The 69,512-nt window shown below is 35.7% G+C and overlaps 3 protein-coding genes across 3 annotated transcripts; 1 reads left to right on the top strand and 2 right to left on the bottom strand.

Annotated features, from left to right (window-relative positions):
- The first annotated feature begins 14,191 nt into the window (after positions 1-14,191).
- LOC137387907 (histone deacetylase 11-like) lies at positions 14,192-16,929 on the top strand. Its single transcript, XM_068074420.1, has 4 exons — positions 14,192-14,203; positions 15,196-15,375; positions 15,869-15,968; positions 16,718-16,929. The coding sequence occupies exons 1-4, from the start codon at positions 14,192-14,194 to the stop codon at positions 16,927-16,929; spliced, it is 504 nt and encodes a 167-aa protein (XP_067930521.1).
- Positions 16,930-21,124: 4,195 nt separating this feature from the next.
- On the bottom strand, positions 21,125-42,286 carry LOC137387906 (uncharacterized). The gene is made up of 8 exons (XM_068074419.1): positions 42,184-42,286; positions 42,014-42,055; positions 41,752-41,892; positions 37,082-38,002; positions 34,562-34,603; positions 34,305-34,445; positions 30,860-31,258; positions 21,125-21,375 (listed from the first exon to the last, which is right to left on the bottom strand). Exons 1-8 carry the CDS (start codon positions 42,284-42,286, stop codon positions 21,125-21,127), a joined length of 2,040 nt encoding a protein of 679 aa, XP_067930520.1.
- Positions 42,287-55,391: 13,105 nt separating this feature from the next.
- On the bottom strand, positions 55,392-64,489 carry LOC137386957 (eukaryotic translation initiation factor 1b-like). Its single transcript, XM_068073204.1, has 4 exons — positions 64,311-64,489; positions 57,429-57,589; positions 56,844-56,975; positions 55,392-55,565 (listed from the first exon to the last, which is right to left on the bottom strand). Exons 1-4 carry the CDS (start codon positions 64,339-64,341, stop codon positions 55,551-55,553), a joined length of 339 nt encoding a protein of 112 aa, XP_067929305.1. The 5' UTR covers positions 64,342-64,489; the 3' UTR covers positions 55,392-55,550.
- Positions 64,490-69,512: the final 5,023 nt, after the last annotated feature.

Below are 69,512 nucleotides of genomic sequence, written 5' to 3'. Positions count from 1 at the left end.
AACACAAAGTTTCAGAAAAAAACTTTCGAATTTAGTAATTGTTAACTAATAGAAAATATAAGCAGTAGGAACAGTGATAGAGAGCTGTTATATATTATAACTACCTGACTGCCTGGCATTGCACGGGTAATAAAATAACTACCCAAAGAATTTAGGTAACTTACCTCATAAGATAGTAAAATCTATACTATAGCAAGAGCTGTGTCAGAAGCTAGCTTAATAAATGTTGTGTAACGCCTAACAATCAAATGTGATAGTTAATAACCCTAAGCCCTTCAAGCTTGAGTATTTTAACCGATGTAATGAGTATGATTACAATCATTAATCGCTACGGTCAGTTGGTGTATTGGTTTATACCGCCTGTTTGCAAACCAGGAGGCATTTTCTTTTTTGATCTAAAGTAGGATAAAACCAAATACAAGCTCGACCTAGTTTCAGCACTCTTTTAACCTGTGCCCATTCAATCTGTGCAATTACTCAGTCGCCTGAGTGATATTTAGAGCGTTTGAGTTCAGTGAAAAGTGTACTTTTTGTTCCTAAAACTTCATTCGCTACAACTGGATAGAAAAATGACAAACACTGAGATTTAAATAGATAGAAGATATAATAGATACGAACATCTCGTACTCTCACTAAAATAGGTCATAAGGTCATAGGTCATACTGCGAGTAGATGAATTATATTCTCAAGAATATGATGCCCTCTGTATGTCTCTTTGTCTAGATTTTCTCATGTTTGTACTGTGCAGGTTTCACCACACAGATGGTTTGAACAGACTATAGCTAAACAGGGATCACCATCCTTGCTTGCACTTTCAGCTTTGCAGTGTGCTATTACATGTACATATTTAGGCAGCATGACGCTCGTACTTGGGTTTTGCTGCTTGGAATTTTAATAGTACATATTCAGGGAACAGCAGCTACAGGGGATGCTATGGCTACTGCCTCTTTGCGTCTGCAGAGCCAGTAAGGAATTTTGCTATAGCTGTATACCATGACTTGGCAAATTCTGAACCCTCCTTACAAATACCTGACCTTATATGCATTCTAAGCAAAAGTATAAGCTGAAACTAGCTATTGGAGACCTAATCGTCTAAAGCATAAGTCTTGGTGAAGAATCTTGAAGTTGACTTTTTGTGCTTCTCAGGACCACCCACTCTGTAATTATAAAGTTGCTCAATGTAAGCAGGGATTTTATAGAGTGGGTGGTCTTGAGGAGGATATTTGGGTGGTGCAAAAAGTTAACTTCAAGGTTTGTCACCGAGACATAGGCTTCGGAGGATTAGATCGCTAGTATCTAGTTTTGCCATTAGCCAATAACGACTAAGTAACTTATAAAAGCTGCTTAGTCCTTTTAATAAGCATGATTTATTTTGGTTGTAATGACTGACTCTCTATAGAGTCTTTTTATCAGTCCACTTGCCATAACCAACTATAAAAACAATTCCTTCAAATTGGCTGGATATGTAACGCATAATCTAATAGCTTGGCACAAAATTTGGTAATGAATTTCTACTGCGAAATGCTGTAGCGACCTACATGTAGCTTTCCTATATTTTAACATGCAAAGATTATGTGCTCAATTTCGCCTTACTAATTGTTGGTACTCTACAATTCCTTTTATGAAAACATTCCGTTTCTATTCTATGTTTTAATGTAACAAATTGTCATAAAACATACAATTTGTTTCTCGCTGGGTAAAGATGACATGGCTTAACGTTTTTGCCCATTCAATGCCATTTAATTAAATTAACTTTGCAATTTGTACCGTAAGTATTTTAAGTATTTTGTGGGAAAACTTAATAAAGTCTATACTTAATATACTGTACATTTAAAATGCTGCAAAATAAAAATCTGATTAATTAAGTAATATTCTCCATGATAGTTTATAAACCTATTGTGTAAGACGCTAAGCCACAGCCCTGCATACTGCCTACTTAAAGGTAAGACTTCAATGGGTGACTTATTGCCTTCTAGAATGCAGTTGACCATATAACAAGAAAATATTAACTAACATTAAGGTTAGCTTTAGTCAATGGGTCTGTAACTCTTCAAATGCATTGAATCTATTCGGATATATTGGTAAAGTTTGTCAGATTTATTTTTGTAACTTTTTGGCTTGCAGGCATTTAAAAATACTTATGGATAAAATACAAACGTAGAAAGAAGTAACTGAAAAAGCGATTAAACTGTAAAAATAACATAAGATCAATCAATTGATTTATTCCTGAATATTTCTTATCAAAATTTTACTCTAATTTTTTAGTTCAATTTCATTCTTTAATCAATTGTCTGAAAACACTTGCATATAATTGGTACTGCTGATGCAAGCTCACAACTAGGTCAGCAAATAAAACCTGTAGCTCATCAAACTCCGCACAAAAATTTGTTGCAAGGTCTAAAACTGATATTGACAGCAAAGAACAACAAATCTTATTTTCTGTTTTACTAAATAGACTTGCTGCTTTACAAAATTCATGTTTAGCACTGAATGAAAATAGTATATTGCTACCAGGTTATGCTGTTTGAGCTCTGATAGTTGTAACTACTAGGCTCTACTGTTTGAGCTCTGATAGTTGTAACTACCAGGCTCTGTTGTTTGAGCTCTGATAGTTGTAACTACTAGGCTCTACTGTTTGAGCTCTGATAGTTGTAACTACCAGGCTCTGCTGTTTGAGCTCTGATAGTTGTAACTACCAGGTTCTGCTGTTTGAGCTCTGATAGTTGTAACTACCAGGCTCTGTTGTTTGAGCTCTGATAGTTGTAACTACCAGGCTCTGCTGTTTGAGCTCCGATAGTTGTAACTTCGAGGCTCTACTGTTTGAGCTCTGATAGTTGTAACTACCAGGCTCTGTTGTTTAAGCTCTGATAGTTGTAACTACCAGGCTCTGTTGTTTGAGCTCTGATAGTTGTAACTACCAGGCTCTGTTGTTTGAGCTCTGATAGCTGTAACTACCAGGCTCTACTGTTTGAGCTCTGATAGTTGTAACTACTAGGCTCTGCTGTTTGAGCTCTGATAGTTGTAACTACCATGCTCTGCTGTTTGAGCTCTGATAGTTGTAACTACCAGACTCTGCTGTTTGAGCTCTAATAGTTGTAACTACCAGGCTCTGCTGTTTTAGCTCTAATAGTTGTAACTACCAGGCTCTGTTGTTTGAGCTCTGATAGTTGTAACTACGAGGCTCTACCGTTTGAGCTCTGATAGTTGTAACTACCAGGCTCTGCTGTTTAAGCTCTGATAGTTGTAATTATCAGACTCTACTTTTTGAGCTCTGATAGTTGTAACTACCAGACTCTGCTGTTTGAGCTCTGATAGTTGTAACTACCAGACTCTGCTGTTTGAGCTTTGATAATTGTAACTACCAGACTCTGCTGTTTGAGCTCTGATAGTTGTAACTACCAGACTCTGCTGTTTGAGCTCTGATAGTTGTAACTACCAGACTCTGCTGTTTGAGCTTTGATAATTGTAACTACCAGACTCTGCTGTTTGAGCTCTGATAGTTGTAACTACCAGGTTCTGCTGTTTGAGCTCTGATAGTTGTAACTACCAGGCTCTGTTGTTTGAACTCTGATAGTTGTAACTACCAGACTTTGCTGTTTGAGCTCTGATAGTTGTAACTACCAGACTCTGCTGTTTGAGCTCTGATAGTTGTAACTACCATGCTCTGCTGTTTGAGCTCTGATAGTTGTAACTACCAGGCTCTGTTGTTTGAACTCTGATAGTTGTAACTACCAGGCTCTGCTGTTTTAGCTCTGATAGTTGTAACTACCAGGCTCTGTTGTTTGAGCTCTGATAGTTGTAAGTACCAGACTCTGCTGTTTGAGCTCTGATAGTTGTAACTACCAGACTCTGCTGTTTTAGCTCTGATAGTTGTAATTATCAGACTCTGCTGTTTGAGCTCCGATAGTTGTAACTACGAGGCTCTACTTTTTGAGCTCTGATAGTTGTAACTACCAGGCTCTACTGTTTGAGCTCTGAGAGTTGTAATTATCAGACTCTGCTGTTTGAGCTCTGATAGCTGTAACTACCAGACTCTGCTGTTTGAGCTCTGATAGTTGTAACTACCAGACTCTGCTGTTTGAGCTCTGATAGTTGTAAATGCTTCTAAGAAACTATTTGTTTATTCTAGCCAAATCGCCTTAGCTCGCTCTGGTTTATAAGCTAATGAGAAAAAGATATCTTTATAGATTATCTTGTTTCATATATTTATTAAAAAAAATCATACTGCTATACGACTATTCTAAAAATTTCACTTATTTTCTACACACTGACAACAATAACCAAATTAAGTCTGCTCAAGCTCTTGCTGGTAAAAGCTAGCTTTAAAGTCGATTACATGGCAAACAGGTACTTCTACCCAATCATAATTTAGATGGTTATTTTCTCCTGTCATACGCTAAACATTGTTGGAAGATAATGGATTGAGCAGATATGATGAAGCAAATCATTAATCATTTTTAAAACAAATTGTTTGTTTTTTTGCTTCTTTTTATTGAATGTTTAGTTTAGACTATTCTATTAATTAGGCTGTAAATTGAATTAAATTCACACTTTCAAAGATTCATGTATTTGCCATAAACAAATCTCAACACGAGCTATACTTAACATCTTTTCTTTATCAATGCACAATGTAAGTTTTTGTATCAAACAGTAACGTGTGCCTTTATTCTCATTGAAAACTGGTTATAAAAAAGCAGTAAACATGTATAAATAGTTTTGTAATTCAGTTCATCATTGAAGACTATCTAAAAATTACAGTTTTTAGAAAAATACACTCGCATCACCAACACTGGGTCAGTTACAAAACCAGCCTTTGTTTATAGTTGCGTGTGTCAGATGCATTTGCAAAAATAACTAGTAGCACAAAACAATAACCAATGACCAATGACACTCTTGCTACAACTACTGAGGGTGTTTATCAGTAACTTAAAAAAATGTGTGACATTTTGGCAGTTTTTTTCATGAAAGACAAATTAATAATATTTAGTGTTAACTACAACAAAAACTTGCGGTATTATGAAATTGTTTTTTATTATTATTACAACTTGCATGCTTTAAAAATATTTTTGTGATTGAAAGGGATCATTTTTTTTGAGGCAGTATAGCCATTTCTTCTACACATAGCTTGTGAAAGACCAGGCATCTCATGTGCAGTACAGTCCACCTCTGAGTTAAAGAAATTAAACGATATTACCGTAAACTTGCTGTTCATGTGAAATAATGCAAACATTTAACAGGAAAAACGCCAAGTCCCTTGTTCGTTTACACATAAGTTTAGATGGCCACAGCAGGAGTTGTCTTTACAACAGGTCGTTCTTTCTGAACAGATCATTTGGACTAAGAGGTCTTAGCAGCTTGTGTCTATATGCATCTACAAGTAGCTACAGCTGTTATGGGAAAAGTTGGACAAAGGGACCAGTTTGGATCATGACCAAACTACTAGCTTCTCATCTTTTTACACATAGCCTAAATAAGATTTTAGGTGGCGAAAATTCTTACATTATTATTTTAGACAAGTTTAGCCGTTAAGGGTGCAGCGATTCATCAAGCACTTTTGCTAAGTTTAAATATTCATAACACCAAAGTTGCAACATGTTTGAATTTTTTATGAGAATGTTTTACATCATACAAATCCTCAGAAACAGGGCACTGAGAACTCAGTGCACATCTTTCAAGTTTTAAATGGCTGTTGCTGGTGTTCCTGAGGTTCCCAAGCAGCCAGATCTCTCTCTCTCCCTTTCTCCCTCTCTAACTCTTTCCCTCCCTCTCTCCGTTCCTTCCTCTCTACCTCTTTCCCTCCTTCTCTCCCTCTTCCACCGCCCTCTCTCCTGTTCTCCCTCTCTTCCTCTTCCACTTTCGCTTCCTCTTCTTCCCCTTCTTCTTCCTCTCTCTTCCTCTCTCTCTTCCTCTCTCTTCCTCTCTCTTCCTCTCTCTTCCTCTCTCTTCCTCTCTCTCTTTCTCTCTCTCTCTCTCTCTCTCTCTCTCTCTCTCTCTTTCTTTCTCTCTCTTTCTCTCTTCCTTTTTCCCTCTCTCTCTCTCTCTCCCTCTCTCTCTCTCTCTCTCTTTCTCTCTCCCTCTCCTCTCTTCCTCTCTTTCTCTTCCTCTCTCCCTTTCTCCCTCTCTCTCCCTCCCTCCCTCTCTCTCTCTCTCTCTCTCTCTCTCTCTCTCTCTCTCTCTTTCTCTCTCTCTCTCTCTCTCTCTCTCTCTCTTCCTCTCTCCCTTTCTTCCTCTCCCTCTCTCTCTTTCTCTCTCTCTCTCTTTCTCTCTCTCTTTCTCTCTCCCTCTCTCTCTCTCTCTCTCTCTCTCTCTCTCTTTCTCTCTCTCTCTCTCTCTCTTTCTTTCTCTTTCTCTCTTCCTTTTTCCCTCTCTCCCTCTCTCTCTCTCCCTCTTTTTCTCTCTCTCTGTCACTCTCTTCCTCTCCCTCTCCCCCTGCATTAATGGTAACAGCTAAAAGACACCATTTACTTTGTTCATTATCACTGAAAAGCTTTAGTCTTACGAGGCATGTTAACTTTAATTTCAGCTAAATATAACGGGTTTTTGTTAGGTATACAGATACAGTAGTTTAATGCACTTTGATAACTGCAAGTATATTCTTGCTCCCATTTTCCAACAATGTATTATTGCCTTTATTTATTTACTCTTTTTGCATTTATTCTACAATGTATGCTGCATATCTAAACATATACAGCCCTTGTATTGATAGCATGCAACATATTCCCTATATCCTGCTAAATTCTCTTAGCCTTTTGTCATAAACATCTCCCAAGGCAAGAGACACCAATATGTGCTTGCAACCAATAGATTTTTCTACTGGTGGGTTTAGCTCAGCATCGAGAACCAAGCCGCTATTAATGGCAACCGTTTTATTATTATTATTACTATTATTATTATAATTATAATAATAATAATTATTATTATTATATTTATGATTATAATAATAATAATTATTATTATTATTAATATTGTTGTTATTGTAACATTGTTATTATCATTGTTATTATTATTGTTATTATTACATGTATTATGAAGAAACTTTAAAAACAACTGACTTTTTTATTGTTTGATGACCACAAGAATATGCCAGAATTTTTTCCTTTGCTTAAAATATCTTATGATGATGTGATTGCGATACATTGTTATAGTCAATTATAGTTTCAAATACGATCTTTAACTTGTCTAAACTACTGAAGTCTGTAGTAAGTAGGCTACACCGGCTGTCATAACCTAGCGTAATATGTGCACCCGCAGGTTAGTTTAGAGTAACTTCTACTCACCTAATATCTTACTTGTCATTGTTCCTTAACACCCAAAGAAAACATTAGGTGATAAAGAACCTAATGTTCTTTGGGTTCTTTGACACCTAACGCCAAAGGAACCAAAAAAATATCCCATTTATTAGTATCTAGCTACTAGCCATTGGGTGTCAAAAAACCAGAAATCGTTCTGTAACACCTAATGACTGGAAACTAGATATTAATAAAATGAATGTTTGATCAGTGCATATTAATAGTTTTATTTGTTTTATATGTACATTTGTTAAATTTTTAAATTGGGCACATTTTTTAAAAGGACGACATACCCAAACTGTGCCCAGCTGTATGAAAGGGTGAAAAATCTGAAAGAAGACATATGGCCATTGGTCTACTCACCAGAGTATAACATCAATGTCCCATGGTTGACACATGAATTTGATTCAACCAAGTATGAGAAGATATTCAACCGGCTCAAAGGTAACAGGTTTGCCACACTTACTGGTACAGTTTTACCCAAATTTAGAAAAAAATTACCTATTGAAGTAAAGAGTCAGTGCTTGACAGTGTAAAGGAAGCTGGTTTTGCCTTCTCCTTTTACAAAAGCTATCTCGATTATTTACCCTTTCTATTAGCGCTAGTACCCAGACTGTCTCGTGTGCCGAGAGATCACTATGCGTAATAACTATGTGCACAGCTAATCCTAGTTGTGTGAAAGTGGCGCAGTCGGTAACATTCCTGGCTGTAAAATAGTAGCATGCGCATTTGATTCTCTGTGTGAGACAATCTTTTCATCCTGGCACTCATAATGTAGCATTGGAAGAACAGATGGGCACAGCTATTACTATAATAACGTCTACTAGCAGCCCATTTCGTTGTGAGGGATCTTGTGAACAATTGTGCCGTGATGTTGCAAAGTGGTACGCCTGGCAGCAAAGTTTGGATACCGATGTTCAATTCCTTTGCAAAGTATTTTTCTCTAACGCTCTATGCGTTAGAAGAGCAGACCGACGGATTCGGATTGTATTGTAGTCAAGATTATGTTAATGTTAGTAAGAACTCCTGAAAGTTATTTTTGTGGAGTCAGAAAATATATGACTCGTTCCAAAAAACAAACAACTTTCATAAAAATGTTTTTGGCAACCAAATATGTATTAGTTATAAAGAAATACTAACTAGAATGAATTTCTCAAAACATAAAACGGAATAAATATGATTTAGTTTTGCCATAGAAAGTACATGATGACTTTCTAAATTTTCATGTAAGGCAGCAAGCTTGGGGCAGAGATTCTGCAGTCATCTTTAATTTATTTGAAATATAAAGTCATTTTTCTTCAACCTAATGCATCCATTTATTCAGCAAATGAGTTCTAATCTTTAATCACCAACTTCAGGAAGCACATGGATGTATATTCATTTGCTCTATTAGAGGGGTGTAACTAACATAAAGAGAGTGTGAGTAACATAAACCTACCATTTGCCGCAGTGACTAAACAATTTTTTAAAGCTTTCTCTCAAATACATTATTTATTTTTATTTGAATGATTGAATATTACAGCTGTTGGTCTGATGTCTTTGGAAACCGTGGTGAAATCGGTGGAGATTACTCAGTTACAGTTGAGCGAGTTCCACGACCAAGCATATTTAAGAGCCTTAAAAAGGGTTAGTTATTTTCACTTCGTGAAGACGAAACAGTGAGAACACTGATTGTTGTCTAGTAGACAAGTTTGAAAATGGCGGAATAGTAGCTAAATCTTTGAGTTTTGTAAAAAAGGATGATTCTAGAACAGACAACTCTTGTTTTATGTCTTTGTAGATGTTTTCAAAAGTTGACATAACATGTATTTACTCCGCCTGTTAAACATCATAAACTAGTAATATTTATTAGAATGTTGAGGTTCTATTTTTAAGGTGAATCTTCCCTGTTTCCTAATTCCTTTTTATTGCGCTATTATATATTAATTTATTAGCAATAATTTCATTTTATTCAGAAATGTTTTTCAAATTATCTTGTACACAAATCATAAAAATGTTATAACTAAAATTTTGAATGCTATTGCGTCATTTTCAATTATTTTTAGTCTTAGTTTTTTAGTAGCAGCTTTAATCAACATGATAGGTTAAACCCATAGACCTATCAACTATACTTAGTTAATAGGTATAGTTAATAGGTCTATGGTTAAACCTAATAAACCTTTCATTCGGATTCAGCAGAACATCTTGAAATATTAAACTGATCTAAAAATAGACATACAGCTCTATAGTCTGATATTCTATGGAATGTCAGTACAGTCAGAACTCGTCACGCAAGCAGAAAAATGAAATATGGCTTATTCTATATTTCCTGAGATTACTCAGACAACAGCACTAGCCTCAGGCTTCTCTTGCCGTCGGCAGCCTCCATCGCTTAGTATGTCTCTGGCTTCTGCGAGACTGCCAGCGTTATAGTGAGAGTTGCCTACACAACTAGTTATTGCGGTGAGACTAGATAACTCCTCACTACAAACTAACAGCAGAACTCACAAGGTTACTTATTACTTATTGGCAGCCATGCTGCTGCTCTCCAGCGGTATATATGCACTAACAAATATACATGTAGTAGCAAAGTAAGTTACTATTAAACAAAGTGAAAACGGCATCTTCAGCTGAACCTAGCTATTTACTTTATAGGGTAAGCCTCGACTCGCCTGACAATCAGAAAGTCTAATAACCTCTGGATACCAAACATCTCCAGAGATTTGGTATCCAGAAGTAGAATAGACTGAGCTCTACCCAAACAGTATCAACCTGTGCGATATTAGTTAAGCTTGGTACAAGGACTAAGTTATCTGTTTTCAGCTATCATAGTCAGTTAGCAAATGACAGAGATAAAAAAGTTTAGTAGCTTAGCCAAATACATTCTTGAACCAGTGGCAATTGTCCTGGTGGTAATTACCTACCTTGGAGTTGTCCGTATTGACCGTTGCCTGCACGGCAGTTGTCCACATAGTAATATCCGCTCATGGTGATTAATGTACATGTAAAGTTGAGTTCTGCTGTGAGCTTTTCAATATCTTTATGAGCGTCATATGATTTAGGATATTTAACATGTGATTTAGGATATTTAACATGTGATTTAGGATATTTAACACGTGATTTAGGATATTTAACATGTGATTTAGGATATTTAACATGTGATTTAGGATATTTAACATGTGATTCAGGATATTTAACATGTGATTTAGGATATTTAACATGTGATTTAGGATATTTAACATGTGATTTAGGATATTTAACATGTGATTTAGGATATTTAACATGTGATTTAGGATATTTAACATGTGATTTAGGATATTTAACATGTGATTTAGGATATTTAACATGTGATTTAGGATATTTAACATGTGATTTAGGATATTTAACATGTGATTTAGGATATTTAACATGTGATTTAGGATATTTAACATGTGATTTAGGATATTTAACATGTGATTTAGGATATTTAACATGTGATTTAGGATATTTAACATGTGATTTAGGATATTTAACATGTGATTTAGGATATTTAACATGTGATTTAGGATATTTAACATGTGATTTAGGATATTTAACATGTGATTTAGGATATAACACTTGTAATGGCTATATCAGCTGCACAGTTCTGTACAGTTCCTGATGCACCCATTCCCGATATCAAGATTGTTGATGAAATGGCCTTGAAGAATTTAAGATACCAAACTTCTGGGACAATAATAGTAAGTGTTTTTTTCTGTGCATTAGCTGGACCTAATTTAAAGCCTCTGTGCTTTACTATACCTCCTTCAATTATTGAGTAGCCATTTTAAATCAAACCTTTTTCACCTTGACTGCTAGTAGCCATTTTAAACCAAACCTTTTTCACCTTGACCGCTAGTAGCCATTTTAAATCAAACCTTTTTCACCTTGACCGCTAGTAGCCATTTTAAATCAAACCTTTTTTACCTTGACCGCTAGTAGCCATTTTAAATCAAACCTTTTTCACCTTGACCGCTAGTAGCCATTTTAAATCAAACCTTTTTCACCTTGACCGCTAGTAGCCATTTTTAATCAAACCTTTTTCACCTTGACCGCTAGTAGCCATTTTAAATCAAACCTTTTTCACCTTGACCGCTAGTAGCCATTTTTAATCAAACCTTTTTCACCTTGACCGCTAGTAGCCATTTTTAATCAAACCTTTTTCACCTTGACCGCTAGTAGCCATTTTAAATCAAACCTTTTTCACCTTGACCGCTAGTAGCCATTTTTAATCAAACCTTTTTCACCTTGACCGCTAGTAGCCATTTTAAATCAAACCTTTTTCACCTTGACCGCTAGTAGCCATTTTAAATCAAACCTTTTTCACCTTGACCGCTAGTAGCCATTTTAAATCAAACCTTTTTCACCTTGACCGCTAGTAGCCATTTTAAATCAAACCTTTTTCACCTTGACCGCTAGTAGCCATTTTAAATCAAACCTTTTTCACCTTGACCGCTAGTAGCCATTTTAAATCAAACCTTTTTCACCTTGACCGCTAGTAGCCATTTTAAATCAAACCTTTTTCACCTTGACCGCTAGTAGCCCTTTTAAATCAAACCTTTTTCACCTTGACCGCTAGTAGCCATTTTTAATCAAACCTTTTTCACCTTGACCACTAGTAGCCATTTTAAATCAAACCTTTTTTACCTTGACCACTAGTAGCCATTTTAAATCAAACCTTTTTCACCTTGACCGCTAGTAGCCATTTTTAATCAAACCTTTTTCACCTTGACCGCTAGTAGCCATTTTAAATCAAACCTTTTTCACCTTGACTGCTAGTAGCCATTTTAAATCAAACCTTTTTCACTTTGACCGCTAGTAGCCATTTTAAATCAAACCTTTTTTACCTTGACCACTAGTAGCCATTTTAAATCAAACCTTTTTCACCTTGACCGCTAGTAGCCATTTTTAATCAAACCTTTTTCACCTTGACCACTAGTAGCCATTTTAAGTCAAACCTTTTTTACCTTGACCACTAGTAGCCATTTTAAATCAAACCTTTTTCACCTTGACCGCTAGTAGCCATTTTTAATCAAACCTTTTTCACCTTGACCGCTAGTAGCCATTTTAAATCAAACCTTTTTCACCTTGACTGCTAGTAGCCATTTTAAATCAAACCTTTTTTACCTTGACCACTAGTAGCCATTTTTAATCAAACCTTTTTTACCTTGACCACTAGTAGCCATTTTAAATCAAACCTTTTTCACCTTGACCGCTAGTAGCCATTTTTAATCAAACCTTTTTTACCTTGACCACTAGTAGCCATTTTAAATCAAACCTTTTTCACTTTGACCGCTAGTAGCCATTTTAAATCAAACCTTTTTTACCTTGACCACTAGTAGCCATTTTAAATCAAACCTTTTTCACCTTGACCGCTAGTAGCCATTTTTAATCAAACCTTTTTCACCTTGACCGCTAGTAGCCATTTTAAATCAAACCTTTTTTACCTTGACCACTAGTAGCCATTTTTAATCAAACCTTTTTCACCTTGACCGCTAGTAGCCATTTTAAATCAAACCTTTTTCACCTTGACCGCTAGTAGCCATTTTAAATTAAACCTTTTTCACTTTGACTGCTAGTAGCCATTTTTAATCAAACCTTTTTCACCTTGACCGCTAGTAGCCATTTTAAATCAAACCTTTTTCACCTTGACCGCTAGTAGCCATTTTAAATCAAACCTTTTTTACCTTGACCACTAGTAGCCATTTTAAATCAAACCTTTTTCACCTTGACCGCTAGTAGCCATTTTTAATCAAACCTTTTTCACCTTGACCGCTAGTAGCCATTTTAAATCAAACCTTTTTCACCTTGACTGCTAGTAGCCATTTTAAATCAAACCTTTTTTACCTTGACCACTAGTAGCCATTTTTAATCAAACCTTTTTTACCTTGACCACTAGTAGCCATTTTAAATCAAACCTTTTTCACCTTGACCGCTAGTAGCCATTTTTAATCAAACCTTTTTTACCTTGACCACTAGTAGCCATTTTAAATCAAACCTTTTTCACTTTGACTGCTAGTAGCCATTTTAAATCAAACCTTTTTCATTTTGACTGCTAGTAGCCATTTTAAATCAAACCTTTTTCACTTTGACTGCTAGTAGCCATTTTAAATCAAACCTTTTTCACCTTGACCGCTAGTAGCCATTTTAAATCAAACCTTTTTCACCTTGACCGCTAGTAGCCATTTTAAATCAAACCTTTTTCACCTTGACCGCTAGTAGCCATTTTAAATCAAACCTTTTTCACCTTGACCGCTAGTAGCCATTTTAAATCAAACCTTTTTCACCTTGACCGCTAGTAGCCATTTTAAATCAAACCTTTTTCACCTTGACCGCTAGTAGCCATTTTAAATCAAACCTTTTTCACCTTGACCGCTAGTAGCCATTTTAAATCAAACCTTTTTCACCTTGACCACTAGTAGCCATTTTTAATCAAACCTTTTTCACCTTGACCGCTAGTAGCCATTTTAAATCAAACCTTTTTCACCTTGACCGCTAGTAGCCATTTTAAATCAAACCTTTTTCACCTTGACCGCTAGTAGCCATTTTAAATCAAACCTTTTTCACGTTGACCGCTAGTAGCCATTTTAAATCAAACCTTTTTCACTTTGACTGCTAGTAGCCATTTTAAACCAAACCTTTTTGACCTTGACCGCTAGTAGCCATTTTAAATCAAACCTTTTTCACCTTGACCGCTAGTAGCCATTTTAATCAATCAATACTGTAATACATTCTAGTTGGGTCTTAGCATCGTAACCTATCTCAATCTAAGCCAATCATAATGGAGTATTTGACAAATTTATTGAGCAGCTAGATGGATAAGATCTATTATGTAATGCTATTTCGTAAAAGGTGTTTCTTAGCATGTCTACATGTAGATATTAGTTCACTACGGTTGTTAAGAGATGCCTTCTCAGGTCTGTAAATGATGAAATATTTTTCTAATGTACATAATCTGCAATTTCCGCTGCTTTTAGAGTATAGCTTGGCGTATGATAAAATCTTCCAGGCTATGTTGTAGTCAGTGCCGCTTTCTTTGAGTTCCCATATGTGGCTGCTTAGCTCGGTAGAGTAGCGTTTAGAAATGTCCTTGAATGTGGATTTGTGAAGGTTATATCTAGTTTTGAAGCTGTTTTTGGTTAGCCCTATATATGTGGCTGCAGGTTTATTGTTATTGATGGTTGTTACGCTTGCCTGGTATATCACTGATTTTGCTAGGCAATTGTCTGGTAACGGGCAGGTGTTCTTATTCCTGCAATTGCAGCCAGGATTAGTTGTTTCTTGATGGTTCAGTGATAGTAGCTTCTGATTGTGAGAGTTGATAGCCTGTTTCACATTGTTCATGCAGCTATAGCTTAATTTTATAATATTTCTGTTAAAGATTAACAGAAATATATCTTATTTGTATCTTATATATACAAACATGCAATTTACATCTTTAAGCTATTATTGCCCCATATATATTTGTATGTATATATATTCTATACATGAATATATATACTGGACGATTTATATGACTAAAAATTCTTGTTGAAATTATGAGCTGTTACACGCTTGGCGCTTGTCAGGTTGTGGTTGAAAGTTTTCAAGATGGCATAGGCTGGGGCTTGTGCTTATAAATGCCTGAGGAGATGACTCCGAGCATGTCTTCACGGTGTTAATTCATGATTTAGTGTTGTTAGTTTTGGTTTAAATATTATGTAGTATTTTTAATAGTGAGAAGTTGCGGTATGTTGTTCTGTTGTTGTAGTGTTGGTAGCTTTTAGCTAGTAGCTTGTAGCTTTTATTTTCCAATTTATATTGATAAGTTACTACTGCTCCATAGACCAGTCGCTTGAAATCGGTTAAGCCGGTTGCTCGCCGGTTAAAAACATTTCCGACAGCTGATGCTTATTTTATGATGCTTCAGGCTGCAAAGTTGGCTCTGGATTATGGAGTTGCGATCAACCTAGGTGGAGGTTTTCATCATGCAGAATATAGGCAAGGAGATGGCTTTTGCTTTTATGCAGATATAACAGCTGCCTTAAGGACTCTCCGAGGACAAAATCTCATCAGACGAGCTTTAATTATTGACCTCGATGCTCATCAGGTAAGCAGGATGCATAGTTGAAGTTGTTTATTCTTATCTCAAATATGTTCAGGAAGTTGCCTTCACATTGTTGAAGCAAACCGCACTCTAGCCCTGAACATTGCAGTATGAGTTGATGTATGCTAGCATCACTTTGCATGTAAGCAGATGTTTTTCTCACGTAACTGGCTGGTACTAAGAGGCAAGGAGTAATGTTCTGGCAATTGCCCTCACATTGTTGCGACAACTCCTGTTCTAACCCTGTACATTACAGCACTAGTTAATGTGTGCTAGCATCACTCTTTATGTGGGCAGATATTTTTCCAAGTAACCAGCATTACCTGTTTAAAGTTTTCTGCTCCATTTAAAAAATATGAATATACTTAACCAGCCAGGGATATATAACATGATTATAAAATTCTATAAATGGGTTTTCTAATCTCAGATTGAGAGGAGACAAAATGTTAGGCCCGCTTTTATTTTCTGTCAACTACAACATGTAAAAATGTTTTAGGGCAATGGTCATGAAGCAGACTTCCTTACTGATGATTGGGTGCAAACATTTGATATGTATAACCCTAATATATTTCCAGGCAACCAAGCACAATATTTAGGTATGTTTTGAGGATTTTTGTTGCGTAACTCAATACGCAGAACGCACTCTATGAGACCGAAACAGTTGATTAGTTTTGCTAGAAATAACACTAAAAATCTACCTGATATTTGTCATAGAGATATTTAAATTGAAAGAGCTAAAGTCCTTCTTATGTTCTTTTTTATAAATTTATCAGCTACGTGGCACTGTTGCATTGAACTGCATACAGTTTAGCGGCTATAATTAAACTTGTTGTGTGATATTATCAAAATAGAATTCTTTGAGAATCACAAGTAGTTTGATGACAACTGATGACAACAGCTCTATGCAGATTAACAAACAATACTGCCGATATTATATATACACATAAATGGTCAGTTCATAATCATCTTTAGAGGCAATGTTTTATATATAATGGCAGCAAAAAGTTAATAGACCAAAAAGTATTGACATGTGGTGCCATAGACAAAAAAACAAACATTTTACACAAGGAAGATTTGAAACTACTAACCTTAGGCATACATATTATTGTAAAGAAATCTACCGATTTCTTCTATTTGCTCCCCAAGAATCAAACCACTTGAGTACAAGGCGGTAAGAACATATACTGTACAGTGTTTTGCAAATACTGTATATATGTTGGTACAGCTAAATATGGTACAGATAAATGAGTAGCTGCACAGTGTGAGACTTCCAAGCACTCTCTTTTCTGTCGCTTCTGTGGGCACCTTATATATGTGCCTGGCTTGGTTATGCTGCACCCTTTAGTCATAGGGTCGACTCTGAAGCTCACCCTCAGCTACCTTAGCAATGATAGCAAGGACGGTGTCATCGGCCAAGTTGAGGCTTGGCTTTGTCTTGACGTTGGTCGCTTTAGCGTCCTCTTTTGCTCTCGGCGCAAACCCGGTGATGGGCTTCCACAATCTCTCTTTAGTAGAGGCCCTGAGGGCGACTCACTCAACGTTAAAAGAAGAGATTAGCTAAGAACAGAGCCGAGACCCTGTACTCGGGGCGGCGGAACTTGAATTCTGCGATTGCTCAATCATCTTCCTTCAGCTTCCTGGACTGGATCAAGCTAGAGGTTCGCAGCGCCAGCTCCTGCCGGTGACAGCTGTCCCCCAGTAGTTTTCAGGCTTGCTTTTTCTGGTGATGGTATGGTGGCTGGTCTGCGGGCGGACATCTTAAGACCTGAGCCAAAGGGCTTCAAGCAGGACTCAGACAGTGTCAGAGTCTCAGTTGGCTCTCATCTGGACGACTTGGGAGCTGGGTTTGCTGCTCGGTTGATCTAAACTGGCTCAGTTGCGAAGAAGCGACTCTAGATCACCAACTTTAGCTCAAAAGGCTTGAGATCACTTGGTTGACTTGACGACAGTTCTCTGCCTTGTCCTGCAGAGCCTTTTGAAGAGTGAGTAAGCTAGCCACCTTAGTTAATCCATTGGCATCGGCTACTCCCTAGAAATGACTGATTGAATATTTTATGTTTCCTGAGCTGGTGTACTAAGATGACGTGAACGGGTGAGCTGAAGCCAAGGCCCAAAGCACCATCATCAGCTTCCTCTTCAGCATCTTATTCAGATGATTCATGACTGTATCCACACTCTGAGTGCCTCTGGTGTCTATTCTAGTGCCAAAAATTACAAGGGCACCTCTCAGATCATCGAAGACAAGCTGCCCTTTGAGCAGCTTAGGCTCTCCGTAAATGGGAAATGGTCTTACCTTGGGATACTTGTTCTCTCTGGAGCTCTCCTTTTAGCTGAGGTTAATACATGCAGAAGCCTGCTGATTCTTATGGAGTCGATATTTGTGATCCCACTACTGTTACCAATGTAAAAAAGCCGACTGAGTTCCTCTCATTGTTCTCCAAGAATCAAAACACTTGAGCATAAGGAAATGAGAATATATATTCTGCTTATATATGTATGGGTACAGTTAAATATGCAATGAACAGTAACTGCACAGAATAAGAATTCCCAATGCTCTCTTTTCTATCACTTCTATAGGCTCCTTATGCATGCTTTTGACATGGTTAAACTCCACTTCTTAGTCGTCAGATCGACTCAGTAACCGACCCTTAGCTGACTGGAAGTCATAGCGAGGACCGTATCATTGGCCGAGTCGGTGCTTGGCTCAGTTTTGAAATTAGTAACTTCAGGTTCCTTCTTCTCTCGTTTTTGGCCCTGACCTCGGCAATGGACCACCAGATAATATTTTTTGACAAAAGATTTACAATACAATTGTTGAGTGCATCTTTTGGTGAGCGCAAATAGAATCATCCTGCATGTTGTGGATATCTAGCACTTGAGAATTGAACATATCAGTAATGTGTAAAGGAGTTAACCCAATCCGTATTTTCAATTCAACAATGTTAGGAAAACAAGTGAATATAATTATTTCAATGTTGGAGAATATCCACTGTTCTGTACAAAAATGTAGATGGTAAAAACAAAGATGCAAAAACAAATGCAGTTTTCTGTGACAGATATGTAACAAAAATTCATGGGAGTGAAACTGTGTTGATTGTGTGAACAACAGTTTGATTTAAACTGGTAAAAGCAACACACTCAAAGTCACATTCCGCACCAAAGTGATTAATCGCCTACATACTTCAGCATGTCCTGCAAGCGCAGCATGTTGATGTTTACTAGTTTATTATAGATCAATAGTTACCTGCTACCTGAATTTACAGCAGGAAGTGGAAAAATTAATCTTAGGCATGTGGCTCAGCTGCACTCGGCTGAGTGCGCAGTGTTAGCCCGAGTTTAAACAAGAAAGTTAAGCTAAGGAACTTATGAAGAGCTAAGAAAAAACTACCAGACTTTTAGTACTTTTAAGTCTCGTATCTCATACCAGCCTTAAACCCAGCCATGCTTGGAACTTTTCTTTTTAATGAAAATTGTTTCAAAACGAAAATGAATGAATGTGCTCATTGAACACAATTGTCTGTAGAGACAATTTCTTGAGTTTCTAATCAGATAGATTGTGGCAAATTTCTACAGAAAATTAAAGTACTAAGATTGCCTAATGAGCCCTGCATTGCTTGCAGTTGACCTGTTTTTATGCATTAAACGAGCCACAAGGAGTCTGATCTTATAACCCCTCCCTCAAGCAAGTAATATTAGCTTCACCGAACATGCATCTTATGATACTAAATATTATTCTTTAATATTTAAATGCAGTGAAATGGCAAAGTAGTGGCATTCTGCTCTACTAAAATGAAGGTCATAAGTTCATAGGTCATAGATTCATGACGCATGCAAACCAACTTTCAGGGAGAATTTTCATTACCACTTTTATTTGTTTTTCAATGCACCAGTTTCATAGCAACAAAATTCAAGTTTCATAATATAGGAGATAGACTACAATATTTTTTTCTTCATATATTTTATTAACCTAACTAATCATATTTTTGAAGCCTTGATCGTTTTACAGCGAAGGCAAACTTAAAAGCTGTTTGTGTGGTAAGTGGAACGAATTCGGCTACGTACCTACCAACTCTTTGTAGGTAAGTAGACAATTGATTAATTTAGAGATGTGATTTATATATTCAGAGCTTCTTCAGTATCAGAAAATAAATTATTTTCTTTTACAAGATTTTTAATGAGTGTTCATCAAATCATAGTTTTTTAAGCGATTATCTTAATGCTAATAGTTCATCCTTTCAATAGTTGTACATATTGTTGTATAAACAAGTGTATGTACTTACACACTCACATGAAATTGTAGCAAAAAATAAGGGGCTCCATCTTCTTTTACATTTTCTTATATACTACCCATTACTTACTGCCTAATACTACCTAATTCACTAGGTTTATCCTCTGGTGTTTCAACAGACTTCACTCACCGTACCTGCCATGGCTATCTGCGACTGCTTTGAGCACAGACACCAATATAGCCTGAGGCTAACAAATCCCATAATACAACATCACTTTCTTCATTTTTTTGGGTTAAGCCCCAACTATCAAGAAGCACATGTATATACTCACCTTACTTGTGACACTCATTACCTGACTGACCCTGTGCCACTGCCAGAAATACTCTTTTCTTTAGCGCTAACACCATTGCTAGTACGCATTCTCTTCTGCATCATCCTGACCACTGTCACCACCAATACTTTCACAGTGACCACCTCACTAACAACACTTCTATCTCCATTGACTAGCTCGGAGCCTCTTGGTTGGGTCAACGATAGTTCCTCAACCTCATCTTCTGACTCCTCCATCTTAACCAGGCTCTCACTAGTAAATGTGGGTTTGACGTGCAAGCTGTGGAGCCCATGCATAAACATATGCTATACTGCTGTTATGGCTACCTCATTGCTTACTGCTGCTACCTCGACTTTGGCCATAACTCACCTCGTTGTCCCTATCTCTTTAGTCTTGGGATAAACGAGATAGTTTTTCTCTAAAATAACCGGTAATGGTGAGAAAACTTCACAAACCATGACCTCTGCACTTGCAAATTGTAGCAAACTCTACTTCCTACTTTACTACCCATTCCATATCTAGAGATATACTACTCTTCGCCATCATCTCTACCTCTTTTTACTGTCTCCGTCACTATATTCTCGACTCATTGCCCCATAACTACTATCATCACACTCCATGACTGCTATCTCTGTAATACTTTCTACTGCTTCTAGGACTACTTCTAGCAAAATATCTTTACTCTGAGTCGTATTCTCTGTCACCACCTCTAGAGTACTGCGCATGACACTGCGTCATACTCCGGGTGTCATACTCCACGCGTCATACTCTGACACCTTTGCTACCTCCTTAATTTTACTTCTCAAGTCACCACCTCTACTCTTTGGAACATGTCTGAACTATTTTCCATATCACAAACCCCCAATGCTTCATTCGACATAATTATTCCATGTCAAATCAGCATTCTTCATCAAGTCTTTTTTCACTTATCTGTCTCTACACCCGTTACTTGCCGCTATTAAAGCAAACCTTACTCTATCAGCATTACTATCCACCTCCGCATATCTACTCAATCCTCAAATCACCTCAAAAATTCTCATCACTTTCATCAACTGCCTGTCTAGCTATCAAGAACTTATACTCTTTTACAAACATGCTCTCCTGTCTAACGTGACATTTTTGCAAAATCTCCATATGTAGAATTTTCATAAGTACAATTTTCCTAAGTACAATTTTCCTAAGTAGAATTTTCCTAAGTCAAATTTTCATAGGTAGAATCTTCATAAGTAGAATCTTCATAAGTAGAATCTTCATAAGTAGAATCTTCATAAGTAGAATCTTCATAAGTAGAATCTTCATAAGTACAATCTTTATAAGTAAAATCTTCATAAGTAGAATCTTCATAAGTAGAATCTTCGTAAGTAGAGTCTTCATAAGTAGAATCTTTATAAGTAAAATCTTCATAAGCAGAATCTTCATAAGTAGAATCTTCATAAGTAGACTCTTCAAAAGTAGAATCTTCATAAGTAGAATCTTCATTTCATTATATTATAACATCGACTGATGATAGTAAGAATTTAGGACATGAACATACAAAGGTCATTACCAATATCAAAAATATGTTCTCTAATCTTCATCTCTGGTGGCTAAAGGTAGGTTACCTGAGGATCAAGACAATCAAATGTAATGTTATGACTCTCAGTCTACGGATGCTAAATAATCCAACAACTGAACCAACAGAGTATCCAAGTTATCACCAGACAACCACTTGTCTGCCTTTTCTCTGCTGCAACCAATCCTTGTAGATGTCTTGGTTACTTATAACCAAGACATCTAAAATATGATCGCTAGATATAAAAGACATCTTCCCACATATATCTACACGTGGCGGTTAACCGCTGATCCTTATATATACAATGTACTGTAAAATCTGTATTTGAATGCCACCTTTGTTTGAACGCCACCTCTACTTGAGCGCAACTATGGTAGGATTGAAAATAGAACACCACCCTTTAATTGAATGCCACTTCCCTTGACCGCCACTCTTATTTGACCGATACTATTTGACATTATTAATCTTTACCAACCCATAATAGCGAGTGAAAAGTGTGCACATAACTGTACTAATAATGACTCGATGGCATCAATAACAATTAATTCATTCGTTGTTTCTGTTCGTATCAATGTCTGTTTTCCAATTCCAAGTCATCAGGTTTTCCATTAGAGACTTAGATAGCAATACCATAGAAATAATTAGTAATTGCGTCAGGCTAATAGTAGTTCCTTTTTATAGCGGTCTTGATACTTTGTTGTGTATAGGAAAAAGTATTAGCATTTACGATTGAAAATGTGCTATTATGTATTTTGAAGCTAAAATTTTGAAACTATTTTGATTTTTCTTTATTTTTGCTAAAAGTTTTCATTCAAATCACGTAAAATTTTTGCTCTGCTAAAAACTGTTTGAATGCTAATATCGACTAGCTCAACTGTGCAGAAGATGAGTTGAGGTCAGAAAACATTGTGAAAGGTATTGACCATTCAGAAAAAAACATGAAATGGTTCCAAAAAGAAGCAACTATCAGAATGCAACTGGCTGAGCAAACGAAACTAATATTTTTGCTTTACAAATGTTAATATTTGTTTTAAAATGTTAATTGATGTTGCTGCGTGTATTATAATTGTGGTTTGATTATGTCACTTGTTCTTGGATATGTAATTATAGCATTTGATAGATTATAATTATTTAAATACTTATATATTTGCAGATTTATAGCATATTATCCAACATCATGATGGCAGTAAATCTGAACATAGTTTACAATGGATTGTCGCTCGTAACTCCTGCTCTATGGCAAATAAAAAGCCAGTCCTGGCTGCAGACTGTAGCAAACATATCGATAAGTGCAAGAGCTTTTATGCAACTTTCATTAAATATAGCTGTAAAATAAAACTATAAAATTTTTTTTAAATGAAATAAAAGAACATCAAAGTTTCAACAAACTGCAATGCAGGCTATAAAATCACCGTAGGTTGATTGTAAGCAAGTAGATATCAACTGGTAGAAACATGTATCAGCTTACTCAAATTTAGTTAAAGGTAGGTCTGTGATAAGTTGGAGGTAAGTTAGCAAACTTTGGGAGTCTAAAATAGTTAATGTTGCACCGCCCAATCAGAGAGTACAAATTATAGATGACATCTGATTTGCCCGTAAAACCGTTAAATTTATTTTCCCAGCATTCTGACAAGGTGTTTGAAAAATACAACGCCACCAATTATTTAAACGTTCCTTTTAATAAAACGCCACTCTAAGGAAAGGGTTGAAAAATAGAGCTCCATGGCGTTCAAATAAAGGTTTCATGGCATGTGTAAATTATTTAATCACACTGTTCCGAGAAGGTTGAAATTTGTTGTTTTCTGATTGGCTGATTAATGCTGAGCTGCTAATTGGTCTTCGACAATGCAACACCCCCTCCTCCAGCATATTCATTTTGAGAGCGGCCAATCGAAGGCAAATGTTCATGTTCATTACAACTATCATGAATAAGTCCAATACCACATTTAATGCACCTTACGCATCGAGTGAATCAAGAAAATATAAAAACAAACTTGTTTGAAAGCATATTTCATGATGATGCAACGTTTGTAATTTCTTTTATTTATAGATAATTGTTTTGCAGTCCAATACTGCCAAACCACTAAACTATTGTTAGCAGTGCAATTTAATTTGCAAATTGCAAATTAAAGCATATTTATTAAACTTTTAGGAGCCTAGATGATCTCTTTAGCTGGTCAAATGATAAAAAGCCTGACATAATTTGCTACAATGCTGGAACGGATTGCCTTAATGGTGATGAACTCGGGCTTCTCCGACTAACACCTGAGGTATTTCCTGTTTATCATCATTATATCCAAGAACTAATCTGACTGATCTGGGCTTATTGCGATCTTTATACTAGACTAGATGAATGCCCTGCATTGCAGGGGTAATAAAAGCAGCTTATAAACATTACATTACTTTTACACTACATTACCTTTACACTACATTGCATTTACACTACATTACCTTTACAATACATTACCTCTACACTACATTACCTTTACAATACAATACCTTTACACTACATTACCTTTACACTACATTACCGTTACATTACCTTTGCATTACATTACCTTTCCACTACATTACCTTTACACTACATTACCTTTACACTACATTACCTTTACACTACATTACTTTTACACTACATTACCTTTACACTACATTACTTTTACATTAGATTACCTTTCCACTACATTACCTTTACACTACATTACCTTTCCACTACATTACCTTTACACTACATTACCTTTACACTACATTACCTTTACAATACATTACCTCTACACTACATTACCTTTACAATACAATACCTTTACACTACATTACCTTTACACTACATTACCATTACATTACCTTTACATTACATTACATTTACACTACATTACCTTTACACTAGATTACCTTTACAATACATTACCTCTATACTATATTACCTTTACAATACAATACCTTTACACTACATTACCTTTACACTACATTACCTTTACACTACATTACCTTTCCACTACATTACCTTTACACTACATTACCTTTACACTACATTACTTTTACACTACATTACCTTTACACTACATTACTTTTACATTAGATTACCTTTACACTACATTACCTTTACACTACATTACCTTTACATTACAATACCTGCAACTGTTTATAACCTGTTTTTATTACCTGTGTAATGCCAGGTATTCACCTAGTAAAGCCAGCTGGCAATCGTTACGTGTGACACAACGATGTTATTAATATTTTAACCATTGTAATGAATATCCTCACCATTATTGATCACTGTGCTCGATTGAACGCCGTAGACTAATAGGTAAGATCGACGCTTCTAGAAATAATCCTCTGCAAAGTGGATTTTTTGTTTCTAAAACTTTATCTTTATAAATGGAGAGATGCTCACATTTATTTTTATACAAAACTAGCTGAGTGCCAAGGTGATAACAAAGTGCACAAAAATTTATTTTTATTTAATATATAACAACATTTACCATTCTCACTTTTAAACTTCATATTCTGAGCAAAGTTTTTTGTGCAGTTCAAGAAAAAAATAAAGTAAAACAACTGAAAAGGTTTTCAAACTTTTTACAACTAACTTTTAACTTTCATGTCATGAAAAGAGTGTTTTGTGCAGTTGAAATAAACTGACAAAAAAATAAAACAACTGTAAAGGTGGTTGAATGTAAATGTGAAGTAATTAGCAAGTAAGGCTAAATAAAGTCTGTTTTGCTACGACTACAATGAAAATTATTTAGTATAAAATTATATGATTTTAATTCATTTCAGTGTTGGCATCGTAAGGCAAAAATGTAATATGAAATGATATTAAAACCCGTGGTAATTATCTAATGCGAACAACTCCCTTGGCAAAAACAATCCAAATTTTTTATATGCACTGTACATATTAAAAATTAGTAACAAAACAATATGTTAACCTTAGTAACTATAATTACCCAAAGTAACTTTAGTGTATTTAGCAGTTATGATTTGCAATAAAATGTAATATTACAATGTACTATGTGCAGTACCTATCGGGAGGAGTTCCTACCGACATATGTAGCCTACAACATAAACGTTGATTCAAACTTAAATCAATTTAACTTACTAGACACATACTTAAAGCTAAGTTTTAGTATGTATTTTACTTAACTAAATTTCACATTTCTCATTGTCACAAGTTTTATCACTCATCTGTCTTTGGTTTCGCTGCTGTAACTTATATTGAATATCGCTGAATTGAGATAGCTATCATTGTGTCTCTTTCAGGCGTTGTGGCACGGTTTTCGGCAAGTATCATATCAACATTTTTTTTGTTTTGGCGTAGTGAGTACACTAATCCAAAATTTTATTTTCGAAAGAAAGTTTTGTTATCGTATGGCAGAAAAACATCAAAAAAAAAATTTTTTTGCATTGCGAAAACGAAAAAAAACATTGTGTTCCATATAGTAAGATGAATAGAATCTTGTAACAGGGCATCGTAACCCAATGGAATATTGTACTAATTAATAATTTATCGTGTGCAATTGCGAAAAGGAGATACAGTATGTGGTGAGAGCAATGAGTGTGATAAGGACTGCTTAGCCTTGTCCTTATGCATGTTTGTTAGTATACTTGTGACTTGAATGTCCCGATATCAAATCCAGTACAAAAACGTTTTTTTGTTGCTAAAATGTTATCGCTATAACCTGACAGAGAGACAAATGACAGACAGCCAAACAAACACAAAGATTTATTTATATACGTACATGTAGATGGTGAATAAATGATATTGTTACTACATGTATAGGCCGGTTTAGCCTTTCTAGATGTCAAAGGAACATAAGTCTAAACCCCTTGACACCTTTTGAATGATTTTTTATAAAGCATCAAACATGAGCTTATTTATTATCTCTGCTATCTCACTGATAGCTTTTAATTCTGGCTGACTGAACCTCTTAGTGACAATATATTGTTTTAGAGAATTAGTTACTTTTAGTAACAGTCTATTGTTCGTGTTACAGTTATTAGTATCTGTGGAGTACATGTATTATAAACTTAAATTTTACACAACTTTTGACAGTGCATCGTAACCAGAGACTACCTAGTGATGTCAAAAGCGAAAAGCGCACAAATACCTATCTTCATGGTATTAAGTGGAGGTTACACAGCGCAGTCTGCAGATGTGATTGCTGACTCTATTTTGGCATTAAGTGCAAACGATTTGATCGCTCCAATTAAGTATTTAAAAAAAGCTTGAGTTTTTATGATGTTCTGAATTTTTGGAGTTGAAGCTGTTGTTGAAAATATATATAGTACACTGTGAACAACCTTTCAGAGCATTTTCTGTAGTCTGAGACTAACTGGTAAAAGTGCATTCTCTAGACAAGGTTTAGTAATGACTTCTTCTGATTAAAGAAGACACCTTTGTTGAGAAATTCACTTGCAACAACAATAAACATTTTATCATTCTTTGCCTACCAAAAACAAGCCGATTTGCCCTGTCTCAATGAAGTCTCAATGATGTCTCAATGATGTCTCAAGATGTCTCAATGATATCTCAATGATGTCTCAATGCTGAACTCACACATTTTTGTGTCGATTTACCAGACAGTATCAGTATTTTTGTTTTTGACGTTTGAAGTGATCTGATTGCCAGGATGTTTCCCGAGTAAAATCAATAAAACTTGATTGCGATTAGGAATATCGGAAGAAAGCTTTGCGCAAAACAATGTCAGTAGTTGTTATCATTGCGATTGTCGATATCGACTATTGCATTCAAGTTGAAGCAATATGTGTGTCTCTATTCTGTCGGTCTCTATGTAATTATAGGTGTAATAATCATTCTTTGGATTGATCTGAGATTTTTCATCGCGATCAAGTTTTATCGATCTTACTCTTGAAATCTCTTGGCTATCAGATCAGCTTAAACATAAAAAAGAGTCGCGAATGATGGAAAAATACCGATACTTTTTGATAAAATCTACCAGAAGTTTGTGTAAGTTCATTTTTAAAGTGCTTGTGTGTAAAGCTTGTTTGTGCGCTTGTTTGTTTGCTTACAAAGGGAGAGTGTATAGAGGTAACCCGCCAAAATATTAATAAATCGATAATTAATAAGTAACAGTAAATGATCATAAGAAGCCGCAAGTAATGCCATTAGTATGAAACTTTTATCATCACTGGTCATCACTTGCTTTCTTTCTTCAAAATTAAATATCTCACTAGTGCTGGGAATTTCACTGATGGAGTCTTGCTGAAGCATCTCGCAGACAGTTGCAGACACATGATTTTTCAGCCTCACAGGGCACTACTTACCCTGCTTGGTTTATCCCGGCTATCCTTGGTTGTCTTATTCAAATATTCTTCAGTTTTGCTACCCTTAGAAAATTAGTTTGATTTATAATAGCTCTTTAAAAATGCTATTACAAAGAAATTGTCATCTCTTGGCTTTCCCATTCCAGCTGGTAGTTTTCCTCTGTTTTTCCGTCGCAGTGTTAATGTAACCTGTAATTTTTGCCAAGGCAAATGGACGGCATAATATGCAAGCATGGTCTCTTATAATCCATAAACTTACTTCCACCAATTTTATCTCACTGCAGTGGCTGCTTCACAGAATGAACAAAAAAGACTGTAAAGAAATTTGTTTGATTTGCTACGTAAGTGACATTTTTAGAACAGCTTGATTTGCGGGCAAGCCTTTCTTTTTTCCTGCCATGTTGTAGGTGAACCTACCATGTTGTAGGTGAACTTACCATGCTTTAAGTAAACTTAGCATGCTGTAGGTGAACCTACCAGACAAAAAAGGCTTCTGCAACAACTTAGCTTTTACTATGTGGAACTTGCTAGTGGAGAAATTTGTGACTGCTTACCAAATTCTTTTAAAAAAATTGTAGCATATTGATAAGAAAGTTGAAAGTATTCTACTAACGACTCTAAACTATTACTTGCAATGCAAAAAATTTAGATTTGTCTTTTCTTATATTTTAACCATCAAATAAAGAGCAACCAACTTGCTGTATCAGATGTTATTGGTAAAATCCTGTGCGCTAGTCTGCATCCGCTTTGCAAGTGAATTCCTTTGCTGACCTTAATCTACTTGCATCATTGTTGAAAACTACCTAATATGCAACAACTTCCAAGCTTTTTTGCGCCTACACATATTTACAACAGTAAAGCTGACAATCACTCAGCACTGCTCCGCTTTTACATAAAAAAACCGATTAGCTGCAAAATGTGTTGGCACATACATCCAAAAAATGTTTCATCACCATGATTAATCTAAAGGGGTGGTAATGTCTAGACAAACTCGAGTCTTCTGCCAGAGACCTGGTAGTTTGAGCACTCTCTTCAAGAGCTTCCCAACAGCGGAATCTTCTGTGACTCACTTGTGTTGATTGTTGGCGGTATTTGGGCAATCGTTATTTTATGTGCAGTGTTATTGCACCAACTGCTCCAATGACTATCCGAATATCAATTGTTCTTACATGCAAACACAGTTCAGTCTTCACCGTATAATCAAAGTTACTAAAAGCTAAAGAAACCCCAAATTTGTTTTATCAGGCCAGACATTGTCAACTGGTAAGAGAGTATACACTTTATATACAATCAAGTTGCAGCAGTGTTAGTTAAGCCTGCGATTTCATGCATAAGCTTGGTCAGGTTTATGGACAACGTTACCACCAGAATTAATGTGTGGTTACTGAATGGTACAGACTGGACTAAGCTTCAACACAGACCACAAGTTATGGTGCTAAAATATAGAAGTACTGTACTTGCAACTTAACATAGAAGTGCTGTACTTGTAACATAACATAGAGGTACTGTACTTGTAACTTGACATAGAGGTGCTGAACTTGTAACTTGACATAGATACGCTGAACTTATAATTTAAGTGACTCATTAGCAAAAGGCAAAATGCACAAGTACGACAAAAATAGCTCAAATTATAGCTTTATCACCCTCGCTCGATCTTTACTTTTCTCAGTGTTATAATTATTACAAGGTTCTTGTAGTTGCACACTTAGAAACAATCCTTTGAAAAACTGCATTCAGTAAACTGTTAGTTAACCAGAATAATTTGTTTATTTGAAGCCACGGACTATTCTGCTTTTCACAAAAAACATAACGCGCACATTTCACCAGTCTATAGCATTGTCGAATTGCCGAAGGTTTCTGTAATTAAGTTCGGAGTACTGAAATCATTTCATTTTTGCTGATTTAAAAGTAACTGACATTTTAGACAATTTGGAGTACTTTGGTATTCTAACTGATGTCCAACGCAGTGTAAGTAAAGAAAACGATGATGATATTTTTAACGGTTCTTATGAGATTATTACAATAAATTAATTATAAGTTTGGATGACTAAAGAACAATGACTACGTAGTACAGATTTTCTAAAAATCTATATAAATATCGCAACTTCGTGATATTGTTAGCTATGACGTTTTGAAATGTAAACAAAATTGTGCATTGGTTTTTATATTATTACTATATTAATAATATTGGTTATTCTAATAATATCTGTGCATTTTACTTCTAATATTAACCAATATTGCATTTCTCCTATTGCAGGGGAGAGATATAAACATATAATCTTTTCCTTTCATTATTGCTATTTGTTGTATATAATAACACCCACACCCTCTACATTACAACTACCATTGCAGTTATCCTATTACACTGCAGTGCCATTTGGCTGCTAATATTGCATTTCTCAAACATCAGTACCCTTTCTTCTTTTTTTTCCAATATCACTTTGGTCGTGAGCTGTATGACAGGGGAATTTCTAGTTATTACAAAGTTTTTGTAGTTGCATACTTAGAAACAATCTTTCGAAAAACTGCATTCAGTAAACTGTTATTTAACCTGAATAATTTGTTTATTTCAAGCTACGGATTATTTTGCTTGTATGCTTTAGGCGTCTTTGGCTGTGCAGGTGTAGCAAATTGACCACTGTTGATAGGCTTGTTGAATAGCACATGTTATGTAGCTATATACAAAGATTAAAACTTGCTATATGCTAGAACCGAGCTAGTCTTTCATCATTGGGATAAATATTGTCTCAGTGATACGTAATTGTCACATTCGACAGACATGCCGATGGAGAAAAAAGTTTCTATGCATGCTAAAATAGTAAGTAGTATCAATATTTACTATATGTTTGATACTTTTATTCAACCTTCATAATTCAAAAATAAAATATGACAACCAAATTTAACTTCAAACATTTTTTTAACCAAAATGCTTGTCCCATGATTCTTTGAGATCATTCTTAATGGCAGGTTTTTTTTATGAATCTGCAAGTTGTTTTGCAAGGCATGCTTTGGCCAATCTTATAGCAGTGCCTGTAAGGTTGACCCTCTATCCAAAGATTTTGTTCCACAAATCTTTGACGCCATCGACAATATTACCAGCAATTTTTAGGAGAGCGGTGGCAGCGGCTTTAGCGGCGGTAGAACAAATTGGGTTGGCAAGGCAGGCATTGGCAGCAGCAATGGCAGTTGCTGTAATAGCGACTCTCTTTCCAAAGATTTTGTTCCACAAAAATTTTATATCTTTGAGGAGAACAGCAGCGGCAGATTTAGAAGAGGATGAGCAGGTTGGGTTGGAAAGACATGCTTTGGCGGCAGCAATGGTATTTGCTGTTATAGCTTCTCTTTTTCCAAAGAGCTTTTCCCACAATCCTTTGAAACCATTCAAAAGAGCAGTAGCAGCAGATTTGGCAACGCCTGAGCAGGTTGGGTTGGCAAGGCAAGCATTGGCGGCAGCGATGGCTGCTGCTGTAACAGCTTTCCTTTTTTCTTTAGAAGCTACAAACCACGGTTTAATCAAGTCAGTTAGAAAACAGACAGCAGTTTCATCATTTTACAAAGGCTCATTTAATTGAAGAAACAGCCGTCGAAATTTGCTTTAAATGCAAGAAATCTTATTTTCAGTTCGTAAATTTGCATAGACAAAAAATATATACATGCATATGTCTCATATGTATACATTATATATATATATATATATAAATTGTTTCCTCACCCCGGATACCCCGTATGGGTGGTAAATTCTGCTCCAACTCGGGTCTCCTACCAGAGACCTGGGAGTTTGAGCACTCGCCTCAAGATCTTAGCTGTTCCCAATAGCGCACTTTTCTGCAACTCACCTGAGTTACAGAAAAGTGCAACTCAGGTGAGTTGCACTTTTCTACAACTCACCTGAGTTATATATATATATATATATATATATATATATATATATATATATATATATATATATCCAACTAGCTGTGCTACGCGGCACTGCCTTGGTAATAAACAGATCTTTGGCCAAAAAATTGATTTGTATTAACATATAACAACATTTGCCTCTCTAACTTTCAAACTACATATCGTGAGAAAAGTGTTTTGTGTCATTGAAATAAATTAGGAGAAAAAATAAAAATGACTGTAAAGGTTTTCAAACTTTGTCAAGCAACTTTTAAACTTCATATCATGAGAAAAATGTTTCATGCAGGTCAAATGAATTAAAAAAAAACAAAACAACTATAAAAAGGATTAGATATAAATGTAAAATAATTAGCAAGTAATAGCTAAATTAAGTCGGTTTTGCTATGATTACAATAGAACATGATTCTATAATGATACAATTAATACGAACTGAGAAAACAAAATAAAAATTTTGAATATGTTGAATTAATTATAACAGTTCTTGCTTAGAAGTGCGAGTGTATAAAAAAGGTTACTTTTTCATCAGAAACTATTTATATATAAAAACTTTGAATACGATGATACTGGTACCTCTCGAAACAAATACAAATGTAAAAATGAGATATGATACTGTCTTTGTCTGATCTCAGATATAGTAATTGAACCTTACCAACATTATTTCTTAACAGGGGTATCATAACGCGTATCCACATTTGTAAAATAATCAGCATGCGCTATAGCTATATCTATAGCCGGAATGACAGACATACTTTGAAAACTATATATATACATGTACATATGTATATAGATATATATATATATAGTATATCTGTTATCTATATATATTATATATAATAGATAATTAGTCAGACCGACTGCTAGCAGCACTCAATGCTCTGAAAGGTGCAGCGTGTTATAATTAACTGAAGCATTAGAATAGGTCGTTTATCTTTTTTCAGGTTGATGTTTCTCCCTGGAGTCACGACAGGTCTGTTTGTGCTTCTGCATTCTTCAGGTGACTAGTGATATACCACCAGCTACCTGAAGAATGCTGAAGCACGAAACAGATCTGCTGTGACTCCAGAGAGAAACATCAACCTGGAATAAGGTAAGTAATTTTAACCTATTCCAGCATTCCACTTGTTTAGATATATACACTAGCTGGATGCCTAGTGTTGCTCAGGCTATAAAAAAGTTTTTGGAAAAAAAATTTATATTTACTTAAAATAATTAACATTTATCATTCAAGCTTTTAAAATTCATATTAACAGAAAAATGTTTTGGGGAGTTCAAGCGCATTGAGAGAAAAAATAAAACAACTGTAAAAATGTTTAAATGTGGAATAATCAGTGCGTAATGACTAGCTAATCTGTTTTGCTACAATAATTAAAATGAAAGATGATTTCATGCTGATGCAAATAACACGAAGTAAGAAAGCAAAATAAAAATCATGAATATGTCGAATTGATAATCACAATGACCACAAAAGAGTGTGTGTATTAAAAAAATTACTGCTGCAGCAAAAGCTCGTTGTAATCAAAGTTTTGATGGACCTCTCGAAACTGGTACAACGTATAGTAGTGAAGCGGGCGGAATTACTTTGTTTTTGTACTTTGTAGATATAGCTATCAGATTTAGGAGAAACCAGAAATAGAAGTGTAACGGCACATTTTAAATCGTAATGGCACATTTGAAGATTACAAATTAAATTAATAGACAATGGGTTTTTAAATGACTTTGTTTTAAATTCTAAAAGAAAACAAACACCAAAAGCATTATTAATTAATAATAAAAAACACGTTATTAGTTTGTAACTTGCAATTTCTATAAGAATAGATAAAGAGTTGTAATTGATAAAAACAGCTTAGCCTCGTAGCTACCCATGCCTGTGTGTTGACTTGGTATGTGGATGTTGTGAGTTCAAATCCTCAGTGAAACGGATCATTTTACTAAAATTTCATTACAATAACTGGATAGATAAAATGACAGATAAATGAACAGTGAGATTTATGTATATGTATTATATGTATCTGGTACATGACTCGTATGTACCGTATGTATAATAAGAATTATAATATGTAAATATACTCATACGCCGTATGAGTACATATACGTATTATAATTCCTATAATTATATTTATGTATAAATATTTAAACTTTTATTGAAGCTTTGATTTAAGTATGCAAACACTAAAGTTTTTACGACTTTTATACCTTGAAAATGTTTTTTACAACACAATCATTTTTACCACACAACTGCATTTTTGGTTTGTAAATGGAGCAACAAGTCTGAAATATTTTTTGTAGCCACTTTTTATCTCCTTGTGGTTTGCATAACCAATTGGGACAAATGGATTGTGATAATCTTCATTTTTAATCTTAAGAATTAAGATTTTCCTAATCTAATGAAGTTCACCAATATTCAAGCCTCTCCTCAACAAGTTGACTTTTCTCTCTTTAACAGGAAGTTGACTTTTCTCAATTAGAAACAATCTATCTGATTGTTATGGTTTTTTTAATATCATATTCTATTCTCTGTTACTAACAAATATTCAAAAACATTTACTAATTTTTAAATGAAAACCCTTCAATATATTAATCAAATTAGTTTTTCTGATCCACAAAGGCTCACGAGTCTATGCCAGTGTCGTTCCAACGTCACCTGCAACATCGTTCAACAAGTCATCCATGACAGAGTGAACAATCTGGTGACAATGGTCATCATTGGCACATTTCTTCACCATCATTAGGAGACCACTTTTCATCTCTTCTAAGGCATCATCGACATCATCAACACCGTCAGCTAAGTAAAAAATCATTTGATATTATAACTATTTCACCTAGTTAAAAGCCAAAAATTACTAAATTATCTGATTTGATTTTCGAGCAAATCCACAAATCCTTCTTTTAAGCACTTACCAAACATGTCCTTGGTATTTGCTGGAAAATTCCTGGCACCACCTACAAGAGTAATTGTTATTATTCAATCATTTAACAAACACAACATAATGCAGAGTTTTAGTTCTTCTACTTCTTCCAATAAAACATTTATAAATAAACAATGAATCATAGCAAATAGTTATTCAAACCTTTAAGATCGTTGAAGGCTGACGAGACCTCCTGCTCGACTTCCTATAAGAAACTGGCATTGGCGACAGCCAGCGCCACCAAGAGCAATGCAAGCACTTTCATTTCCAGTTCACTGTAAACATAAAATACTTTGCTGCAATTTTTGACAATTCAAAAACATTGATTAATCTTTAGCAACATTCGCATTAGCAATATTGAAAATCTGAACTAATATATTTGGTTGTGAGCTTTAAAAGACTAAAATTAAAAAAATATTTAGTGTACATCTTTCAAAATTAATCCTGTATTAGCTGCTCAGCTGCTGATTTCAGAGACCCTTCCTTCTGATTGAACAAGAGTTGTTATTTATATATTACTTTATTGGCAACAACCTCATTCCACGGAGAACTGTTTTTCAAATTATGACATACAACAATGTTAAAACAAAAAAAATCGTGAGCAGCAGTTAGCCAATGAAATAAATGGTTTGACGTCTGGTGTTTAAAATACCTTTCTCTGCTAAGAAAACGGATACTGGATACTAAGTGGAAAGATGTTAGAGCAGCTAGCAATGATATTTTAAAAATAACTGTTAGATGTTGCATGCAATTTTTTCATATCACGCAAGTTGAAATGAGGTGAAAACCTGTAACTGCATGTTATGTTAAAACTGAGGATATAATTTAATTAAACATTTTTCAACTTGTAGAAAAGTGACAGAGACAGTTCCCTTTACCTGTATGTGAGTCTATGAAATGAAAGGTGAAGTGATCTTCTGCTGAGGGCTGTTTGATGTTGTTAGCTAATATAGTCCTGAGAGAACACAGCTGACACTTCACAAGAGCCTCGTTATTTTGAGACTTAAATATTGGCTGATAGGTCTCTTCTTTGGAAGGCGTCCAGAAAATATTTTCTAGAAGGTCGACTTGTAATCTACTCGTAAAAAGCTTGTTGTCCTGTAACAGAGAAGCTGTTCGTGTCTTGGTCGGCGTACATTGTGATTGAAACTTAAAACCAAAGTGAGCGATTTATTTGTGAAAACCTTCGCAGTAGAACAAAATGTCATTGATTATTATGTTTGACTAGTACCCTGGCATTCAGGTGGGCCAATAAAGCAAAGTGAATGAGTATAAACCGCAATAATTCTGTATGATGGAAAGTGAATGATTGGTGTATGTGGTAACGTAGTTGTCGTAAGTTCAAATCCAATATGATATGATCTTCTTTTTAACCTTTAGCTGTTGATTTGTGCGGATGAATCCAGCGTTTATGGCGGTAAAGATGGCAATAATACTAGCAAAATTAACAAGCTTATCCTAACATCAAATTATTAATATAACTTAGCCGGCATAAATATTATAGAGTGACTCAAGACCTCAGTTCTTCATTGCCTGTCTGAAACTTGTTGAACTGTTGTTGTTGCTGCGGTACAAAGACTTGTAGAGCTATGTTCAGGTAAAGCAATCTGTGAACATCATGTTGTTAAGTAAACTTTTTTTTAATGTGTATTAACTGAATGGTACAGACTGGCCTAAGCTTCAACACAGACCACAAGTTATGGTGCTAAAATATAGAAGTACTGTACTTGTAACTTGACATAGAAGTACTGTACTTTTAGTTTGACATAGATATGCTGAATTTATAATTTAAGTGCCACATTAGCAAAAGGCAAAATGCACAAATACGACAAAAATAGCTCAAATTATAGCTTTATCACCCTCGCTCGATCTTTACTTTTCTCAGTGTTATAATTATTACAAGGTTCTTGTAGTTGCACACTTAGAAACAATCCTTTGAAAAACTGCATTCAGTAAACTGTTAGTTAACCAGAATAATTTGTTTATTTGAAGCCACGGACTATTCTGCTTGTATGCTTTAGGTGTTTTTGGCTGTGCAGATGTAGCAAATTGACCACTGTTGATAGGTTTGTTGAATAGCACATGTTATGTAGCTATATACAATGACTAAAACTTGCTATATGCTAGAACTGAGCTAGTCTTTCATCATTGGGATAAATATTGTCACAGTGGTACATAATTGTCACATTCGACAGACATGCTGATGAAGAAACAAATCTCTATGCATGCTAAAATAGTAGGTAGTGTCAAAATTTACTATATGTTTGATACTTTTATTCAACTTTCATAATTCAAAAATAAAATATAACAACCAAATTTAACTTCAAAATCTTTTTAACCAAAAGGCTTGTCCCATGATTCTTTGAGATCATTCTTAATGGCAGGTTTTTCTATGGATGTGCAAGTTGTTTTGCAAGGCATGCTTTCGCAAAATTTATAGCAGTGCCTGTAAGATTGACTCTCTATCCAAAGATTTTGTTCCACAAATCTTTGACACCATCGACAATGTTACCAGCATTTTGTATGAGAGCAGTGGCAGCGGCTTTAGCGGCGGTAGAACAAATTGGGTTGGCAAGGCAGGCATTGGCAGCAGCAATGGCAGTTGCTGTAATAGCGACTCTCTTTCCAAAGATTTTGTGCCACAAATCTTTGACACCATCAACTATATTACCAGCATTTGATAGGAGAGCGGAGGCAGCGGCTTTAGCGGCGGTTGAACAAATTGGGTTGGCAAGGCAGGCATTGGCAGCAGCAATGGCAGTTGCTGTAATAGCAACTCTCTTTCCAAAGATTTTGTGCCACAAATGTTTGACACCATCCACAACTTTTTCGCCAAGATCTCCAGCCTTCTTCAAAAGTTCAGTGGCAGCAGATTTGGCAACGAATGAGCAGGTTGGGTTGGAAAGACATGCATTGGCAGCAGCAATAGCAGTTGCTGTTATAACTTCTCTTTTTCCAAAGATTTTGTGCCACAAATCTTTGACACCATCGACAATATTACCAGCATTTGATAGGAGAGCGGAGGCAGCGGCTTTAGCGGCGGTTGAACAAATTGGGTTGGCAAGGCAGGCATTGGCAGCAGCAATGGCAGTTGCTGTAATAGCGACTCTCTTTCCAAAGATTTTGTGCCACAAATGTTTGACACCATCCACAACTTTTTCGCCAAGATCTCCAGCCTTCTTCAAAAGTTCAGTGGCAGCAGATTTGGCAACGAATGAGCAGGTTGGGTTGGAAAGACATGCATTGGCAGCAGCAATAGCAGTTGCTGTTATAACTTCTCTTTTTCCAAAGAGCTTGTCCCACAATCCTTTGAAACCATTCAAAAGAGCACTAGCAGCAGATTTGGCAACGCCTGAGCAGGTTGGGTTGGCAAGGCAAGCATTGGCGGCAGCGATGGCTGCTGCTGTAATAGCTTCCCTTTTCTCTTTAGAAGCTACAAACCACGGTTTAATCAAGTCAGTGAGAAAACAGACAGCAGTTTCATCATTTTACAAGGCTCATTTAATTGAAGAAACAGCCGTCGAAATTTGCTTTAAATGCAAGAAATCTTATTTTCAGTTCGTAAACTTGCATAGACAAAAAATATATACATGTCTCATATGTATACACAATATCTATATATATATTTCTCAAAGAATGTCTGTGTGTCGTCGTAAATCTGTCGGTTTTCCGGCTATAGCTATTATTAGAACAACTGGACAACAACGCAGATGCAAAGTCATGGCTTACCGTTATTGGAAGCCTAGCCTAATCAACTAGCTTAGCGGAATTTTCCATTGGCAATATGCCAGGCTACTAGCTTGAAAGGTACAGTTGTTGACAAAGTTTTTAAACCTTTACAGTTGTTTTTATTTTTCTTTTAATTTATTTCAACTACACAAAACACTTCCCTCATGATATGTAGTTTGAAAGTAAGAATGGGGAACATTGTTACATGTTAAATACAAATCAATTTTCTGTCCAAAGACATTTTTATTATCCGGGCAACGCCGAGTGGTACAGCTAGTATATAGATATATATATATATATATATATATATATATATATATATATATCCAACTCGCTTTGCTACCCGTTTTGCCTTGGTAATAAAAATGTCTTTGGCCAAAAAATTGATTTGTATTAACATGTAACAACATTTGCCCCTCTAACTTTCAAACTCCATATCGTGAGAATAGTGTTTTGTGTAATTGAAATAAATTAGGAGAAAAAATTAAAACGACTGTAAAGGTTTTCAAACTTTGTCAAACAACTTTAAACTTCATATCATGAGAAAAATGTTTCGTGCAGGTCAAATGATTTAAAAAAAAACGACTTTAAAAAAGGATTACATGTAAACGTGAAATAATTAATGAGTAATAACTAAATTACGTCGGTTTTGCTATGATTACAATAGAACATGATTCTGTATTGATACAATTAATACAAACTGAAAATAAAACAAAATAAAAATTCTGAATATGTTGAATTGATAATAACAATTCTTGCATAGGTGGCATAACAATTCTTGTATGCCACCCGCTTAAAAAAATATTTAACCAGAATACACTCAAGCTAAGTTACAGCTGTATGAAAAATGTAAAGAGCATTATAGAAAGCCATAATAAAAAGCTACTAAACACGAAAAAGAAGAAAGACAACACCAGCGATAGAACCTGCAACTGCAGAAAGCCAGAAGAATGCCAACTAGAAGGAAGGTGTCTAACCAAAAACCTAATATACCAGGCAGTAGTTACAGATGACCACCAAAACAGCCAAACATATATTGGGCTGTGTGAAACCACTTTCAAGGCTAGATTCACCAATCATAAGGCATCATTCAACAACGACAAAAAAAGACACGCAACAACGCTCAGTAATTATATTTGGGAGCTGAAAAGGAGCAACACAGGGTATACCATCAAATGGAATGCAGTAAAGCAAGCGAAAGCATATGACAACACCTCAGAAATATGCAGACTATGTTTGTTAGAAAAATATTATATAATTATGCATCCAGATAAGGCCAGTCTAAATAAGAGACAAGAACTCATTTCTACATGTCGCCACGGTAGAAACTTCTTATTATCCAGTAATATCACCAAGCCATATACATAACAACATGGATATCATATAGTTATGTTTTAATCCTATAGTGGGGTTGTCCAAGGTACATCTTACCTGCTTGTCACTAGTAAATGAGTTTTATCTGCGGATTGTACATTTTACTATGTATATGAAACTAATAGTAATAAAGCTTTTTTAGTCAACTCTCACTTTACTATATTTAAGCTCTTGCTTTTAGTAATTGAGCACTATGTTAGAAAAGTTTTGAACTGACATTCTATTCTATATATATAGTATATCTATTATCTATATATATTATATATAATAGATAATTAGTCAGGCCGACTGCTAGCAGCACTCAATGCTCTGAAAGGTGCAGCGTGTTATAATTAACTGAAGCATTAGAATAGGTCGTTTATCTTTTTTTAGGTTGATGTTTCTCCCTGGAGTCACGACAGGTCTGTTTGTGCTTCTGCATTCTTCAGGTGACTAGTGATATACCACCAGCTACCTGAAGAATGCAGAAGCACGAAAAAGATCTGCTGTGACTTCAGAGAGAAACATCAACCTGGAATAAGGTAAGTAATTTTAACCTATTCCAGCATTCCACCTGTTTAGATATGTACACTAGCTGGATGCCTCGTGTTGCTCAGGCTATAAAAAGTTTTTGGACAAAAAATTTATACTTACTTAAAATAATTAACATTTATCATTCAAGCTTTTAAATTTTATACTATGAGAAAAATGTTTTGGGGAGTTCAAGCGCATTGAGAGAAAAAATAAAACAACTGTAAAGATGTTTAAATGCATAATAATCAGTGAGTAATGGCTAGCTAATCTGTTTTGCTACAATAATTAAAATGAAAAATGATTTCATGCTGATGCAATTAACACGAAGAAAGAAAACAAAATAAAAATCCTGAATATGTCGAATTGATAATAACAAGGACCACACAAAAGTGTGTGTGTTAAAAAAATTACTGCTGCAGCAAAAGCTCGTTGTAATCAAAGTTTTGATGGACCTCTCGATACTGGTACAACGTATAGTAGTGAATCGCACGGAGTTACTTTGTCTTTGTACTTTGCAGAATTAGCTATCAGATTTAGGAGAAACCAGAAATAGAAGTGTAACGGCACATTTTAAATTGTAATGGCACATTTGAAGATTACAAATTAAATAAATAGACAATGGGTTTTTAAATGACTTTTTTTAAATTCTAAAAGAAAACAAACACCAAAAGCATTATCAATTAATAATAAAAAACACGTTATTAGTTTGTAACTTGCAATTTCTATAAGAATAGATAAAGAGTTGTAATTCATATAAACAGCTTAGCCTCGTAGCTACCCATGCCTGTGTGTTGACTTGGTATGTGGATGTTGTGAGTTCAAATCCTCAGTGAAACGGATCTTTTTACTAAAACTTTATTCCAAGAACTGCATGGATAGATAAAATGACAGACAAATGAACAGTGAAATTTATGTATATGTATTATACGTATCTGGTACGTGACTCGTATGTACCGTATGTATAATAAGAATTATAATACGTAAATATACGCATACGCCGTATGCATGCATATACGTATTATAATTCCTATAATTATATTTATGTATAAATATTTAAATTTTTTTTGAGGGTTTGATTTAAGTTTGTGAACACTAAAGTTTTTACGACTTTTATACCTTGAAAATGTTTTTTACAACACAATCATAGTAACATAAACTGCATTTTTGGTTTGTAAAAGGAGCAACAAGTCTGAAATATTTTTTGTAGCCACTTTTTTATCTCCTCATGGTTTGCATAACCAATTAGAGCAAAGGGGTTGTTATAATCTTCATTTTTAATCTTAAGAATTAAGATTTCCCTAATCTAATAAAGTGCACCAATATTCAAGCCTCTCCTCAACAACAAGTAGTCTTTTCTCTCTTTAACAGGAAGTTGACTGTTCTCAATTAGAAACAATCTATCAGATTGTTATGGTTTTTTAAATATCATATTCTATTCTCTGTTACTAAAAAATATCCAAAAAAATTTACTAATTTTTAAATGAAAACCTTTAAATATACTAATCAAAATAGTTTTTCTGATCCACAAAGGTTCACAAGTCTATGCCAGTGTCGTTCTAACCTCACCTGCCACATCGTTCAACAAGTCGTCCATGACGGAGTGAACAATCTGGCGACAGTGGTCATCATTGGCACACTTCTTCACCATCATTAGGAGACCACTTTTCATCTCTTCTAAGGCATCATCGACATCATCAACACCGTCAGCTAAGTAAAAAAACTTTTGATATTATATTATAACTATTTCAACTAGTTAAAAGCCAAAAATTACTAAATTATCTGATTTGATTTTCGAGCAAATCCACAAATCCTTCTTTTAAGCACTTACCGAACATGTCCTTGGTATTTGCTAGAAAATTCCTGGCACCACCTACAAGAGTAATTGTTATTATTCAATCATTTAAACAACACAACATAATGCAGAGTTTTAGCTCTTCTACTTCTTCCAATGAAACATTTATAAATAAACAATGAATTATAGAAAATAGTTATTCAAACCTTTAAGATCGTCGAAGGCTGACGAGACCTCTTGCTCGACTTCCTGTAAGAAACTGGCATTGGCGACAGCCAGGGCCACCAAAAGCAGCGCAAGCACTTTCATTTCCAGTTCACTATAACCATAAAACACTTTGCTGAAATTTTTGACAATTCGAAAACATTTGCAATATTTGCATTAGCATAATTGAAACTCTGAATTAATATGTTTGGTTGTGAGCTTTAAAACCCAAATTAAACATTTTTTTTAGTGTACATCTTTTAAAATCAATCCTGTATTAGCTACTCAGCTGCTACGGATACTAGGTGGAAAGATGTTAAAGCCGCTAGCAATGATATTTTAAAAATAACTATTAGATGTTGAATGCAATTTTTTCATATCACGCAAGTTGAAATGAGGTGAAAACCTGTAACTGTCATGTTAAAAATGAGGATATAATTTAATTAAACATTTTTCAGCTTGTAGGGAAATGACAGAAACAGTTCCCTTTACCTGTATGCGATGTGAGTCTATGAAAAGAAAGGTGAAGTGATCTTCTGCTGAGGGGTGTTTGATGTTGTTAGCTAATATAGTCCTGAAAGACCACAGCTGACACTTCACAAGAGCCTCGTCATTTTGAGACTTAAATATTGGCAGATAGGTCTCTTCTTTGGAAGGCGTCCAGAGAATATTTTCTAGAACGTCGACTTGTAATCTACTCGTAAAAAGCCTGTTGTCCTGTAACAGAGAAACCGTTTGTGTCCGGGTCGGCGTATATTTCGAGCAAAGTTTAAAACCAAAGTCAGCGAGTTGTCTTTGAAAACCTTCGCTGTAGAACAAAATGTCATTGATTATTATGTTTGACTGGTACCCTGGCATTCAGCTGTACCAGTAGAGCAAAAACAATGAGTATAAAGCTCAACAATTCTGTGTCATGAAAAGTGAATGACTAATGTATGTGGTAATGCGGTCAGTAGTGACTCCAATTGTCACAGGTTCAAACCCAATATGATGCAATTTTTTTAAATTTTTAGTTGTTGATTTGTGCGGATGAATCCAGCGTTTATGGCGGTAAAGATGGCAATAATACTAGCAAAATTAACAAGCTTATCCTAACATCAAATTATTAATATAACTTAGCCGGCGTAAATATTATAGAGTGACTCAAGACCTCAGTTCTTCATTGCCAGTCTGAAACTTGTTGAACTGTTGTTGTTGTTGCGCTAAAAAGACTTGTAGAGCTATGTTCAGGTAAAGCAATCTGTAGAAATCATGTTGTTAAGTAAACTTGTTTTTAGAATCACTATATTTTTTATCATTTCAATCAACTTATTTAAATCTGCTTAAAATGTAGTTGTAAGGACTGAAAAAACAGCTTCAGTTTCAGCGGTTTCATTTGATGATGGTATAAAAAGATTTGCTCATTATTGTCTTCAACATGCTGTTTGAGTTCCTAAATGCATCCCCCGATCGCAATTTACATATTTTCAGAGTTAGGATCTTATGCTAACAGTATGTACCAAACGTTTCTGTGGTGCAGTCACACAAGCACCAATAATGCTCAGTAAAGCTAAGATGAGATTTGATCTTGAATGATGAATTTCACCCAAGCATCTCTGGAATAATTAATTTTTTTCAAGTCTACAAACTTTTTTAAAATTCATAAAAATTGTAAACCCGTCAGTCAACTGGGGCGAATAATAAGGCACACTTGTATACATACCCATCAAATGACTAGTCTTAAATTTAGCCAGTTACAAGAAAGTTGATGTTTCGAATGACCTGAAATTTGGTGACCCTATATAAAAACACTCACCTTAACAACATAGTACTAGCAAATTGTTTTAGTTCAGCATGGCCCAACCGGATCTTTAATGCATGCGATGAACTGCAATTTTGATGGTCACAACACAAACACAACACAAATTTTGAAATACATGATAATACAATTAATAATTTTTTTGTAATGAGAACTTGTTTGTCTGACAGTAATAAAAATATTGCATTATGCAGGATTCGAACACGAGACATTCAGCTTACCACTCTACCAATCTTACACCTGGTCTGCAAGTATTGGCCCACCTTCCAGCATACCAGCCGCGTGCGTTCATCGCAACGATTGAAGGCTGAGAAAACAGGTTACATCATACACAATTTGAGTGCACATCATTCACCTTGCCAGCCCAACGCTACCTCCCACTCCAACAGCCAATTTCAGAATAATTGTGCATATTTACTTATTCTCTGTGCTGACGATTTTTCATGGCGATTGCTACTACCAGGGTACTAGAGCTAATAAAGGTTCTCTCGTGCATGGAAAACGGCTATCTTGATAACTGGGAAAAGACAAAAATAGCAGACAACTGAGGCTAGATACATCAGACCCCGTAAAGAACGCAAGCAAAGTACTCATTTCTGGATTTCTGCTGGGCTGGTATTGCTAAACGGGTAACTCAAAATTTATCATCAGAAGAAATAGGAATGATGACTTGGTGTGCAGGTGATAGTGATCATATGGCTGATTGCTTAGCATCCGACAGCGATGATATCAGAAAAATGAACTGCAATCGGTTAACGATTACTATAGAAACAGTTTTGTCTACCTCCAAGCAGAAGCTAGCAGATGCTGCAAGCCATTTCTTGATACAATAGTTTATATAGCATATATGTTACTAAGTAAACAGTATATTACCACATACGGTAGGTCTGTTGTAAATTACAAATGTGTAAAGCAGCTGTGCAGAAAGAGACCCATCAAGGCACATTCCATAAGTAACATGTGAAATAAAACACATGTTGAGTTGAGTTAAACACTTTGATAAACTAAAGGATTATGAACTAAAACTGGACATTGCCCCCTTTATCTTGGCCAGCTGTCAAACTGCTGGTCCTAGGATATGTACACCCAGGACCAAGGAAAGAGTTACCGTAGTTCATCAGCCGAGTGTTACAAGGACTTCCGGTCACACTTAAAACTTCAGCTAGAGTGGCTTCGTTACCCAGTGCAAGGCTACATTATTGATATTGGTCAGACTCGTGAAGACAGCAGCAGAGCAATATGACTGGTGACGCAGCGTCAGCAAAGGCAGCAGGCATGAGTAAACGAGCCCGTTGCAACTTCATGTCAGTTTGATAACGAAACTATTTCTGAGAGGTCATGAGTGCAAGGGACTCTGCAAAAAGCTCTACAATGAGCACTAAAAAGCAATTATCCAATGAGCTCTAAAAGAAATTATCTAATGAGCTCTAAAAAGCAATTATCCAATAAGCTCTAAAAAGCAAAACTAAACATTCTTCAAGAATATTGTTGGTAGAATCACCCTGAGTCCAGTTGAAGCCAAATCAATGCTTGGGCACAATTCACTCACCATCATACATTTTCTTTTTTCTTTTATGACTTTTTGTCTACCAGAATTCAGTTACATAACCAATATTTATTGTTCCCAACTTATAATTGCTTCATAAATAAATTAAATTTCTTTAGCAGGATAATCTTCAGAAGTTGTTATCTATAGTAATCGTTACTGTTTTTGTTAGTTCCACTGTATGAAGTTCACAGCATTTTAAATGCTAAAATTTTTAGCTGTTTGCATTCAACTTTCTTTAACGTAATAAAAATAAAAAGTATTAACTTATATTTAGTTTATACAATACTTTAAATACATGAATAGAAAACATTTTCAATCTTTTAACTGCTGTGTGAAAAGCTGTAAGATCTTTGCATGCTTGAAAATATCTTACAATTGTCCATTAGGAATAAATCTGAATTTATTTTAGACTGTGCCCTGCATTCAAAATAGGCATTAATATTATGGGCTTTCAACGCATAAATGACTTGATGGTTGGTTCTGGCCTGTTCTTTTTTATCAGAAGTTTTCTTTTTATGCCGATTGCTGAACAATGCACTGTAAAAGTATGAGGTTTGACAACATCTTTGATTTACATAAAATAAGGAACGTTACTAACATTTTTACCACATGATCAAACGTTGCTTCAATAATTTCTACTGTGAAAACTGTAGCATGAAAAAGCCATTATAGAAAGCTCTCTCACTCAGCTTTTTTCAAATCTCTGTTCTTTAAACCATGTCTTGTTCTAGCGACACTCCTAATCCACATTTGGTTCAAATAGCAGAGAGAAGAGGTCGTGAGTTGACGCTGTAGGGTCAACTCACAACCTCTATAACATTAGGGTTAAAACTAACAGTGTTGATGGGACACAATAAGGAATACGCTTTAGAGAGATTTGCGTCTACGTTTTTCTTATAATTGCAGTAAGTTATTCTACAACTGTGCAGAGTGAACAGAAGCTGTCAGTGGTAAACAGTATCGGATGTTATAATCCATTCCAGCCTCCAAAATGGCAGCAGATCGACAAATTTATTAAGATTCTGTTAACTCAAAATTGCTTTAATGACTAATTTAAATCTGTTATGCAACAACTTAGTTACATGTATGTAACTTTGCTGTTACATGACCAGCTTTTTAGCAAAGCTTACAGTATAAAGATGCTAGTTTGTTATTAATAAAATATTCTGTGATTTGTATACATGTAAGCCTTTCAGTCGTGTTGTGTATATAAGTGTATTTCATCTAATATATGCGCTGCAGTCTGTTTCTGCGCAATATACTAGGAAGGTTAAAATACAATTTCAATGGCGACAAGAATGGGATACACCGTAAAACCTCTAATTGAACGCTATAGCACTCTAATTTTTAACCTTTCTTCTATTACAGTGTTGGGCAATTAGAGGTGGCGTTCAAATAGAGGCTGGCCTTGTATTTTTCACATGGCTGGTCAGAATTTTGGAAAGATCAATTTAGCCTTTTTATGACATCTATATTTTGCCCTCTTTTACTGGTGGAGCAATATTAAACCTTTGGGATGCAATAAATATGCTAACTTACCTTTAATATCTCAAAGATCTCTTAATAAATATGCATCGAGAAACCGAGAAATATCTCTACCAGTTAGTATCTATTGCTTGCAATTAACCTGCGATGATTTATAGCCTGTATCGTGCTTTGTGATTTGTTGCAGCATTCAATTTTTTATTTCATTCTAAATTGAAGACATATTTTTATTTTACATCTATATTTAATAATGTTGCATAAAAGCTCATTGCACTCATTGATATGTTTGCTACAGTTTGCAGCCAAACTAGCTTTTTATGTGCAATGGAAGAGGAGTTACAAGCATCGATGAAGCATAATTTTGGAAATGGCTAATATTTTTCTTTATCAGTATTTGATACAAAAGGTTAACAGCTTGTAACAGCAAAAGACAATATGGACAATATACGATTCTGGTGAAAGAGTGACAGGTATTTTTATTTTACAACTTATTTTATGAGCTGAATACGACATCAAGTTGATGGTCTAGTTTTGATGTCATGTAGTAGCGGTGGGTGGTCTATTGTGATAATAACGTCAACAAGGCTTGAAAGCTGTAAATGATTTTCTATTTGTATGCCCAAAAGCTTGTGGACCATTGTTTAGGTGCACGCTGTTTATGGTGATAGCGGGACTGCATACCGGTTCTCCTGAGAGTAAAATTGATGGTTTGTGACTTGGCAGTGTTTAGAGACATGGAGTTCTGTTTAAACCAAAGTGATGCATATTCTGTCTCATTATGTAGTAGGTTTTGAAAAATGAACGATATTTTTTATGTAATCTTGGTTGATTCAGTGAGCAACACTCCATATCGTTTTAAAGTGCCATACAAGATAGTTTTATCAGCATACTTAATGTTTCACACTTGAATTTAGGCACAAAAGCATTTCATGACAAAGGACCCAAAACGGTTTCTTGGATGACTCCAAACTTGCAGTGTTCTAACGAAGAGGTGAAGCCTTCATATTTTACTCTTCGCATATGGTCTACGAAGAAACCTTTTACAATCCTTACCAGGAATGATTTTGCACCAAGCGGGAGCAATCTTTTAATAACTACATGAGGCAACATTCTATCAAAAGCTCTGCTGATATCTATTAACAAAGCTTGTATCACCAATGTGTCTTCACTATCAATATCGCAGCATATAACAGATGGGAATTTGACTAGAGCATTTGTAGTAGTATTAAGGCTTACGGTATAAGCAATTTGGTTTTCTAATGAAGGATGAACTTCTATGAAAAGCTGGGAAATAATAGGTTCAAGAATCTTTCCAAGATGGAAAAGAAGAAATATAGGTCTTAATTGCTTGAAGCTTCATGGTGATTTCCCTTTATTAACTGATATCACCTCAGCTTTTTTTCTGAAATGTTAGAAATATATCTTTTTGAAAAATAGTATTCACGGTGTTTGTCATTGATTCAGTTAAAATATTAGCATCGTTTGACGTTTTTACTTGCTAAACTAGTGCAATCCTCTTTGATATTTGACTTGAAGTATCAATTTTGGTCAAAAGTTGATAAACACTGAGAACATCAACAACTACAGGAACAGGTTTACTGCACAAATCACAAAAGGTGGGTATATAATGTGCGGTGACCGGTGAGGTAACATAAGTTGAGCTGCTCTACCAATTATGCAGAACTCATCTAAATTCCCTCCATAAACATCATTTGTGCTGACTGTGCATTATGCTTTTTTTGTTAAATGTTTTACACGTTTCTACTAATTTTTGTTTCTATGTGTTGCTAATTTTATCTGATGTTTGTTCAACAAGGTGTTACTTAAGCTTACATGAAAGTACTTTAAAAATAACTTTTCTTGTTAAAATCTCTGAGAGAAGCTGTTGCGCGCTCTTTCCTTAGCCCTTGATAGCTTGTGAATAAGTGGCAAGGTAATTAATAGTCGATCGTGTTGCGCTGGATTGTTGGTTTTGTACGATGTCTGCCCACGATACTAGCCTTTTCTCTATGTGGGAGACTAACTTTTGCATCTACTGAATTGGTTGTATATAATTTAATACTGTTCACAGATAACAATTAACTTGTGACAACAATTTTAGACACTAGCGCAACTAAAAGTTTTCTGATTGTAGCATATCTGGAAGGGGCAGAGTGATTGGTTGATGGTACATCTATTGCCAGGTGGTCATTAGCAAAAATAGATGGTAGGAGAAAGCAACCAGGTTTTATGTATTCTGCTATTATGGTGGAAATAAGATAAAGCATTTTATTTTCTATTGTTGCTGACTCTCTGCTTTAAAAATCTGACTATATCTGCTTTACTGGGAGAATGTTTGTGTTCATGCTTACGTCAAGATCATTAATATCTCCAGCTATAAATGGCTTAGATGTTGAGAACATATTGAGGCATTTTGAGATGCTTGAGATGTTATGGTCAATAGTTTGATCTTGTTCAAAGTTTTTAGGACCTGGAAAGTAATATAAAACTGAGTGTGTAATTAGTGTGCGGTTTAACTGTTGTAAAAGCTATCGGAATGCTGACACAGATCTATTTGAGCATTCACCCCGCTTAGAACTGAGTAATTATCTCATTAGTAGATTGCAACATCACCACCAAATTGTTTATTACCTCTTTGACATGTGTGCCAATAAAATCCATCAATACTATGAAAATGTTCAGTGAGCAAATTATTTTTGGTAGTTGTGATGTTATTTGGTAAGCATCATAACATCCTAACTCTTCAGTAGTTGCTGTGGTTAGTTAAATTGATTACCATTGAGAAACCTGACATCGTGAATAAACACAGATAGCAGAGTATAGATAAAAATATCGTTAGAGTAAGAATAGTTTTCATTGTAATCATTACTGAGTCATGCATGACCAGACGGACATTAGCCAGAATTAGCATTGAATCATAAAGCAACAACATTGTGTAATATTTTAAAAACTAAAAAACAAATTAAGTTGCCTCTTACAATTTACACATCAAGGAGTATCTGTGCATACATCAACATGAAACAGTTTACAACAGTTGTAACAAGTCCTATCATTTAGACAGAAGAAAACAAAATGTTTAAAATGGTAACATTCGTAGCATATAGTGACAGAAAGCTGATTATGTTCTTCAACGATAAAAGTCAAACCATTTGTTCTCTCTTTATCTTGATAACTTTTGCAGACATTTCGTGTGAGTTGAATGTTACTTTGATGGCTATCGTTAATTTTCTTGCTCTGGATATTTTAGATACTGAAGTATCATAATATCCTCTACATTCATGATCTTTCTCGATATGATAAACTTTGATGAATAGTGGCACTCCTTGAACTACTCTTGTGGTTTTAGCTTTTAACTGTTGAGTTGGCTTCCTAATGTTTGACTTGCCAAACAAGTCTGTTGGCCACTTGTTTAAAGTGTTATCCACCATTCCTTGCTCCCTAAATTGGACACAGAGATACTCGCAACAGTGAGTGCTATTTCTGCTAATATTCTCTATTGTTATATTTTCTGTCTAGTCCTCCCACAGCGCTTCTGATGTCATCATCAACTATCACTACATCACCATCTTTCTACACAGAAATGACTATCACGTATATTTTTTTTGTTCAAATAGAATAATATGCTTTCTTCTAGGTACAAAAGTTGAGCATTGGCAACTCAGTTCTTTGGTGAGGTTTGCAAAAGATGGTTTTAAAGAACTATGGCCCATAGCTTCTGATGCTTGCACTACAGTTGTAGGTGTGTAATTTCAATTTAGAAGCTGGAGATTTTATCTGATAGTACTTTTAATTTGTATTCTAAGGTTATTATATTATTATTTTATATATATTATTAATATTATTATTTGATTCAGCGTAAATACTAACTAACGCTGGTTGGCTTCAACTGCTGATATACCTTGCGCAAAATACGTGTGTGACCTTATTGTTTATTATTCAACTGACCAAAAAGAGCAACCAGTTGTTCATGACTTGCTTTTTGATCACTAATCTAAAAGCATTATGTTCCAAGCCGTCATTACTTGCAGCTCTCTTATCTCACTTCATGGCATGATGCTCATTTAATTCCATGACTGCATCTTTACATACATCTATTATCTTGTCAATGCTTTATGTTAAACTTACAGGTTTACAGTGATTGGTGCTTCTGGTATATAATAGGGAAAATAAATTCTGATAAGGATGAGTGAAGATAAGTGAAAATAAATGATGTATGTGTAAGAATACAATCGGATGTTATGCAGTGTAGAGATTGACCTCTTGCAGAAGACTTGCTTAGTGTGCAGTTATCAACATTCAATGAGCTGCTGTTAAGTCCTTAAATGGCTTCCTGACAAACTGTTTTAACGAAGTCATCCAACTCATCGGTATTTCGTTCCTGTATAAAAGTCATTATGTCCTCATAAACTCTTACAAACATGTCTATGTTCTTCAGTTTTGTACCGGTGTGATTGACAAATGTTTGTCGTGTGTTAAAAAATTGATTGTGTAAAACGCAACTTGAAACTCTCTGTCGTAGAGAAAAATCTTGGTGCGCACCAAGATTGCTCGATTCTTTATTTTCGCAGAGTCAACTCCTAAACGATATGAATGAAGATAGACTCAGAAAGCTGATTGAAGGTATTCATAGCTGGCTGAGCTGTAGTGTCCAACAATCTGATGATCAATTACAGTTCCTCTTACAATTAACTCACCCTTATGGTTATTACTGCTTGCATTTGATAGCTTCTTATTAAAAGATTCTGCTTTATTCATTGTATGTAGCAGCACATTTTTTCTTCAGGTTTTCCGGACATGACATAAATGGTGTAAATCTGCTCTACAGCTTCATTCTGAACTGTTCTTTCATTTACCTGCTATTTGTACTAAATTTTGGAACTTTTTAAGAGCAGCCTAATCCAAAAGAGTTTGTACCTGCTTCATCATGTCAACCACAGACAAGCTGATAAAATCGGCAAATAAACAAATAAATGAATAACAACAATAGCAACAACAATAACTTCAACAACAGTATGAACGGCTGCAGTATATGGAGGCTCAACTGGTGCAGTAAAAGGTTGAAAGCTAGAAAATAATACAAATTTTGAAACACTGCAGGATCTAGCACCAAGTTCATGGCCTTTGATACTAGTGTAGAACTTTGGACTGACTACTATGCAAGGTATAAGACATTTAATAGAGCTAACTTTAAACAACAGACCAAAATTGCACAAATTTTAGGCTAATCAGTCTTACGATAATCTGCAAACAGGTAAAATGATTGGAGCAATTTAACAAAAGTCCTCAAATTTATGTTGATATCAATGAAATAACTATGGATTGCATCAATAATTTTATAATAACAGGATACAGTTCAAGAACTTTCATTACATACGAGTGTGGCAAGTTCTAGAGCAACATGAAGAAAAAGACTGGTGAGATGGTTTCAGAATTGGCAATACGAATACATCAGGATACCACAACTTGTGATTTTCTTTCAATCATGAATACTTAATATGAAGATTTATAAGCAAAAGATGGTTTTAGAATTGGCCATATGAATACATCATGATATCAGGGGAGATGGTTTCAGAATTGGCCATATGAATTCATCATGATATCAGGTGAGATGGTTTCAACATTGGCCATATGAAAACATCATGATATCAGGTGAGATGATTTCAGAATTGGCCATACGAATGCATCAGGATACCAAAACTTGTGATTTTCTTTCAATCACTAATACCTAATATGAAGATTTACAAGCAAAATTTATCTGCTCAGTATAAAATGAAGGAATGCTGAATGCCTTGTTCAAGCTGGAGGATAATCAATCAATTTTCATCAAAGGTATCAACGTGGCTGTGGAAATCGAAGCTAAGTAGCTAAGGACTTATGTAACTAAATAGTCGCTGAGAAGATAGTGATTGGAACATCATCAAGTCCTACTATTTACTTAGATCAGTCCAGATCAACCCTCGGATTTCCAGAATCTTGAAAAAAGTACTAGACAAACCTTTTGTTACAGATGTAGAAAAGCCAATCATCCTCACACATAATACTGGCAGAAATTACTGCATGATCAATAGATCTTTAGAGACAGTAAGTCATCAGAAGAGGGAATCTCAAACTAATGCCAAAAACTAGAAAATATGTAAAAAGTAGAAAGGACTGTAAATAACACAATCTAAAAAGGGTGAAGCTGCTAAAAAATACTTTCTAAGTTTTCCTATTTGAATTGAAAATCAGACTAGACAAAATACATGTAGCTATTGTGTTAAAAGTAGAGATTAGATCAGGTAGCAACTTAATATCGCAGACTAATTGGGAAAAATTGGACCACAGACTCTTTCCAACACATTAAGAGTCGACAACACGCAATAACATAAAAATTCTGTGATTTTACCACGCAGACACCATCTCTAGGAAAGGAGCAAACTAAAAAGCAAAAATTCATGGTCAGCAACATAGATATCTTAATCTACTAGGAAAGAAGAAATCAGCAAGATGTAGGTTGCTGTGGATGAATGATCTAAGAATGATCGTATGAAAAAGTCTTGCAGAAAGATCTTTAGAGAAATCTACGACGTTTTTAAACTTGAATGCCAAATACACACCAAGATGATGTTATCTTACTTTCACTGGCGTATCTCACTGAAAACAAATCCAAGAAACATGGACTACTCAAAACCTACACCGATGTGAGCTTGAAACACAATGCTCTGCACTCACTCAACTGTGGACCGAGGAAGGACCGAGAGCCAAATGAATAGAAGATGGTTTCATCGAGGTTCTAAAGACTCGAACAGTCAACGCCAAGATTAATCCTAGAGGATCTCTCTAGAAACGACTTGTGGATTAACTACAGTCACATAATGTCACACCAGAATGTTGTCCATTCCATCCTATTCAATAACTTTTAGATTGCTACATTAGAAGCAGATATGTTACGGAAATTCACGGCACCAAAACAATATCGGAATCCTAAATTCCCTGATAGAAATTAATATACCCGAGACAACCTTAGAGCTCAACAAAATTCAAACCAGTCATAAAATACCGCTGATAGACACATTGAGCAAGCACAAAAGGGTTACACGACAATCTTTCTAGGTAAGATGATAAATCCAGATGTAGCTTTCTAGCAAGGCTTACAGCTTAAGAGTAAATATACAATTTTGTAACCAACAAAATATTGTGTGTTTTATAAAAGCCCTAAAGTCATGACTTGTGCATAAATATTTATCTAAAAATGCCCGACAGTCAGTTTCTGTGCAATGAACTAAGGTTAAAACACATCAGCTGCATTTACAATCGACTTTTGTAGCATTGTCAAAGAGATAGTATCTAGAGAAAGTAGAATTGTAGAACCTGTTACCAGACTCCATTATTTCAAGTACCTTAACACAGGCAAGAATAGACATGTTACCATGCTTCAAGGACCAACAAAAAGTAGGCACATTTCTGGTAAACTTCATCATCAAGCACTTCAAAGAGGGAAAGAATAGAAGAGATAAGGAACATGTTAGATGTTTTCTGAGATGACATCTTCAGATAGTTAAAAGTAGAATTAACTATTTATCACAGACTATTTCGGTTATTTAATTAGCAATTGTCTATCCCAGTGAGTTTGAAAGTCCTTGTCCTTTAAAAAGTTTGAAGTATCCTTTGTAGGTTTTAAGATAATCAGCAACCTTTTTAAGCCAGACAGCCTAAAATTGTTAAAATAGCTAAAATTACAGTGTGCAAGTTCTTGTGAACTCTCTTTTGACTTATGAGCTAAACAAGCTACATGCTCAGTGAGCATTGACTTGAACATCAGAGCTCTTCTCTCTTACGCCAGTTATTTGCCCTCACACCAGCAAGAGTTTTTGCATAAACCTGAAAGTATGAATCTTATCTAGAAATGGTGAAAGCCTCAACTGCAGTAAAACAAGTGTGAGCACTTTTGATTGTGCTACAGAAAAAATAGAAGTTGTCTTCTGTTGATGCAAGAACACACAACTCCTATTTACTGTATGGAAACTTGCTCATTTGCATGGCAACACGTAGCAGTACAGGCTTGCTTTGAGGTTTCTGTACAACTTTTTAAATCTTGATTTCTAGCTTGGTATGCCCCGTACAATGGTGCATCCTAGTCAGGTTATTTATTGGCTGTATGTGAAGAGTGACATCAACTCTACATTAATTTTCAATTTAGGAAATCAAACAAGGCAATGATATTTGCTCTAGAGCATTCTTTAGAATTTGGAAACATCTGTTGTCATCGTGTCGATGACTAAATCGATTTGTGTATTACACAACATGCAAATAAGTCACATTATATAATTTTCGTGAGATATTCTAGTGAATGCTTATTGCTGTGTCAAACAGATTTAAACCAAAAAGCTATGCGTATCTTAGGGTATGAACATACATTTATTTGACATTTGAAACATTCTATAAACATTTATTAATTTTAACAATGTACAGAAATAAAGTAAATAGCAGTCCTACAGGGCTTGTCAGAAGAGGTGATACACGGTCGATAAAGCAGCAGCAGCAGAAGATAGGCGCACCTAGAACCCGTGAACCTACAACCGAAAATACCAATTTAGCCTTTTGGAAACCAATAATGACATCTTACCATGTAGAAAAGACCACCTAGAAATGTGTATGCATGACATTTCACCTCTTGCAATGCAAAAGCGCTTCAATGAAAATTCCTAAGGATGCTACAAAAATACATCATTTATGCGCAACTCAAACTTTTTTTAACATCATCTCTCCCTTGCATTTGTCCTGACTATAATGACATGTTTTAAACCGCTTTCGGAGATGGGAGGTGTTACATAAACAAATGAAGCAACTATATGATCAATACATAGTAGGCTCATGATAAAGATGCCGCAAGGCTTTTGACATCACACAGGGGGGCAGTATACAACAGCAGCAAAAAGACCCCTGCAGCCAGAAATCTGATGTCTTTGTATCAGGACAGAATAGACGAAAGTGATAATGAAATAGCAACGTTACAGGAAAATAACCTCATAGCAATTATAAAAGCTGCGCAAGCACTTTGCTAGACTGTTTTGTATGCAGGTCATGAAGATCTAGTTTTAGTATCATGAAACTATTTTAGTACCAGCAGTAAATAAAAATAATAAAAACATGTCATTCGTTGCGAGCAGTTTGTAAAACTTCTAGCATTTGGCTAAGGCAAACATGTCATGATTCTTCATGATTGGCTGAGAGGAGTTTTTATTCAAATAGCTTAGTAAGCAATTAAACCAAATCTTAGCATATTGTGAATGTTTTTATCTTGATTGGAGTTCAGTGAAAACTTCATCCGCAAAATCTATTGAGCGTTAAAAAAAAAAGTTTTAATATAAACTAATACCAACTTCCCAATTTGTCATGACAACTGTTTTCCTAATAAGATGAAAGCGGTTTGCGACTTATCAAGAATTTTGGAGTTATCTGTATTTATTACAAAAAACATACCTCACATCCATTTAGAATAAACTATTTGATAGAAATGCGAATTTTTTCGACAACTGTTCGATTATGTAAGGTGTATGCACATTAAATAGCTTGATTTCCTTTTCCTCATTGCATTAGGTTACCCATGATATACTTTAAAAGATAGCATAACATTCCAAAAGATTAAAGACCAGGAAGCTAGTTTGTCAGATCACTGCCTCTCAATGAAATACCTTTACCTAGCATCGGAGGTTTAACAAAATAATACAATTTCTATTAATCAGATAACCCGAGCTCGTGCTAACACAATTTGCAGAGTTAAAGTAATTTATTTGATCAGTTTCAACATAATATATACTACTGCGGTCATGATGAAACAAATACTGAACCTTTAGCTGGTTTTCATCAGCGAGTTTCATCTTCATCAGAAATTCTTTGATACTATTTCTCTGGTCACCCTGCAGCTGAATCACCTCACCCCATTCAGGGTGCTCGACAACAGTACCATTGCATGCGAACTCCTGAAATCCATCAGTCAATAATATTATAACATCCTGTCCTATGCATGTACTAATTGGACCAAGCCAAATATTTTATTTAGGACTCCCAACTGTAAGGCACATAACTACAAAATAGGTGGCCATTGAACTGCAACTTAATGCTTTTATTACAACAATGTACATTTCACAAGTACTGTTTACAGAGCATTTATTCCAGGGAAGTAAGACCTATCGATGCACAGGCATGTGATGATGCTCTTTTGTAATAAAGGATTGAGATACAAAATTCTACCAATCATATGTAGTGATGGAAACGGTTCTCACGTATTAATGACACTTTCTCATTCAACAGGGTCATTTACAAACTGAAATGGGTATAGAAACATTACATTGGTCTATTATAACAGCCACAATTGCAGCTAACAAACCAAAATTACTGCGAATATTAGATGTAATGATAATTGTAAAGAAAACCTTTTTACACGCTTTTACGATCTTCTTCAGGTCGTACTGACTGGAAATGCCCTGAACGGTGGTCAATGTCTTTCGACCATTTCGTTGTTGAATTCTTATATGGATGAAGTTTTCCCCGTGTGCACCACCTTTATCATCTTTGGTAGCATCGGCAAATGGATCTGGAATGTGATCATACAACAATTAAAATTTTGGAATAAAAAATTCGTATCACAGAAGATTTCATCTCGGAACCTCTAGTTCACCGGTCCAATGGCTTACCAATTCAGCAAAACGAGTTTGATGTTTTCATTAGGCGATAAGCTTATATAATCAGGTATTATTAGCATCCTAATATTAGCATCAGGATGTAGTTGAAAGAGCCCGCACTGTTGGCACCATATTGCCGCAGACAAAAAATTCACTTATTGCAACAGACAAAAGATTCTAGAAATGGGACCTTCGAAGATTATATCTTTCGGGGAAAAAAGTTTTAGCAAGCAAAAAGTAAAAACAAAGGTTTACTTGCAACAAAATTCATATTACAGTTATTTGGTATCAAAAGATTCACCATGTCTTACTCTGCTGTGTTGTAGGTGCAAGATATGTAAAAATGAGATTACAAGCTCTTAAAAGCTCCAAACGAACAGTTGATCGCAGCTATCACGAAACCCCCGTAGATCGGAATCAGATTATTTCTCTGACGTAGTCATTCCATTTGGATATTGTATTGTCACGTAATGTTCTCTCGTAAATTGAAGGGCCAATAAAAGGCTCAATATAAAACTTCTCGTAGCACTAGTTTATGACAAACACTTCGGGTTTTACTGAAGCCCGTATCAAATATAGATGCTCGCTACTTTACAGTTTTGTTTTGGCTTGGTCTAATCATCTCGTCGTGATCTGATCATGTGACCCATACTTCGCGAAACATTTCTGCAGCATTTTTCGATTATCACAGGTGACCAACAGGCTCATCATGTTTATCAGACAATGATATGCACTCCCTCGAGCTAAGGTTGAAAAATTAAAAGAATTTCCACGGTATGTTATAAGATATCAGTGCTGAACGTGACAGCATTACAATGACGATAAAATAGACGCGTAAGAACAATAGATATGGTTTTATTGAATGCGTAAAGTATATTTGTGAAAATATTTCGACGAATGAGGTTGCCTGAAAGTGTAAACCGAAGTCATCTTGTACAACTACGTCCCATTTGAGCTGTTTTGGAAAGAGATTCTAATCTACGGCGGTTTTGTGATGGCTGCGATTAACTGTTCCTTTTTGAGCTTTTAAGAGCTTGTTATCACATTTCCACATATTTTGCACCTACAACACAACAGAGTAAGACATGATGAATCTTTTGATATCAAATAACTGCAATGTGAATTTTGTTGCAAGTCCACCTTTAATGATTGAATATATACGAAAGTGGATGTCGCAAACGATTCCCAAAGTATGCACTTTCTGGTGAAACTGAACTCACACAACCCAATAAAACACGTTTTTGTTTTTAAATTACATTTTTAAAAAGAATATGAACATTGGTGAAAAATAGACTATTACAGTTTTCAAATGTCAACGCAAACTATCCGAGTTAGCTGGCTTTCTTCCTGCATGTCAAGCTTCATGCACACTAACTAATAATCTACAAAAGCTTTATTTTCGGCAGACCAAAAAGGCGTCAAACAATCAGCCAAACTGCAATTTGAACTTGTTAAAATAGCAAACGATTTCATAATGTTGAGAATCAACCAGAGCAGATGAAGTCCGGTCTTATTTTCTGATGGAAAACAAGCTAGAATGCGTTAATAAGTAACAATGCATGTTTTACTCTAAATGTCAAGTGTGAGTGTAGATAAGTCGACTGCTCATTCACGAAGCAATAGTCACAAAAAATGACTAAAAGTTGATACATTATGGCTAGAGTGCATACTGCTCTAAACTTTGAATAGAGACAATGCTGAGTCTTAAGCCTCTTGTGTCTAGGAAGTAAAACACATGTTTGCTCACCCTGGAACAGCTAATCTATGTTTGAGTGCTAGCCACTAAATTGGCTCAACCAGCGCAGAGTTATGTTCTCAATGTCACATCAGAAAACCATCCAAGCACTGCATCCTGTTTTACAAATGAATTAGAATAAGACCAGTTCCTGATGCGCTAAAAACTGCTACAACCACTAAGCAGATCATTACTTCACCCTAACACAAAAAAATGTCTAAATAATCTTTTCCAGTACAAATGATGATAGCTAGAACAATATCAAACGAATGCTAGTCCCGTGTTGATAAAAGGCCAAGCTCACAGCTAGTCTAAACTAATACAGGTTAACAATAACTCGAGGGAAAAAACGACTGTTTGTGGCAAAAATAGCGCACAGAGTTATGAGATACATCTTAAGCTGGGTCGATAATGACATATCTAAAGATTTTTATAAGTACATAATTATGGATCAGGAGTACTATATATATATACACTACGTCAACACGAAATAGAAAGTTGGAAGTAATTGACCAAGCCTAACTTTGTTAATCTGCAACAAGACTAATATGTTATAGTTCAAACAATCTGCAATTACCTAACTATGCTTGTGGGATATCGCTACAAAATTGATATTAATATAAATGCAAAATTATTTATGCATCAAGCAATTAGACTGAGCTAAGTATAATACAATAGCTGCTAACCTAGACGTAGCTCACTGGCCTGTTACGTGTGCAAACTACAGCGTTGCAATGTTACAAAATATGTTCCTTGTGTGTTACCATACCTCATCTGCACACACGCGTTATTAAAAAGCAAAAAATATACCGGTAGTCCGAGTAACACAAATTAAAATAATGATGCTACTCTTCAACTAACTCAAATTTTTCTCTCCATCATGAATTGAAAAAATATTTTGGTAAAATCAGTGCCCTTTTGAAATTCAGTGCACTGCCATTACCATGAAGCAGATTTAACAATTAAAAATCTTGACGATTTACAGAATTACTAAGGCTCATTTTAGGTGTGTGAATTAGGTGTTGTATAGTAGCTGTGCATTGAACTCAATATTGTGCCCACTAGATGGCGGGCATGAATTCAATCCCAAGCATATTATTATGGTAATTGTTAAGGTACTGGCTGTAGGTAATTAAAACAATAGGATTTCTGTTGGATGCAAAGAGTACTACCTATTCTACTCCAGAAAATATTTCGAACAGCACCAATAGCTGTGGTGAATAGGCGGTGGTGAATAGGTGTGGCCAGTAGTTTTGGTAAATAGGTGTCATGAATAGCATTACTAGCGTAAATAGCATTAATAGCAATGGTTAGCTAATCAAGAAATCATTTCAAATAACAAAAACAACTAACTATTAATATGCTTACATGAAAATCCCTGTACAACACAAGCATTTCCTAGGAGTACCATGGTTGCGACCGTTACAAAGACATCATAATTGCGCATTTATAAGAACTCGCTGATGCCCCAGTATAAAATACATGGCAGTTGCAGTAAACTTTGGCCTACATATTAGTGCTGGGCACGGGTAGTTATACTCGTTGAACTCGCGGGTGTATCTTCTCTCGAGTATCTGGTAATAGAGATTTCGGGTATTCCGGCCTTCCGGGTTTTGACTTTCGAGTTCGGGTTTTGGTACACGGATCCGTCGGGTACTGTGAACAAAAACTCGGTCTATTGCGCCCTGCGCTCTTAGTCTGGGCCACAGGGCATTTTTGTGTTATTTTTGCTAAGGAGGCATGACAATGGGTTATAACCGTAAGTCGTTAATTTAATAGATAGAATAAAGCATCTCATACCTTATTTACCATACCTACCAGAGATCTTGTAGTCAAGCGGTGATTACTTGTCATTAAAAGGTGAGTAGAAATACATAAATGAAATTTTATTGGCGCAATTAGCCAAATCGGCTTCGTAAACAAATCTATGCCTTTTTTAATACGGCGCGTGTTCGCTTTCACCGATAACACATAGGTCCTTAGTCTGTTTCCGCTATCGCCTTGTTAGAAACTGCCATCAGCGTTGGTAGTAGCAGTGAAAATTTAATAACTCTGTTTAAATTGATTACCACAGCTAGCTATTGAGGATTACGTAATTCATTATAACCAAGTTTTACTAAGCCAACAAGCCTTACTAACGGAAAAAGCCGATAATGTATGTAAAGTTTTTTATGAGATTTGGAGCACCATCTACAAAAAGTCAGAGAGGTACATAGAACATACGTAAGTATTAAGCTACCATAGACCATATCTTCTGCCACCTGTTGACAAGAAAATACCCTGTGGCCCCAGACAATCTTGACTGTTTAACAATCCGCCTGTTAACGCTGCGAGTACGAATGTCAGTCGATAAAAACTGTGAAAAATGATAAATAAATTGAAAAGAAATATAATTGCTTTGTAAATTTGAAGACATGTCTGTTTAGAAAATTTAAACATAAAATCCATATCAACAAACCCGATACCCGAAAAACCCGTAGGCAAAGAAATACCCGAGCCTAGCACTACTAGCTACCCGATACTCGATAAACCCGAACAGAAGGGGGCGGGGAGTCTAAACCCGTTGGCCAAGAAGTACTCATGCCCAGCACTACTACATATCTATATAGTTGCATTCGCAGTATAGTAGTCAGCATGCCGCAGCCATGCAGCATATTTGTACTATACTTTTGCTACTGCACAAAGTTTAAATGCCCAACTATCGCACACACGTACCACTATAATAAATGCATGCAGGTATTAACCACCGCGATCTGGTCGGCCCAGAAATGATAATTACTGAAATGTTGTTACGATTCAAGCAATATTAGACCTAAAACAGTAAAGCCTCGACAAACAAAATTTGCCGGCTTCCAAATTTTTCAGCAAGTTCAAACGAATAGTAACATAAGAATAAATTGTATTCTGTTTAATTCAAGCCTTGGCCCAAAACTTATTCAATATATACATATGCGTTATAAACAGAAACTAGAAATTAATGAATAATCAATAAAATGGGGTCATTAACATAGCTTGGTTTTTCGTATTATGAAAGGTGAACAGAGTTGTAGCCTTAGCAATACATAGGACAAATGATATTATATTTTATATCTGAACTTCGTTATATGAACTTGAACTTCAAGTAACAAATTTTTTAATTTATCATTTAAATTTTTTACATCACGTCTAAAACACTTTCAGTTATTTTCAGCCGCTTTTTCTTCAAATAACTCCACGAAATAACTGTCAGATGGCTTCATAGGTTTCCTAAAGGTAAATCCAAATAAGTTGTTTTAACCCTTTGACTAGGTATAAGCCCCCCAAAAACAACCGAGACTCGTGTAATTTATTTTCGAAAATTCAATAAAATCGATATTTTATGAACATGCATAGCTCAAATCTTAAATTTAGTTCAATGAACAAAATTTTCTGTACATATACATTCATTCACATATCTACTACTCAAAAAAAATTACAACCATGTGCAATTGTCCCTGTATGAAATGCTTGAAAGCATCTTTTTCGGTAGAGTCAAACGCTATAACGTAGCCGTGCGAGCCACCATAACGATCGTTTTCTCTGCATATTCCAAGTATATTAAAAGTCCAAAAAAGTTTACATCACTTCTATCATTTGAATTAATTTTATTCTGATCAGACAAAAAATCACTAACGATCGCAGGATAAAATAATCTTTTATTTTACCGTTTTGAAAGTCGAGCCGATGTTGACTGGTTTTTCCAACTTTTAATCTTTTCCAAGGAATCGCGATTTGTTTAGCTTTTAGCACAAAGCAACGCCTCTCAGATAATCGTTTCATATTGTAAATCATCGACTGATAGCTTGTTGATATTTAAAACTTACTAGTGTTCATATCCTTTGTTTAACGTTACTAGACGACAGCTTTATAAACGTCTACCGAAATAGACATAAATGTCGTTTCCCCACGCAACCGGTAAACGACATTCTGGTCGTTTCCCCTGTCAAAGGGTTAAAGTCCAATTCCAAAAAAAGCATGACCTTTTCTTTTGGCCCACTGCTACCACCTGCAGTGGTCTTCCTGTGATCCACAATTTTAAAACTAAAAATAATGTATGAAACATATTTTAATTTTAAACAAACACTGGAGGATCCAAGCTTGTGAAGGCAAGCTGTATAACAATCTACTGATTTACCAAACTGAAACATTTCGAGAAACTTGAGATATCATAGTTGAAAATTATTTTGGGCGTAGCATCAAACAAAAGCTCTAAACGTATCTCGTATAAAAAAAAAAATTTAATTCTAGAACAGTCCAATAAATAGTTGACTGTATTAAATACTTAATTATCGTATCTTGCATAGATTAAGATCTACATATATATTGTATGCATACATGGTCTACGTTATCAATGAAATGTCATAAAAGATACAGGCGTCAAATATGTAACAGTTGAACATATTTAGTATTCAGTACAAATCACAACAGCATTAACGTATGTGAATACAATTATGGAAAAACTGAAATACTACTACAACGTTTATCTTTCCGATTTTACGCGTGAACATGCTGTATTGAAGTATTGAATACGTACGACATCCAAAATAAACATTATGATTTAATAGAATTTAAATGGCTCTTGACGCAATAATAAGCTACAATCCTGAAATATATTACTACCAACTTTGAGCGACAAGAGTGAAGCTGTTCGGTACTGAACACGGAAAGTGACACGTCCTTGACGATAAAATATGCAAGGAAAACACCAAACACTCACTAGTTCTCATACACCATCTATATAACATGTACACGTATACTTAATAATAAATGTTTCCACCGTTATACGCAATGAAAAGAGAATTATCAGCTGGCGACTAAATAAATCGTTCGACGAAATAGCCATTGACAACTAACTAAAATGGAATATGTTATAAATATACCGAATGTGGTAAGATTCTGGATATCTGACATAGAAATGATTGATGCTTGCTTTGTCGAAGTAAAATTTAATACTCGAATAGGTTTGTAAAGTAAATAAATTGCTCCAATTCTTCACGAAAGCGTGTTTTAAGGATGCTTTAGACAATGGGAACTAACGTTCAATGGCTGTGATACACCCATCTACATTTACAACACACAATGCAATGGCTATGACACACCCATCTACATTTACAACACACAATGTTTGATTAACACGAAAAATTGTTTGTTTAAAAATTGTAATACAATAACAAACTTTAATATACAGTAAAAAAGTAATATGACGCTCAACAAATAAAATATTGAGTAAACAACTCCAAGATAATAGAAATTTCGTTGAGTACAACATACTGATACTACCTATCAGGTTAATTTGTGTCAACGCCTGATGAATTCAAAGGCCATCTAATTATCTGAAGTAAATTATCAGCAATTGATGTATCGTTGCTCAAAAAATTTTAATTTTGTTTGTGTTTGGAAAAATACCCATGCCAAAAGTTGATTGTTTATGCATGCCTTACAATTAACACAGGTTACTTGAGCTTAGCCGTAATATCCAGGTGTTATAACCACTTTGTTTTGTATGTCTGTCAAGAGAGAAATTTCAAATTAAATATTTATATATAAATGTTTTGTTTTTGTTATAATAATTGTTATAATAATTATTTGATACTTAAATAATACTATGAAATGTATCGTTTTTTATGTTTCCTCGGAGTGTTTCCTCTGAGCCATACAACCATACAATGGTTCTATGGCTCTATGTGTAGTGGTTAGCTTTTGGACCTTGAGTTTAATTTGTCCCACAACAAATGTTGACCGCAAACAAAGTGGTACTTCTGCCCCAAAAAATCAGAATGCTGCTATAAAGCAAAATTGAGACAACTCAATTAATGGAGATAGGCACCAGTATAGTTCTCCTTGCAATTTGTTTTAATGAGTAATGCGCTGTTGCAGTGATGAGCCTAAGTATCATTGTTCACAAGTAGTATTGAGATTACGAGGCCTACAACTGTCTGTAGGCAATTATCCTATAATCAACAATAATATGCCAGTGGTTTTTTCAAGTGTCTGTAAACTGTATTTCTTTCAGAAGATCAAAAACAACAATTATCCTGTCAATACTTGCTAGCCAGAGTAAAAATAACATGTATGCTTAGCGCTATTAGTCATGGCCTTTCTAGGTTCAATAATTACATGTAGTGACCCTGTCTACGAAGCAGGCGTGTAGTGACGGCTCATTTTGTTGGCTGGGGGCTAAATGTACTCTCTTCTCTCAGGGCTTTATAAGTTCCTGGCTTTTCACCTCTGAGTAAATTGTATCTACTGTATGTTTTCTCCTTAATGAGTTGATCCTCTGCAGGCTGTTTGCTGCAGGCTCCTATGGCTTATATCAGCTTCTCTCTGAGCCCCTCTTTTGCTGCTTGGCTCGCTGCCAGCTTCTAGCTGCTTTCTCTGGCTCGCTGCCAGTTGCGCTCTGCCTTGGCTTGCTGCCAGCTCTTCCTTATATACTTATTCTCAGATTGTCAAATGTCACTGGATTCTTACAACATTTTCGCTTAAGTCTATTTCTAGTGTCTTCGATGTCAGCCAGCGTTCTTTTCTGACACTTGATATCTGACGCCTTGACAGTTGACATTTTATGGGATCCGTAAGATAATTTGTACAGAATTGACCATAACCTGAAAACCGTCAATAGCTGAGTCATAAAAAATGGATTTTGCTATAATATTCATCCTGAGACAGTTATAATAATCTATCTTGCATTAGGCAAAAGATATATTAATATTTCATGCTAGTCTACATGTATATTCATTACATCAATTCTGTTTTTCAAACATTAAAATTCATGCATAGTTATATTATGATTTCACAAAGTCATACTATCTATAATAAATGATGTTATAAGCTATATCTATAATAAAAGTGTTGTAAATATTCGATTCATTCATGACTGGTCGACGGTTCAATGTATATATGTCCTTGTTTGTGCTTGTCCCTCTGCAAAGTTGTTTGCCTTTGGTACCTCTTGTGATGTATAGTTCTCCTACATATATAGTGGTGACATTATATATGGTCATTCATCCACCAAGCTGGCGTTACCTGTCAAACAATTTACTTATAAATTGTTTTGACAAGTAACGCGCTGTTGTAGCAATGCTTCCAACATGGATGCAGTCCTAGCTTGGCAGTTTTTTCATACTGACCTGTCAGCACTTCCATCACTGATGCAATCCTATCGCCGCAGTCTGACACGCTGATCTGTCAAAGCTTCCAATGCTGATGTATTCCTAACTTGGCAGTTTATCACTCTTTTGTTTTAGCATTACAATCTCCGCGATGCCAATCTTAGGGTGATTGCTGCCTTCTGCTTCTTTCAAACTTTCCAACTCCGACATGTGTCTCTCATTTTTAAAATCAAACTTTCAGTTTTACTTACTTGTCTGTCAACTGAGAATTAAAATAACAAGTAACAAACTTGTAAAACTGTGGTGTAATATATATATATATATATATGTATACATATATATAGTACAGGACGGATAGCGCAGTTGGTAAGGTGTTGGGACAGTGATCATTAGGTCCTAGGTTCAAACCCCAACAACTGCATCCTTCTGGTGGTCCTTAGACCCTTGCTTGTATAATGTCTACAACCTCTATGATGAGTGCAATAACCAAAGCCATGCCGGCTCGGACGTCGCCCGGTCAAACAAGGTCCGCGCTGCCTGTAGCTGAACCAGGCCAAGGCAGTGGAAAATGGGCTAATGGTTCAAAACGGATGAAATGGACTCGGACTGATTACACGGACACTCATGCAGTGTTACTTTATGAGTGAAACTCAAAAGTGGGGCTATATGGGAAGGATGCGCCAACTGTGGATAAACATGCGCCCTGAATTGCCACTAACCACTAAGCAACTTGTAGCCCAGAAGAGTAACATAATCAAGCGGCACCTCATATCAGAACTTGAGGTAGATGAAATTAGGGAACAGTTCACCCAAGTAACCTCAACCAACGAGGAGTGCATATCATCACACAACGTCACACACACAAGATCGTGTGTTGACTCACAAGTTGAAGAAGACATGCACTTTGACCTTGACCCAAAGGTGAAGGAGCTTGCGGAAAATATCATCAACAAGATGCCAGCTGCTAATGATAATGGAAGCAGGGTACCACTACGGAGAGTTAGCAAGACCATACCCAAGAAGCTGTTAGAAGACATTAACTTGGCACTGGAGTCGATCTCAACAAAATCGATCATTGAGACTAATGCCTTGGAAGAGATAGGTATTAAGCCACTGTCAACAAGGCTTCAAGCCATTCCATCTTGGCAGCTGAGGCTACAAAATAAGATCAAGGACTTGCGCAAGAAAGTTGGTAGGCTCAGTAAAAAGTCTAACCACAGTTTGGAGCGTCCAAAAAGGGAAGCCACAATAGAAGCTCTAGAATCTGCCAAACAGCAGCTAGTAGCACTCTCGGTACGACTGAAGCGGTATACCAAAGAGCGGGATAACAAGAGAATGAACAACTGTTCATCAATAATCCATCTAAAGTGTATTCTCAGTTCAAAGGTGAACTGCGGAGGCCAATGTCAGATCCTCCCCGATCCAGCACCTCAAAGTTCTGGAAGGACATGGGAGAAAGAGACTACTCATAACACTACTGCAAATAGGCTGAAGAGGCTTAAAGAGAGCCATCAACACACTGTGGCTCAGCAAGGACTCACCATCAGCAAAGTGGACATCAAGTGCAGAGTGCAGCGTATGAAGAACTGGGCAGAACCTGGCCATGACATGATTCAAGCCTTCTGGTTGAAGGAGTTGACATCAATTCACACTAGAATGGCTAAGCAGATGGAATGCCTAATAGAAGAAGGCGACCATCCGGAATAGCTGACAAAAGGACGAACTGTACTTCTGATAAAAGATCCAAAGCAGGGGCCGATTCCCAAGAACTATCGACCAATAACGTGCTTGCCCACCACCTGAAAACTGCTCTCAGGAATAGTTGCAGACAAACTGGAAGAGCACATGAGTCACTATATGACCAGTGCTCAGAAAGGAATTGGGCGCAACACCCGAGGAGCCAAACATCAGTTACTGGTGGATCGGACGGTCTGTCAAGACAGCAGGAGAAGGCATACCAATCTTGCCATGGCTTGGATCGACTACAAATAGGCCTATGACTCAATTCCCCATAATTGGATACTTGAGTGTCTCAGTATGTACAATGTTCACCCTGCTCTTGTGGCATTCATCAAGATGTCAATGACCAAATGGAAGACGGAACTGGAGGCTAATGGCAAAAAGCTGGTGAGTGTAAAAATTAAGCGAGGCATCTATCAAGGTGACTCCTTATCACTGCTGCTCTTCTGCATATGCCTAAACCCTCTAAGCAATATGCTGGAGAAGAGACTCACTATGGGTACCAGTTTAATAGTGGCACCGAGATAAGCCACCTCTTCTACATGGATGACATCAAGCTGTACGCTAACAAAAAAAGGGACATTGATTCGCTAATACACCTCACTCAGGTATACAGCAAGGACATCGGAATGACCTTTGGTATTGAGAAATGTGGAAGGCTAATTCTTAAGAAAAACCATTCTATGCTCACAGATGGCCTAAGAATGCCAAATGGTACCATCAAAGATATAGAAGAAGGGTACAAGTACTTGGGGATTATGCAAAGCAACATCAACCACAAAGCCGAGGTATGTCACAAAGCCATTACTGAATACAATAAACGCCTGCGGCAGGTCCTACGGAGCCAGCTCAATGCCAAGAACCAAGTCATGGCAATAAATACCTACGCACTGCCAGTAATAAGATATCCAGCAGGCATAATAAAGTGAACTGAGGAAGCCATCAAGGAAACAGATATAGCAACTCGTAGACTGCTGACCATGCATGGAGCATTCCACCCAAAATCTGATACTACTAGATTGTATCTCGATAGGAAAGATGGCGGTAGGGGACTCAAAAGTGTACAGCAGACAGTGAAGGAGGAAGAGCAAAGCATCAAAGCCTATGCAGCCTCCATGGCCACTTCAGATAAGTTGCTAGCTGAATTTCAATCGGCTGCTCTTACAATGGACCTTCGCCCTGATGATGAGGAAATTGACTGGCACACGAAACCTCTTCATGGTGCTTACCACC

This window comes from Watersipora subatra, chromosome 2 (genome assembly GCF_963576615.1).
Source record: "Watersipora subatra chromosome 2, tzWatSuba1.1, whole genome shotgun sequence".
In the NCBI taxonomy this organism is placed as follows: domain Eukaryota; kingdom Metazoa; phylum Bryozoa; class Gymnolaemata; order Cheilostomatida; family Watersiporidae; genus Watersipora; species Watersipora subatra.
The sequence above is the reverse complement of the archived record's forward strand: the minus strand, read 5'-3'. Positions and strand labels throughout refer to the sequence as shown.

Excerpts from the sequence above, each read along its gene's own strand:
- LOC137387906 (XM_068074419.1), bottom strand. The coding sequence starts at position 42,286 with ATGAAAGTGCTTGCGCTGCTTTTGGTGGCCCTGGCTGTCGCCAATGCC. Across the intron at positions 42,056-42,183 it reads AGCCTTCGACGATCTTAAAG|GTGGTGCCAGGAATTTTCTA; the intron begins GTTTGAATAACT and ends TTACTCTTGTAG. Across the intron at positions 34,446-34,561 it reads AAATACCAAGGACATGTTTG|CTGACGGTGTTGATGATGTC; the intron begins GTAAGTGCTTAA and ends TTTTTTACTTAG.
- LOC137386957 (XM_068073204.1), bottom strand. The coding sequence starts at position 64,341 with ATGTCAGATATCCAGAATCTTACCACATTCG. Across the intron at positions 57,590-64,310 it reads CCAGAATCTTACCACATTCG|ATCCATTTGCCGATGCTACC; the intron begins GTATATTTATAA and ends ATCACATTCCAG. Across the intron at positions 56,976-57,428 it reads TCGTAAAAGCGTGTAAAAAG|GAGTTCGCATGCAATGGTAC; the intron begins GTTTTCTTTACA and ends GATGGATTTCAG.
- LOC137387907 (XM_068074420.1), top strand. Across the intron at positions 15,376-15,868 it reads TTGACCTCGATGCTCATCAG|GGCAATGGTCATGAAGCAGA; the intron begins GTAAGCAGGATG and ends AAAATGTTTTAG. Across the intron at positions 15,969-16,717 it reads CAACCAAGCACAATATTTAG|TCATAGGGTCGACTCTGAAG; the intron begins GTATGTTTTGAG and ends TGCACCCTTTAG.